At 46.8% G+C, this 67174-nt stretch overlaps 2 protein-coding genes across 6 annotated transcripts; both read right to left on the reverse strand.

Moving 5' to 3' along the window:
* Positions 1-19764: 19764 nt before the first annotated feature.
* LOC112302192 (tripartite motif-containing protein 10) lies at positions 19765-28933 on the reverse strand. Of its 2 annotated transcripts, XM_045193345.2 has the most exons (10): positions 28545-28933; positions 27404-27469; positions 26278-26719; positions 25670-26156; positions 24459-24554; positions 23672-23902; positions 23004-23026; positions 22592-22707; positions 21439-21471; positions 19765-20299 (listed from the first exon to the last, which is right to left on the reverse strand). In XM_045193345.2, the coding sequence occupies exons 4-10, from the start codon at positions 26093-26095 to the stop codon at positions 19782-19784; spliced, it is 1443 nt and encodes a 480-aa protein (XP_045049280.1). In that variant the 5' UTR covers positions 26096-26156; positions 26278-26719; positions 27404-27469; positions 28545-28933; the 3' UTR covers positions 19765-19781. The 2 variants fall into 2 exon arrangements, with proteins under 2 accessions (XP_045049280.1, XP_053769496.1); XM_053913521.1 differs by having other exon boundaries at positions 25670-26719.
* Positions 28934-53121: 24188 nt separating this feature from the next.
* TRIM26 (tripartite motif containing 26) lies at positions 53122-67161 on the reverse strand. Of its 4 annotated transcripts, none has more exons than XM_024557793.3 (9): positions 67021-67161; positions 63559-63627; positions 62595-63076; positions 62330-62425; positions 60889-61119; positions 56301-56323; positions 55740-55855; positions 55524-55556; positions 53122-55049 (listed from the first exon to the last, which is right to left on the reverse strand). In XM_024557793.3, the coding sequence occupies exons 3-9, from the start codon at positions 63030-63032 to the stop codon at positions 54367-54369; spliced, it is 1620 nt and encodes a 539-aa protein (XP_024413561.2). In that variant the 5' UTR covers positions 63033-63076; positions 63559-63627; positions 67021-67161; the 3' UTR covers positions 53122-54366. The 4 variants fall into 4 exon arrangements, with proteins under 4 accessions (XP_024413561.2, XP_045049265.2, XP_024413562.2 ...); XM_045193330.2 differs by having other exon boundaries at positions 62595-63079; XM_024557794.3 differs by lacking the exon at positions 63559-63627.
* Between the last annotated feature and the right edge of the window lie 13 nt (positions 67162-67174).

Genomic DNA, 67174 nt, shown 5'->3' on the forward strand with positions numbered 1-67174 from the left:
TCATCATCACCAAGCCCTTATTATATGAAATGTTAAAGGGACTTATCTAGGAAATAGAAGAAGATCAAAAACTATGAACAGTAAAATGACAACAAACTCACAACTATCAACAACTGAACCTATAAAGCAAAAACAAAAACTAAACAAACAAGTAGAACAGGAACAGAATCACAGAAATGGAGATCACATGGAGGGTTATCAGTGGGGGAGGGGAGGGGAAGAATGGGGGAGAAAGGTACAGACATAAGAAGCATAATTGGTAGGCATAAAATAGACAGGGAGAGGTCAAGAATAGTATAGGAAATAGAGAAGCCAAAGAACTTATATGTATGACCTATAGACATGAACTAAGGGGGGTGGGGAATGCTGGAGGGTGGGGCGATGCAGGGCAGAGGGGGAATAAAGGGGGAAAAAATTGGGACAACTGTAATAGCATAATCAATAAAATATACTAAAAAAATAAATAAATAGTTTTCCTTTTCACCAAACTCTGGCGTTGAGAGCCATAATTCCAATTCCCTGGCAGCGGACAAGGCAAATCTAGTACAGGGGGACCCGGGAGAGGGGGAGTCCATTCGTTAATAGTATCTTTCCCCCCCCACGGGTCCGTTCTGTTACAGAGAGTGTCAACAACCAATGCGCTGAGATTTATGTAGGTGGGATGGGAATAAGAGGACACAAGGAAAGAAAAAAGCACTTAAGAGATGCCTAGAGGAAAGAGAGTTATTTTGAGAGGATAGAGCGAGAAGGAATACTAAGACTGTGGGATGAAATCCCGGCTACGACAGGGGAAAATTACCATCTAAAGTGAGAAAAGGGAAGGGCATGAGGAAGGCAGAATGGAGGAGGAGGGGGGAACAGTGCAATCTGAGATTTTAAATACAGATAGTCACTACCTAGAAATAAGATTGAAGAACTGTAACGGCAGCCACCTTATCCACTACCTATGAGCAAAGATTGATAAAGGTGCAGAGCACATGAGGGTATTTCAAGAATGGGCGAAGGAATGTGAGATGACAATCACAAACGGTTTTGAGAGGCTGGAGGGGTGAGCAATCGTGATAGTGTGGAATAGAGAAAGGCACAGCAAGGGAGGAAATAGAATTTAAAACAAATATATGGAGGAGGAGGAAGGACATAGTATGAGGAGAAGGGAAGAGCAATGTATGAGATTTGAAATACACTATATTATAAGACCTGGTGCCATATTATGCCCCAATTTGAAGGATAAGAAATGAACATTAAAAAGCTTTGCAGGAGAGGACATACCATCTTGTTTCGTGTGCCTCTATTTTTTCTGCCCTGCTGGGAAATCAGGGCCTGAAGAGCTGAGTAGCATGTAGTGTCTGGCAAAGGACCCTTTTCTCCCTCCCCCTGAGGAAATGTATGTGTATGCAGCAGGAGACTCCCGGTCCTGGCCTAGCTGCTCTGCGGAGCCCCTAATCCTGCAGGTGGGGGTTGTGTTCACCTGTCTGAAAGGCCCTGGCTGACGGGAGCGAATCTCAGACATTCAGCTGCTGCCTTCCAGAGCCAAGCCTGCTGTTGTAGAAACGATGCCCCACCGCGGGGGTCTTCTGTGACTCTAGGTTCTTTATTCTACCCCCTCTCCCCACCCGCCGTATTTCAGGACTGTGTCTCTCAATGCCAGAGTGTGGTAAAAAGGAAGGAACTATTTAATTAAAAGTTATACAGGTTTAGAATAATGAGGGAATTCTGCCTCATTTAACTCTGAAGGGAGTTCAATCTCACTCCCGTCAGAAAGGAAGCTACACCCACAAACACGCAGTCCCGCCCTCCCCCTTGGCCCAGTCTGGCCAGTCTCAGAGCAGGCCAGCCAGAAGCACCGCCTTCCAGGATAAAAAAAACAGAAGTCCACAGCTCACTTCTCCGGGTTCCTCCCAGTAGTCCTTGCCTGGCTGGGCAGGTCTCCCACGGTTCCCAGCACCAGCAGCTGGGTCGCTCCAGTTCTTAATCCAAAGTCATGTGGCGCCTCCTCATGGATGCCGGGCGAGAGTCCTGTCACCCCTCTTTTCCCCTGCATGGTCCCATATTGTCCCCATCCCATATGGCATCTGCCTTTTTTAAATCCCAGCCTGTAACCCCATTTCCAACTCCTCCCACAATCGGCTACACCTGCTAGCACTCCCGTATTCTCTGTCTTTCTGGGCTGCCACTGTTAGTCCAGGAAGGCAAGCCCTGTGGCGTAGGACAGACTATCTCCGGAAGAGTGGTAGTAGCTGTAGCCCAGCACTACCTCCCACCTCCCATCTGCATCACAGGTGGCCCAGGTCTCTAGACTTGCAGAGTAACTCTCAGTGGCCCTGCTCCACTTCTCCTTCCCCCAGCCAGGTGAGTGGGGTTTTTCCCCATTTGGGGGGGCCTCTAGCCCAGCACCTCACTACTGTAGAGCTAAAATTTTAGACAACTATAACACAGAAATTGGAAATGGGAAGAATGGAGAAGAGCTAAAGACCTACCTAAAGGACCTAAGATTTTAAAGGCTTGGAGATACTTAATAACTGCACACTTTCTACAGAAATATAAAATTAATGACAGAAGGTAAAATTTTAAGGATGATTACAAAAGGAATATAAATAATATTTATAACTTCCAAAGCAGCAAAGGGAAAAAAAACAAGAAAATTTAACCAATAAAACAGAAAGCAAGATAGTTGGAGGGAGTATAAATATCAAATGTGGAAAATAGAAAATATAGGTAGTAGCAATAATGTCCAATGTATCATTATATGTGTGTGTGTGTGTGTGTGTGTGTGTGTATATATAACTTTGGATTTTGTGCAAATGTTTATATTAGCAAAATGTTGAAAACAACCCAAATGCCCATCATTAGAGAAATGTTCAAATATAGTCAAGCTCTATAACTATATAGAAATAAAAAAGAATGAGGAAGTTCTGTATTTACTGATAGAAAATATCACTAATATATGTTGTTACATGAAAGAAAAAAAACAATGATGCAGAACAATATATATATATTATGCAACCTTTTGAGTAAAAAATTATACTTATTTTCTTGAACACTCATATGAACTCTATCTGGAAGGATAAAATATAATAACATTGTTTACTTCTAAGGAAGTGGACTGGCTGGCCTGGGAATCAGTGTGGAAGAGAGGCTTTTCATTCCATACTTTCTTACATTTTGTGAATTTTTAACTTCGCAAATGCATTATGGTTTCAGAATTTGAATAATAGAAAATGAACAGAGATTGAACTGGAGAATTTACAGAGCAAAAAATCAAATGACCAATAAATATATGAAAACAATAATGTTGAAAATGGAAACTAAAATATCATTTTATACCTCAAATTTAAAAGTCTGGGAATATCAAATGTGGCCAAGGACATGAGGAGATTGGGACTCCTATACCCTGCTGGTGAAGAGTATAAATTACTGAAATTTATTAATATTTAGTAGAATTTCGGGGCTCTGGCCAAGATGGAGGCGTAGGTAGAAACCCTTCGCTTCCTTGCACAACCAAAAGGAGGATAACAACCAATCTAAAATCAATAAACAACCAGAAGCACCAGAAAATCAAACTGCATGGAACTCTGACAACCAAGGAATTAAAGAAAAAAATCAACCAGAACAACCAGACCAGTGAGGCAGCGGACTGTACAAGCTGGCTCAGAGAAACCAAGGCGAGGCCGCAGACCAGGCGGGTGGGGCTGGCTGCTGCCAGGCGGTGGGCTGCGAGGGCGGGGCTGACTTAAGGGGAAACTGAGACTCAGAGCTGACTGTGGACTCAAGCGGTTGCCACAGTGGGAGGAACTCCCAGTCTCATACCAGCGTTTGTGGGAAAGTTCCCTAGAGACGAGCAGGTGAGTTGTTCTGTTCCCTCTCTGGCCCCTCCCCCACAGGCAGGGTTGCCCTGCCCAGGTGAATACCTAAGGCCCCTCCCCCTTACAGCCTATCAGCTGCACCAAGACAAAGAAATAGAGCCCAAATGAAAGAACAGAGCATAACCTCAGAAATGAGAACTAAGCGATGAGGAGAGAACCAACCCATCTGATGGAGGATTTAAAGCCCTGGTAATCAAACTGCTCAAAGATCTGATTGAGCTTGCTCAAAAAATGAAAAGACAAATGAAAGATACCCAAAGTGAAATAAAGCAAAATATTCAGGGAACCAACAGTGGCAGGAAGGAAACCAGGACTCAAAGCAACAATTTGGAACAAAAGGAAAAAACAAACATCCAACCAGAACAGAATGAAGAAACAAGAATTGAAAACAGTGAAGAGAGACTTACAAACCTCTGGGACAAGATGAAATGTTCCACTATCCAATTTATAGGGGTGCTAGAAGGGGAAGAACAACAGCAAGCAATTGAAAACTTATTTGAACAAATAATGAAGGAAAACTTCCCCAATCTGGCAAAGGAAATAGGAAAGTCCTTTCCAGGAAGTCTAGGAAACCCAGAGAATCCCAAAGAAGTTGGACCCAAGGAGGAACAAACCAAGGCACATCATCATTAAGTTACCCAAGATTAAACACAAAGAGAGAATCTTAAAAGCAGCAAGAGGAAAGGAGACAGTTATCTACAAAGGAGTTCCCATAAGACTATCAGCTGATTTCTCAAAAGAAACCCAGGCAAGAAGGGACTGGAAAGAAGTATTCACTGTCATGAAAGGCAAGGACCTACATGCAAGATGACTCTATCCAGCAAAGCTATCATTTAGAATGGAAGGGAAGATAAAGTGCTTCCCAGATAAGGTCAAGTTAAAGGAGTTCATCATCACCAAGCCCTTATTATATGAAATGTTAAAGGGATTTATCTAAGAAAAAGAAGGTAAAAACTATGAACAGTAAAAATGACAGCAAACTCACAGTTATTAACAACCACACCTAAAACAAAAACAAAAGCAAACTAAGCAAACAACTAGAACAGGAACAGAACCATAGAGATGGAGATCACATGGAGGGTTATCAACAGGGGAGTGGGAGGGGGAGAGAGGGGGAAAAGGTACAGAGATTAAGAAGCATAAATGGTAGGTAGAAAATAGACAGGGGAAGGTAAGAATAGTATAGGAAATGTAGAAGCCAAAGATCTTATATGTATGACCCATGGACATGAACTATGGGGGGTAATAGAGGGGTGCAGGGTAGAGTGGAGTGAATGGGGAGAAATGGGACAACTGTAATAGCATAATCAATAATTTTTTTTTAAAAAAGAAAGAAACCTCTTTTCCTGTCAACCGTCCTTTAAAGCTTCCTGATGGAAAAGGCCCCCCTGCAGCCCCTCTGTGGCACACTTGCAGGGCCCTAGCCTCTCCTGGGTGGGGCTGCAGGAGTGAGGGCCAGGCTGTGGGGCTTGAAGTGCACATTTTGGGGCCCTCTTCAAGAAGAAGGATACAGAATTAGAAATATAAACTTAAGAACCAAAGCTACTATTTACTTGCAAGGACAACAAATTACAAATTTTACAAAGCTGACCACAAACTTAAAAAATCCAGAAATGTATTTTTAATTAACTGCCTACCCATGGCTGTATTTCCCCTATATGTTTGTTTACCTTTATACATTTTTATTTCCTCTTTGACAACTGTTGTATACATTTTCTCTGGTGAGAATGAATAACTTATTTCCTCTAGCATGGCTAACACAAATTTTTTTAATTGAAAGTTTTAAAAAGTTCATTTCAATTTCACAATCATTACTGGTTATAATGTGAATTCTCAGGAGCATTAACTTTGGGGAAAACCCCTGCTCCTCTCCCACAGTTGTGTCCCCTCCTACTTCCTTCCCCCTCCCAAATTTAAACATTTCTTTGCTAACTTTCCACAGCCAGATATTTCTGGCGCTGAGGAATGACATTGCCATTTTTTAAGATACCGTTTTTCAGTGAAAAGTCCCAGTGAGCTGGGGGGAGAAATATATGAAGCCTCCCTGCCTTGACAGACAGCGCCACCTTCTGCCCATTGGGAGGCCGCAGCCGAACGCAGCTGGAGGGCGCTCTCCGTTCCTTCTGGGCTGATGGCAGGTGATTCGGGTAAGAATAATTTTAGAAGGCACACTGAATTTGAGGTGCTGATGAGACATCCAGGGTTGCACAGGAATTTAAACTCAGTAAGGGAAGCAAGACCAGGTTGAAGTATCTGGATGACATTGGGGCTCAGGGAGGTTAGGGGACGTGCATAAGGTTAGCTGAGAAATGGCAGATTGGAGATTGGAACCTGGCCTGTCTGTCTTGGAAGTTCACGTATCCCCACCTCTTTGAGTTAAGAAGGGGTGGGTTTCCTTTTGGTCAGAGAGGGAAAAGAGATCCCAGGAGCTAGAGGAGAAGAGAATTTCAAGGACAGGACTGCTGATGATGTGATATTTTAGAGTTGTCAGTGTGGATGCCGGCTGAGAAAACATCAGTAGGATTCGAGTTTAGGATGTACTTGGAGACTTTGAAAGAGTGGCTTAGATGCCTGGCACTGGGTTTTAAGCATCAGAGGGTATGCAAGCATGGGAAGATGTAGTCCCACCCCTATGGAGCTAAGCATGAGGCAAAGTCAGGGAAGCTGGCAAAAATTAAATGGTGGTTCAGGTAAGGAAGAGATGCATATAGACCCCCAAGCCCCCCTGACACCTCAGTGTAAGTGAGAATGCACCCCTCCAGCCTTCCTTCCTCTGCTGGCACTGCTCTACAGCAGGTCTCAGCCCCCCCAGCACCCCCAGTCTCTGCTGGCTGCTCATGTGCGGTGAACAACCTGCCCAGCTGTAAGTGGAGACCTTGAAAGAATGAAGACTGCGTAGTTAGTAAGTTTTTGTGCAGGATGTGAGCTGGGTTTAAACTGATGTCAAGACTTTAGAGCAGCTGCAAGGAAGAGGTGGGGGTCGTCGTCTACTGAGACCGGCACAGCAGAGACAGGAAAGAAGTGACGAAAATAAAAGATGTGAATCACCCTCCTCTTGGCACCACTATTTTTTTGTCCTTTTATTAAGTATATTTTATTGATTATGCTATTACAGCTGTCCCATTTTTTCTCCCCTTTTCCCCCTCTGCCCCATACCCCCATTCCCTCCTGAATTTCCCTCACCCCCTTAGTTCATGTCCATGGGTTGTACATATAAGTTCTTTGGCTTCTCCTATACTATTCTATACTTCCCCCTGTTTTGTGTTTGTTAAGATTTTATTTATTTATTTAGAGAGAGGAAGGGAGGGAGAAAGAGAGGGAGAGAAACATCAATGTGTGATTGCCTCTCACATGGCCCCCCACTGGGGACCTGGCCCACAGCCCAGGCATGTGCCCTGACTGGGAATCGAACTGGTGACCCTTTGGTTCGCAGCCTGAGCTCAATCCACTGAGTTACACCAGTCAGGCTGTTTATTTTGTACCTACCAGTTATGCTTCTTTTTCCTTGTACCTTTTCCCCCATTCTCCACTCTCCCCTTTCCCACGGATAACTCTCCATGTGATCTCCATTTCTATGATTCTGTTCCTGTTCTAGTGGTTTGCTTAGTTTGTTCTTGTTTTTGTTTTTTCCAGGTTCAGTTGTTGATGGTTGTGAGTTTGTCATGGGCACCACTATTTTAAAGTAGGTAAAATTAGGAAAGATCACGCATTCAGACAATTATTGAGCACCTGCTATGTGCAAGGAGCTAACCCCTAACAACTGTGTATCAGTTGGGATGTTTGGTGCACCTTCCTGGGAAGGAGGCTGGGGCTGTGGTTGTCCCAGAACATGAAGCTCCAAATCTCTAGAAGTAGGACCCTAATCCCAATCTTTTGACTAGTTTAGAATTCCTTTCACTCTAGATTCTGACTCTTCCACTTAAACACTTATACGTTTAAGTAATTGTTTAAATTGATACACTGACTTGGTTCCAAACTTAAGGGAACACAGGGGAGTGTCTTTCCGCCCCCGTTACTCAGGCACCCAGACGTCTAATTTCAGTGCTGTCTTAACTTGCATTTCCTGCATGTGAGTGACAGTGAGCATCTCGTCATATGTTTTAGAGATATTTTGTATTTTTTTCATGTGAAGGGTCTATTCATTTCCTCTGACCAATTTTCTACTTGGTAGCTAATAATTTCTTATTTGCAAGAGCTCCCTGTGCCTTCAGGAAATTAGCCCTTTCGTTTTCATGGTGGCTGTGAATGTGTTTTCTTTTAACGTTTCCATTTTCTCATTTGTCTCTTGGCATTGCCTTGTAGCTTTTTTTTCCCATAAAGATCTTTTTAAATGCGGTTGAATTTATCTGTCTTCTGTGCTTGAATCATTCTTAACATGGTGTTCAATACGGTGGGTCCCTGCCTTCAAGTTGCTCAATAAGCCAACAGGAAAATCAAGAGAAATACTTAGTAGCTGTAGTATGTTACCTGTGGCCAGTACTTCAAGGTGGTACAAAGTATAATTTCTTCATCTGTCTGTCCAGAATCCAATTATTGGTCCATTTAACCATCCCTTACTGATCGCTTTCTGGGAGACACGTGACATCTCGTGGTGAGGAGGTATGCGGGTCGGGATGACACACATCCGGGTCCGAGTCCCAGCTTTCTGTTTGCCCTTCGGTGCCGTTGGGCAGATTGTGTCATCTCTCCACATTTTTGGTTCTCATATTATACCACGACATACGGCAGAAGGGTCAAAGATGGAGACTGGAGAACAGATGCGGTAGTGCTAGCTTAGGGAGAGAGCCGTAAGACAAATCCCGGGCCTGGATTTGTGACTCCAGGTGGCAAAATCTGAATTCACTAGGGTGATGGCAAAAGTAAAGGCCGATGGACTGAGCCACTCAGGGTGCCGAAGGGCCTCTGTGTTGGATGGTCTTCTGCATAGTCTTTGAAGTTACCCAGGATGAAGGCAGAACACGGTGTAGGGACAAGCCTATGGGCCTCGCACACAAACCCTCAATAAATCCAGAAAATGGACCTGAGGAGGGCAGCAAGGAAGGGTGTGAACATCCAGAGCTCCACAAGCAGGTATTTCCGTGCAGCTCAGGTGGTGGGGGGATGGAGTAGGGAAGACACACACCCCATCTGTAACACTGAGATGTGAGGGGGACATCTCTTTTGAGGAGAAGAAGGCCATGTGACTTGGAGAAAGTAACTTTTTAGTAGCAACCCACAGTAGACTCGCCAAACAGGGTTATGGAGTGAGGTTTGAAAACAATCTCAGAGTTTTAAAAGCCTCGACTGGCAGCCCTTATTAACAGACCTCCTGCAGGCTTGCCCAGTGTCCAGGCTGAGACCAAGGGATGGAAGCGGGAAGACTGTGGGGTGGCCGGTGTTGTGAGTAGATGCCATGGTTCTGTGGCACTTGGTTCCCAAGATGCCATCAGTAAAGTTTCTGGGGGATGGGCGAGCATTCTGTGAGCTGACTCTCAGTTTGGCATTACACTGAAAACTCCCCGTGAGCTTCCTCCTCCCCATGAGCAGACAGACAAGCTACACCTTGCCCCAAAGTCCATCTCACCTTTCAGCACCCCCAGGTCAGTCACTCAGCCGTGGAGAATTTCATTTTTCTGGTAACTCGGTGTTTCCGGCAGAGAATGGGCCTCTTCACTTCTCCCCCAGTCTTTCAACATATGAACATACATAACTGACATGCTTTAAAGAACCAATCACCTACTGGCCATCTCCTCAGATCTGAAGACTAAGAAAATGACCTTGGGTAACTTAATTATGATGTGCCTTGGTGTGGCTCCCTTGCGTCCAATTACTTTGGGACTCTCTGAGCTTCCTGGACTTCCTGGAAGTCTATTTCCTTTGCCAGATTGGGGAAGTTCTCCTTCATTATTTGTTCAAGTAAGTTTTCCATTTCTTGCTCCTCCTCTTCTCCTTCTGGCACCCCTATGATCTGCTTGTTGGAACACTTAAAGTTGTCCCAGAGGTTCTTAAGCCTCTCCTCATATTTTTGAATTCTTCTTTCTTCATTCTGTTCTGGTTCAATGTTTATTTCTTCCTTCTAGTCCAAACTGTTGATCTGAGTCCCAGTTTTTTTTTTTTTCCTTCACTGTTGGCTCCCTGTACATTTTCCTTTATTTCACTTTCATAGCCTTCACTCTTTCCTCTATTTTGCAACCATATTCAACCCTTTCTGTGAGCATCCCGCTTACCAGTGTTTCGAACTCTGCATGTGATAGGTTGGCTATCTCTTCATCGCTTAGTTGTATTTTCTGGAGCTTTGATGTGTCTTTTCATTTGGGCCATTATTTTTTTGGTCCGGGCATGCCTGTTACATAGTAAGGGGCGGAGCCTTAGGTATCCGCCAGGGCGGGGCAACCCATGTCACTGCGTTGCGGTGCTGTATGTGGGAAATGGTTGAGAGGGAACAGTGCCGCTTGCTCTGTTCTTCCCCAGCTTTCAGTCACTTCCCCCACTACCCACAAGAAAACTGTGCTCTTCTGGTGCTGATTCCAGGGTAGGTGGGTTTGTGTACATTCTAAGACCCTGTGGGTCTCTCCAAAAACCTCTCCTGTGAGGCTGGGAGTTTCTCCTGCCAACGCGACCCCCACAGATTTTTTCAGCCAGAGGTTTTGAGGCTTTTGTTCCCTGCAGTGGAGCCGTGGGTTCCACGGTCTGTCTCATTCCCCACTTGTTCCTCCCGTTTTATCTGCACACAAATGTGCGACCACCTGATCCACCAGCTGCCACCTCACCTGCCCCAGTCCTCCAGCCACTGCCTTGCCACGAGTCCTCTCAGCCCCAGCTGCCCGCTTCTGCCCCTCCTACCAGTCTGGATGAATATCTCTTCTTTAACTTTATGGTTGTCAGACTTCCTTACAGTTCAATTTTCTGGCAGTTCTGGCTGTTTTTTTGTTTTAAAACTTGTTGTCCTTCTTTTGGTTGTGCCTCCTACGCCTCCATCTTGGCTGGAAGTGGAATTAATTAATCTTTAAAAATTAAACAGAACTGCATAATCATTTAGATAAATTTCTGATTAAGAAATAGAACTGGCTCTGGCTGGTATGGCTCCGTGGATTGAGTGCAAGTGTACAGAAATTGATGGTGTTTCTGTACACCAACAATGAACTGTCAGAAAGGGAAACTAGGGGGGAAATCCCATTTACTATAGCAATTTTTTAAAAAGTATGTAGGAATAAATTTAATCAAGGAGGTAAAAGACCTGCATGCAGAAATTTCTAGAACACTGAAGAAAAAAATTAAGGAAGAAACAAATAAATGGAAGTGGATACTATATTAATGGATAGAAAGAATTAACATAATTAAAATGGCAATACTACCCAAAGCAATCTATAGATTCAATGCAACTCCTATTAAAATACCAATGGTATATTTCACAGACCTAGAACAAATATTTCAAAAATTTACATGGAACCAATAAAAGACCCTGAATAACCTCAGCAATCTTGAGAAAGAAGAAAAAAGTTGGAGGGATCACAATACCTGATATGAAACCATTCTTAAAAAGCCACTGTAATCAAAACAGTATGGTCCTGGCATAAGAACAGACACATAGATCAATGGAACAGAACAGAGAGCCTATCTCTGGCTGCTGTGGCTCAGTGGATTGCGTGCTGGCCTGCCAACCAAAGGGTCACCGGTTCAATTCCTAGTCAGGGCACATGCCTGGGTTGTGGGCCAGGTCCCTGGTGCGAGACACAGGAAAGGCAACCACACAATAATGTTTCTCTCCCTCTCTTTCTCCCTCCTTTCCCCTCTCTAAAAATAAATAAATAAATCTTAAAAAATTAAAAAAAGAGATAGAACTGATTTAAATACAATTTTCTAAAAATTTCCCTCCAACAATGCAATAAAAAAAGAAAAGAAATACCAGGATAAGTAAAATGGAGGTTCACATAAATCATATACCTTATTATCCAAAAGATGATTAGTTTGGTACAATGATACAGAATTTATGCCCCAAGTCTAGGTGAAATGTTGATAGTAAGCCTTCTAGGAATAATAGCCTCATCACCAACACTCATAATCAAGCAAAGCAAAACAGCTTCAGTCACTTCTACACACTTTAGAAACCAACTAATCAAAGTGATTGACACCAACATGGGTCAGGCAGTGAGGAAACAGGTATACTTTTGTAGCATTACACATTTTTCAGTCTTTCTGGAGTGCAATCAGGGATTAAGTAATTCCTTTAAAAAGGACACAATTTCCAATACTTAATTTACAAGATTTAACTCTAAGGAATACAGACATGATGAGATAAGAAATCTTTGTTTCATTACAATTCCATCAAGATCTCCGAGCACATGCAGGGTGCATGCTGCAAAAGCCCCTGCCGCATTGCCTCTCCTTCTGGTACCTTCAGGCAACTCCTTGCCCTGGATGAGCTCTGCCTTTTCCTCTGCAGCCTCACAAAACACAAAATCCCCAGTTTCCAAACGCCCGTCGGTGCTCCGCAGGGCCTGACAACCCTACTCAGTCTGTCTCGGAGTTTCACTTTCCCAAACCACACCACACCTCTCTTCAAACCATTCGCGTCCCCAAATCTCACACACTGCTGATGTTCTTTCCTCACTCAAGCCATCGCCCCCCCCCAACTTCAAAATTATTTATACTTGCAGACACTGTCCTTTGCTCCCTGTTGTCACAACGGAAGAAGTTCACCTCCTTCCCTCCCCCACCTCGGAGAACTGGCGCTCACCCTCGCTCTGCCATCAGGTGTTAACATACTCTTCTCTCCACATCTGTGACACCACTCCCACTCCCCTTATTTTTCTCCGGCCTTGCTAAGTCTTGCTGGCTGGGTGCTCCTCTACCGTACATCTAAGCGATCGCCTTTCTAGGACCGTGGAACTTTTTTTTCTCTCTAGATTCTCTCCTGACTTCTGGCCAAGATGGAGGCATAGATAGATACACTTTGCCTCCTCATACAACTGAAAGAGGGACAACAACAAACTTAAAAAATAACCAGAACTGCCAGAAAATGGAACTGTATGGAAGTCTGACAACCAAAGAGTTAAAAAGAAACACGCATACAGATGGGTAGGAGGGGCGGAGATAGGCAGCTGGGTCGGAGAGGACTCACCGCTAGGCGATGGATGACAGACCAGGCAAGGCAGCAGCTGGCGGAGTGGGTGGTCCCACATATGTGTGGGAATAAACCGGGAAGAACAACTGGGGAGTGAGACAGACCACGCAACCCAGGGTTTCACTGCGAGGACGTAAAGCCTCAAAACCTCTGACTGAAAACACCTGTGGGGGTTGCAGTGGCGGGAGAAACTCCCAGCCTCACAGGAGAGGTTTTTGGAGAGACCCAGAGGGTCCTAGAACATACACAAACCCACCTACTCTGGAATCAGCACCAGAAGGGTCCAACTTGCTTGTGGGTAGCAGGGGAAGTGACTGAAAGTGAGCAGAGAGCTGAGCAAGTGGCACTGTTCCCTCTCAGACTCCCCCACGCACAGTGTCACAAGGCAGCAACACAGGTTACCCTGCCCCGGCAAATACCTAAGGCTCCACCCCTTACTATGTGATAGGTGCGCTGAGACAAAAAAAAATATATATATATATGGCCCAAATGAAAAAACGCATCAAAGCTCCAGAAAATACAACTAAGCGATGAAGAGATAGCCAACCTATCACATGCAGAGTTCGAAACACTGGTAAGCGGGATGCTCACAGAAAGGGTTGAGTATGGTCGCAAAATAGAGGAAAGAGTGAAGGCTATGAAAAGTGAAATAAAGGAAAATGTACAGGGAGCCAACAGTGAAGGAAAAAAAAACAACAACTGGGACTCAAATCAACGGTTTGGACTAGAAGGAAGAAATAAACATTGAACCAGAACAGAATGAAGAAACAAGAATTCAAAAATATGAGGAGAGGCTTAGGAACCTCTGGGACAACTTTAAGTGTTCCAACAAGCAGATCATAGGGGTGCCAGAAGGAGAAGCGGAAGAGGAAGAAATGGAAAACTTATTTGAAAAAATAACAAAGGAGAACTTCCCCAATCTGGCAAAGGAAATAGACTTCCAGGAAGTCCAGGAAGCTCAGAAAGTCCCAAAGAAGTTGGACGCAAGGAAGCACACACCAAGGCACACCATACTTACATCACCCAAGATTAAAGATAAGCATAGAATCGTAAAAGCAGCAAGAGGAAAGGACACAGTTACCTACAAAGGAGGTCCCATAAGACTGTCAGCTGAGTTCTCAAAAGAGACCTTACAGGCAAGAAGGGGCTGGAAAGAAGTATTCCAAGTCATGAAAGGCAAGGGCCTCCATCCAAGATGACTCTATCCAGCAAAGCTATCATTCAGAATGGAAGGGCAGATAAAGTGCTTCCCAGATAAGATCAAGTTAAAGGAGTTCATCATTACCAAACCCTCATCATATGAAATGTTAAAGGGACTTATCTAAGAAAAAAGAAGATGATCAAACTATGAACAGTAAAATGACAACAGCTCACAACTATCAACAACTGAACCTAAAAAACAAAAACAAACTAAGCAAACAAGTAGAACAGGAACAGAATCACAGAAATGGAGATCACATGGAGGGTTATCAGTGGGGAGATGGAAGGCGGAGAATGGGGGGAAGTTACAGGGAATAAGAAGCATAAATTGTGGGTTCTAAATAAGAAGATAGACAGGGGGAGGGTCAGAATAGTATTGGAAATGGAGAACCCAAAGAACTTATATATATTAGCCCTGGACATGAACTAAGGTTGGGGGGGGAATGTGGGTGGGAGGGGGATGCAGGGCAGAGGGGAAGAAAGGGGGGGAAATGGGGCAAGTTTAATAGCATAAGCAATAAAATATATTTTAAGAAAAGAATATTTAATTCCAATCTCATTTGAAATTCAATGTGCTGTGTTGTATGAAGGATTACTCCATGTTAGTTTTTCTTTATTCTCATATCCAATTAATTGTCCCCGAAAATTTCCATGAGTTCTTTCCACATCTAGATAGTGTTTATATTTTGACAGTAATTACATTTTTATAACAGCAGATGTTTTACTCATTATTTTTTGTTCTAAAGTTATTACATTGCTCTGATGCTGCTACTTTATATGTTTAAAAAAATCTACCAGCATCTTTACCATATAATATTTTTTAAAAATCTGATATTCTCACTGACTGTCTTCCAGAGGAATTTTCTTTTAATTCATTTTTATTTTATTTTTTCTATTACCATCTGTTACCCTTATATCCTCCTCTGCCCCACAATCACACACTGCTGTCCACGTCCGTAGGTCCTTTTGCTCTCTGCTCAATCCCTCCACCCCTGACTCCCCCCACCCAGAGCTCTCAGTCTGTTCTCTGAGTCTGTGTCTGTTTTGCTTCTTAGTTCAGTTTGTTCCTTAGATTCCAATTATGTGTAAAATCACATGGTATTTGGTTTTCTCTGACTGGCTTATTTCACTTAGCGTAATGTTCTCCAGGTCCATCCCTGCTGTGGGCAAAGGGTAACACTTTCTTCTTTTACATGGCCGAGAAGAATTCCATTGTGTAGATGTACGGTTGTTTCATCCACTCGTCTACTGATGGACACTTGGGCTGCTTCCATGTATTGGCGATTGTAAATAACCCGAAATGAATGAAAAGAATAAAGATTTTTTTAAAAAATCCACGCAAGGTCTGAAGGTGAAATTCGTCTCCAGTGTTGGGTTCACCTTCTGACTCCTTTCTGGGTCTGTCTCTGGTTTTGTCACTGCTCCAGGTCACACTGTCTTACTCGTGAGGGGGAGGCAGGGAAAAATAAAAAACCCACTGGCGGTTGTTAAGCCTGCCCAGCTGGTTTTGCAGCGCTTCCCAGCTCCTGCTGGTAGGTAGGGGTAAGCGCCATTTCTCTAGTGGTTTGGCAGGGAAGTGGGCTCGGTCTGGGCTAAACAATCACAAGCGCCCAGTTTCCAGCCCGTGTCCTCAGAGCAGTGTGTGACCCGCACCGTCCACTCCGTGCTGTTGTGCTGGGTTTGTGCCAAAAGACCACCTCGCTTCGCGTCCCTTTGATCCCCCAGGAAGGTGCGCGCAGTGGGAGCAAACCGCACCGCCCACAGTCCTCCCTGTCTGGAGGCCAGCCAGCTGAGTGCGTGGTCCCTGACCAGTGCGCCTCAGTTCCCCTTTTGAAAGTGGTCTTTTTGGCTTCGGTTTCCCGTTTGAAAATAGTCTTTGGGGGCACCGCTGCCCCACTCCCTCACTGCCTGACTTTCCACACGCTCCAACTCTCTGGCAAGTTCAGAGTCTGTCTCAGACACGGCCGGTCGTGGCCCACCTCTTCCCCCAGCTGCAGGTGCCGCCAGGATCTCCGCCCCACCTCTGGCACCGTCCCGGCCCGCGGGACACCTGCAACCCGCCAGTTTTTTCACCTCCCGCAGCTCTGCACCTTCGAGTCTCTCCTGGGGTGAGTCTGCCATCTACCGGCCTCGGAGGGGAGGCTCCAGGGCTACCACTGCCGCGATGTCCCCGCAGCGGCCTGGTTTCTGGGAACACACCCAGGGAATTTCCCTGTCCCCATCCGCCCGTGAAACCTCCTTACCGCCCATTTTGAAGCGGCCTCTGCACACTTTGGCTTCCCAACTTCCTATCAGCCAAGATTCTGTTGGCTGTTCACGTTGTGCTTCAGAAGATCAGCTAAGTGTCCCAGTTGGGTGCAGGAGCAAGAGGGCTCAGCCCCCACTTACTGCGCCACCGTCTTCTCTGAGAAAGGCCTTATCGAAGAGGGACAATAATAATCACTGAACATCGGCTTCTCTCGGAAGTTCGGAATGGCTCTGTAGTGAGCCCACCATCAGTCAAGGGCAGAGGGCATCAGCAGCAGCAGGGTTAGACCTGCCTACGTGGCCATGGACCGGAGCGCAAGTCTGTGTGTGACCTGGGCTGTGCGTGGCTACAGAATAGTCCAGCCTCTCTGTTCCTTGGACCAAAAGTCCCCTCTCTGCCAGGTCCTGGGCATGCAGAAGCAGGGGCACATACTGACAGTGCGCAGACGTGAGAGCCGAGTCCAGTGCCCGCTCCTGCTGGATGCACAGCATGTGCTGTTGCCGCGCTAGTCGCTGCTTGCTGGCTGAGGACCAGTTAGTCCACCTCCACCTGCCTCGGTTCTCTCGGGCATGAAATGAGGATACTAATGACAGTGCCTACCTCCTAAGGTTGTTGTGAGGATTAAATGAGTTAAAAGGTAAAATGTTTACTGCGGTGACTGGCCAAAGTGAGCTCCAGATGTGTTCGTTACTACTATTCGCATTTTTAAATCTCCAGTTCTCACTTTGAGACCTGTTTATGTCCCCTCACCATTCTGGCCACTTCCACGCTAACTGCCCACAAGGCCGGGTGAATGATGGAAAAATTCATTTTCCTTATTTACACATCTGCTCTGTTTTCTATTACGTGGACTAACTTGAGTGAGTCTCCGTTCTTCGTACCAGAAAGAGCTTCTACAACGCAAGCCGGGAAAAAGCTCAGGTGTGAACTGGCGGCTGCCACGACAGTTGTGCACCACTGCTTTGGAGTCTTGGGGAGGGTGATTGGGAGCCTGGGGCCTCTCGACGTCAGCATCTCCCTTGCGGGGGGGGGGGGGGGGGGGGGGGGCTGACTCCAGACTCTCTGACAAGCTGAGCTGCCTTTTCTTGGAGTCATCATGCTTGGGGATCCATCCACGTCCCCTGAGCTGACTCCACACTCCAAGACAGGTAAACTTCAAGTAAAGTATCCCATGAGAGGAGCAGGTGCTGATAAGCTAACATGAGTATTTTCCGAGTGGAAGAAATACACATTGACTTTCCGAATCCAAGTCACTCACAGGATGTGGCCAGCATTACAACATTCACCAAGACCCACCAGGACCCACCAGGGGCACAGCACTGCAGCATCATGGTGAAAAGCTCGAGGTGGACAAGGGTTAAAATCCTGGTTGCATCCTCTTGGCTGAGCGAAACAGCAAACTCACTAGGTCTCAGCTTTCTTAACTTTAAAACGGGGGAAATAACAGAAGCTGCCTCACAGGGTTACCTACATGGGTGACACCATGTGCATGAAGTCTTCCAACTGGCCATTGTCAAGGGTCCAGCAAAACCCGACAAGAATTAACAAAGACACAATCCACTTTTTGGTGACATCCGAGACTTGGGGGCTTTGAATATGTTTTATCATTATATAGGGGCGTGTAAGAATCTAGCTATTTTTTATATAAAACATTTATGTGAAACGTTGAGCACACCCAGGAAAAGCGATGTAGGCCCCTCTAATTTCGGGGCCCTGCTCCCCACGTCTTTTCTACCTGCCGAACTGAGGATGAAGAGCTTCCCAAACGACTTCTAAGTCTGGGCCTCAGAACGCCGTGCCCTCTCCCTGGAGGTTGCTCCTTGGGTGACTCGCTCCTCCCGGGAGCCCCAGTAGGGAGATGATACAACACTTTAGTTTATGTCTGACCAGAACAAACAGATAATTTTAAAGAGACTGTCTGTGAAGGTGTTTAAGCAAAATAAAAGACAACACCAACAAGGATCAGAAAATGAACTGTGTTTAACAATATTTTTATTGTGCATAAGATTTAAAATCCCACCTTGGGACAACTAGAATCATTTTCCAAATTCTAGGCAGCCAGGTGTCAGTGCCTGTCCCTGTCCCTGAATCGGCACCTGGCAGGGGGATTTCCGGAGTCACCTGTACTCATTAGTTGCTTCACACCGAATGTGGTCACAGCCTCCCCCGCAGCACCCGGCTTCCTCTCTCTCCTAGAGCTCTCCACTCAGATGCACACGCCTCCAAATCCCGGTTCTCTTCTTTCTCCCATCTCACCCCTCAGATGTCACTTCTTGTCCAGCCCTAGAGCAGCCTCTGTTCTCTGGGTTAAAGGTCAGAGGTGGGATTCATCCCCCTGCCTCCACCCAGCACAGGAGTTAAGATGGTGCTATTTCCGTCCCCACAACTGAGCTGTTTGAGACACATTCCTTCCCACCATCTCATTCCTTGATCTCAGGTGGTGACCAACAGATAAGGAAAAGGATTTTCCCCAAGGCTTGAATGTCCTTGGGTTACGGTTTATGGCCACGCCTCCACTGTCCCCCTCCCACTGAGGCCCCACACGGGGGTCAGGGGTGGGGTGGCAGCACGTCTGTCTGTCCGGAGGAGGGTGGGTGAGACCCAGCGTCCTGAGGTTATAGATTGCCCTGCAGGCTCTCATTCCTTCTTAAGATGCTTCCTTCCCGCTCTCCTCGTTCCTCACACTCATCTTTTAGACTCACTTTTTCCAAAAAGCCATGCCCGAGTCACCTTCTGCTCTCCCAGATGGATTATGCCCCCTCCTCTGAGCTTCCCTAACACCCAGGTCACACCCCTACCACAGCACCCATCACCCAATAGTGTAATTTCCTCTTCATGTCTCTCTGTCTCTTCCCATGAGCTCCTACAAACAAGGGAAAGGTTTTTTCTCTTTATTTTCATGTCACCAATGGTTACCACGCTGCTTGGTTCATAATTAGCACAGAATAAATGTGTCTTGAGGATATGAGTAAATAAACCCTAATATTTTGGGACGAAAATAAGATGAAGAGAGGAGAGGTGCCCTACTTAACACTGCAGGATGGGTGGGTTACAAGGCTGGGACTAGAACCCATGTCTCTGGCTATACATTTCGAATTCCTCCTTCTACGCAGCTCCTTCTGCCTGGCGGGGGTGGCGGCAAGGATGGCTGGTCGTGGTCCAAGGCCCCAGACCATCTACTGAGCATCGAGCAGATGGCTTTATCAGCAGATTGAAGGTCATCCCATTTTGTCCTTGCCGAAGTCCTGACTCCATCAGATCAGCTAAAGCCATGGTACCTGCTTCAAGTCTTCCAGGTGGTGCAGTCCATACAGTCGTCTCTTTGAACTCCCAGATTGTGGAGTTAGAGGGAGCTAACTCCACAATCTTAGGAGCTCAGGGAGAAACTGGACCCTCGACCCCAGAGTCCAAAGAAGGGGAACACCTTCTGGGTGAAGGAGGTAGTGAAGGTGTAGATGGGTTCCTGGGTAACAGCGTTGAGAAAGGTCACCCAGCCCACTTCATAATCAAGAGACACCCTCACCTGTCGGGGGTGCTCCTTCAGGGTGAGCCGTGTGGGGAAGGAGCCAAGGGCTGAGACAAAGCCCCATGCCAGCCTCAAGGCCCACACTCCCTCCTCTGGCCTCAGCTGGAGCTCCCCCTTCCGCCGCACGTCCTCCCTGACCACGCCAACGGTGCAGCTGCCCCCGTGAGCCAAGTCTACATTCACCACCCAGGTGTGCCTTCCCCCTGTGAAACCACCGTGGGCCAGGACACAGGTGGCCCAGTCAAAACGCTGAGGGTTGTCTGGCGAGTTCTGCCATTTGTAGGAGAACCGAGCCCCCTGATGGTCCTCAGACAAGAGGAGCTTGGGGTGGGAAGTCTTGGGGTCTAGAGAGATGTGAGCTGTAGGGAAACCAGAAGGAACACAGATGTTAGCAGACATGTTATCTCCTTCAAGGAAAGCCTAAAAAGTCCCCCTGGCACCCACCTGTTAGTGCTGTTATCACCAACATGTCTAGTGCCTAAGCGAACCAGCACCCGGGAACCTGTTAGAAATGGGCCCTCAGGCTTCACGCACGGCACCCGAACTGGAATCTGGATCTTTAACAAAGGCTGCCTGTGATGGGTGCGCACGCGGAAGCCGGAGAAGCCCGCCCCAGAGGAAGAGTCAGCCCCAGGGTTTTCGCCCCCTCATTCTGTCGTTCTGTCACCTGGAGGAGGATTGATGCCCACAGCTGGGCTGCCTGCTCCAACCTCCTGCTGCAGACACACCTGTCCCTCTCCTGTGTCTGGGACCTGGAGGGCACAGACGCCCCCCTCTCTGTCCACACCTATGGTCATTCAGACTCTGCTCCTGGCTTGCCCCAGGTTACTCACTCTGCCTCAGTAAATCGAAAACCTTCAGGGTCTGAGGGCCACTTTCTAACAACACAAACTTCCGCAGACCCCTGCATCTGTGACTCTCGGTGCCCATCTGTACACTGAGACAAAGTGACAAATTCAGATGTGCGCTTGGCTCGGAGAGTCCCTTCCAGCAACTCTGTGGCTTCTCAGGGTCCTTGGCTGAGAGTGAACTACAGCCCTGAGTGGGGCCCACTCTATTCATTTCTTCCCCCACCAGCTGCCCCCCTTCCGACAACTTTGAGGGGGTGGGGCCACCGACCACGGTGCTAAGAGTGTGATTCTAAACCCAGATCGAAACTCCCCTCATCCAGGACACCTTTCCTGATACACCTGGTCCCGTTTCGATTTGATCTTTCTACCCCTCCCCATGCGTACATCAGAACAGGAGCCAGCTGCGTGGAATGCGTGTGCACCTGTCCTTTGCTCTCTGGCAAGCCTTGCAAAGGTAATAATGGGTGTGTATTTCTGTGGGTGTGTTTGTGTGAACGTGTGTACATACGTGTGTGTGTGTGTATATATATATACATATATATATATATATATATATATATATATATATATATATATATATATATATATAAAAAGCCTTTTCAATTTTAGATTCCGCTCTCCCTCCCATCCATATATAGGCTGCTTACCTGGTTCATAGTCCAACTCGAAGCAGAGTTTTTCTGTACAGAGGAAATAAAGCAGGATGAGATTTCACTAGTCTCACAAGATCGCAGGACAGTTAACGATGAAGAAACTGAGTCCCAGAGAAGAGAAGGCACAGAGAAGAATGAGAACGGGAACCCCCCAGACCAGTGTGCTAAACTTAGTGTGCGGGCCGGACAGAGCACACTGGTTTCTGACTCAGGTGACCCGGCTCGGACCAAGAATTTGCCTGTGTAACTAGTTCACAGGGGCTGCTGCTGCCGCTAGCCGGGAGCCCACTTGGAAACCCACCCCCTAACCCTAAGTAGGTGGCGCCCTGTCTTGCTCACCTGTGTCCTCAGTGCTTCCCACAAAGCCAAGGACATAGTAAACACTCAAAAGATACCTATTTGATGAATGGATACATGGGCTAAGTTATTTCTTGTTCGGCTTGGAAATTTTTGAGATAGTCAAAGGACAGTCTTCGATTAGAATAAAATCTCTTTCACTGCCAGGCCACTGGAAGTGCTTTCAGGAAGTGAACTTGTGGGAAGAGCTCTTCTAGGGCGACACCTTTGTGGTGGGCCTTTTAGAAAGTGGTGGCGTCATTCATGAGGTCACATGTGTCACAAGTGGCTGTTAGCAAAGAGCCACAAATCCCCCACACCATTTCCAACCACTCCCTGCTCCGGAAAAGGGGGCACAGTCCCCACGGGGCAATGAGGCAAAGAGGAGGGAGGAAGGTGAGCATTTTTATTGTTGCCACAGGGCAAAAGGAAATAGTGTTGCTGGTTATTCATTAACAGTGCTCATCATCAAAAACTTATCACGTACTACGAATGCTTCTGTGGATTTTTAAATTATTGAGAATAACAGGTTTTATTAATCATTACTGTTCCTATTGCTTAATGCCAATGGATCAGATTTGTGTGGTTTTCAAATCGGTTCAATTTTTTCTGTAAGTCTTCACCTTAATTATTTCTCTTCACTGTCGCATCGTCCCCATGAGCAGCTTTTGAAAAGGCCTGCAGGGAAGGGGACCAAGGCCGGGAGGGTGCGGGCCCTTGGGAAGTGCCGGTGCCGGGCAGCAGGGTGTGGGGCGGCACCTGCGGCCAGGCTTCATGCCCTGCGCTGTGTGCAGGCCTGGGAAGCACTTACCCAGAAACAGCTCCATCTCCCTTTGCAGCAGGGAGACCTGCTGGGGGAAGTCGCGAATCCTCTGGCCCAGCTCAGGGGACACAGCTTCTGGTTTCCGGCACTTTCTAGTTTCACATCTAGGAGCAGAGAATGGCAAAGTCGGGAATTCTCCTCCCGTGTGATACCTCCAGACCCAACCAGGCACCTGCTTCTAACTGGGCGTGAAGGTGCCAGTTCCCACCGGATGGACCCCGTTGCCCGCTCTTGGGCAATGCTACGCAGGCATCTGTATCTACCACTGTGTATGGGAATGCATTTGAGTAAGTGACAGTGTCCCTGAGAATTTTACCCGAAATATGTCGTAAATTTGCATGACACTAACTGGGCTTGTGGCTCATGTGTTTATGTGGGAAAGGAGAACCACAACACTCACCTTATCAGAGTGCTTCTGATATTCTAGAAGGGGGGTTGGGGGGAGAGAAAGAGAGAGAGAGAGAGAGAATGGTTTCAGTTTCCATCTTCCTCCTCCCACTTTTCTTATAACTAAAACAACAAAAGACCATATTCTTAGCTCTGGATAGAAAAAGGACACCAAATCCCCAGGATCATAGAGCCCAGCCCCTGTAGCTTAGAGATCCAGAGGGTGAAACGCACCGCCTCTGCTGTCAGAGGCAAAGGCAAGTATCACCCAAGGTCTCCTGTTTGTTGCTCTGAGTGTCTCCCGCTAAATCATGCATGTTCCTTTCTGATACCTTGTTGAGACCCCAATGTCTCTCCTGCAGCGGGAGGCAATGAAACAGATCAGGAAGAACTTCCCAACTGGTGGGCAGTGGCACAGAGAACAATTTGCCTTGGAAGTAGCGGGTGACATTTGCATAGTACTTGATGCTTTTCAAAGGGCGCTTTCATTTGCATTTACTGTTGGGTCCTCACAAAACCCCCGTGAGGTAGAAAATGGAAGTGTCTTTCCTATTTGATGGATGTTAGCATGGAGAGACACAGACGGGGAAGCAAGGACTAGAACTCAGAACTCCTGGTCCTGTGACCCATCTTCCACGGACTCTAGGGGGCCCGGGCGGGCGCAGCAGGGGCAGGTCTCACCGTCAGGAGCTCTCTGGCCGGCCTCTCCTTCTTCTCCTCCAGTTCTTTGATCAGTGCGGTAAAGCGGCACATCTCCCCAGCGACCAGGACATCAAACTCATCCTGTTGCTTCAGGATGTCCCCATCCAGCCTCTCCAGCTGGGCTAAGAGGGTGCCGTGCTGCTCGTCCAGGAACTGGCTCAGGTGTGCAAACTCAAAGATCACTCTCTGTCTCTTGGTGGCCACCTGAGACTGAGGGGACCAGAGGAAAGGCCAACATGAAGTTACTCCTCCTCCTTTTCTCCTTTCTTTTTTTCCTTAGTTCATTCCCATCTCCCTCCTGGCCCAGATCCCCCTCCTCCAAGGTTCATAGGTAAAATCAGAGTCCCCCGCCCACCCAGGTCCCCAGACAGACTTGGAAGGACAGCGTACTTCCGTTCCACCTGCCACACTGCCTCTGGGAGCTAGACTGTCCAGCGTTGCCTCGGAGGAGGCAGAGGAGAGGCTCTGGGGACACCTTACCTCCTGCTTCTGCAACCTGCACATTACGTGCATAACACGAAGTTGCATTACAGTCATAATCCCATTTCAGTCCTTATAGAAATGCCATGAGGTAGTGAAATTTTTTAATCCCCACTTCACAGGAAAATAAAGACTAGAGAGCTGCTAGAAGTCACTGAGCTAGTTAGTGGCAGAGTCAGGGTTCAAGTTCAGAACGCCACCAAAGCCCCATATGCTGTGCTGCCCTGGGTTCAGAGAGGCGCTGGCCCTGAGGAAGAGGAGGGGCTGGGCAGGGGTGACGTCCTACCAGCAGGACTCGTAGCCTTTGATTCTCTCTTGACTGAATTTCTTGAATCTCCTCTCTCTCTCTTCTTAGACACTCAAGACACTTCTGTATCTGTTCCTGGAGAGAAGGAGCATAGTTAAGAGGGAAACAAGGTTTGCTAAGGGTTGTCATCTCCTCCACCCTCTGCTTCCAGGGAAGGAATGGCCCAAGGGAAGGAGTCACTCCCTCAGCTGACAATGCCTGGGCCTTAATTGTCCTTCACAGCTTCCTCCCTTTGGGTCATTTTCCTCTGGCTTTTATCATCCAAGAATTTTGACCAGGGCTTTGGCCTTTTATCCTGGGTCACTCAGGCTGCAACGTGGTGTTCCCAGTTGAGCCTTTCTTTCTTCAGGTAAAACACCGATTTATTTTGCCTTTGGTAAGTGGAATCTGGGATCTGTCCTGAGCTTGAGAAGCCCTTCTTGGAAATTATTTCAACTTTCTCACACGTCCCAAAAGGCACACAATCCCCTCTTGTGAATAGAGTTGATTTTTTGGTGTGTGATTCTAAAGGGTAGAAGAAACTTAGATAATGCAAAGATAATCAGTGAGCTGTTTTAAAATTGCTTGCTGTAGAATAGAGTTAGGAATAGGTGCACGCATGTGAATGTTTGTATAGGTAGATTTAAAAATACATATAGAACTCTCAATATCAAATACTAATTGACTGACACATATACGCACTTATACTAAAAATACAATACACAAACAACTAACTAGCACACACTCATTCAATGACAGATAAAATTACACACCACATGTATTTTACCTTCTTATATGCAACATCAATTCATTCACAAACATGCGCACTCACACGGTAACATTTACACACTCACATATTCAACCCAAACGCAGTGCACACTGGTAAACACGCAAATGTTAATACCTGTCCATACCACATGTGCCATCATTGCCTCAAATACAAACGCACACACGCGCACACTCTCTCACACTGTGGCCACTCAACCTCTCAACAAGTGTGTACTGAGCTCCTCTTTTGTATCGGCCGTATGTGAATAACGTGGACCATGCTTCCAACACAAACACACACTCCCCCACGCCAGGGTCTAGTGCCTGGGTGATGACGGGAGTCAGGAGACAGAATTGGGCTCATAGTGGCCCAACTAATCCACAGCTCTGCTGCTTCTTAGTCCAGACCCACCCGGGGAAGGCCCCAGTTTGCCCTCTCCTACCCTGTAGGGCTTTGCTGCCTCCTCCAGGAAGCGCACAGTGTGGGCTCGGTGCTCCTCAGCCTCCCGGCACACCACGCACAACTGCATCTCATCGTCCTCACAGAAGAAGTAGACCTTCTCCCCATGCTCCCGGCAGACATCCTCCTCTGGGCTCGGCCTGGACACCAGCTTGAGGCGCTCAATGTTCTCCACCACGCTGGCCAGCTGCCAGTTGGGCCGGAAGCTCCCCGGGCGGAAAGGCTCCTTGCAGAGAGGACAAGTGGGGGGCTCCTCAGGGTCTGCGCCTGGGATCTCACAGTAACGGGTGAGGCAGCCACGGCAGAAGTTGTGGCCACAGTCGATGGTGACTGGCTCCCTCAGGGAGCCTTGGCAGATGGGACAGTTGACTTCATCTTCCAGGCTGGTCACAGAGGTGGCAGAGGCCATGGTGCTGCTGTGTCTGGGACCTCCTCACGGTCACCCTCTCTGCTTGGCTGAGGAAGAAGGGCTGGGAGAAGAGTGGGAACACACACTCACACACACGTGTGCACACGGCCGGGAACAGACACATCTTGCGGACACACTGACACCCTGGTGGCCATACGCACACGCAAGGGCAAGGCACCCACTTGCACTTCTGGTGGCCAGAGCTCTGCCGTCCTCCTCTCAAAGGAGCAGACACACGCTTTCCAACAGCAGAGTAGAGACACAGCAGTGGGGGCGGAAGAGAAGGGGGCACAGCACTGCAGAGATGACCTCTGTCCTCTCTGGACAAGCACACACGACCTGGGACAGCAGTTCCTTCTGTCCACGCAGACATTCACAGCAGACGTGGGGGTATCTCAACTGTTCACGGTGGAAGGGATCGTGCTTCTTGTCGCAGCAGGGGGGAGAGCCATGATGCCACGCCAGTCTCCGTGCCTATGGCCAGCTGTCTCCAGGGAGATGGGACATATCAGCCAGCCCAGGGGAGCATGGGGACCCAGATAAGGCGGCTGTGCCCAGAGAACAGGCGCAGTACTGGTGATGCCCCGGCCGGCCTGCCAGAGCATCAGGCTTCCAGAGAGGTATCTGTGTGGGGGAAGAGACAGATAACAGCAACAGCCTTTATTTATGATGATGACATTCCTCACACTGAAACATAGGGTCTTACTTTTAACCCCCACCTGCTGTACTGCCATTGGGGTACAAGCTGGGCTCGCCCAGGCTATGTCTATGGGTCGCCGTAATTTGAACTCAGATCTGTGTATCTCAGAGTCATGCCGTCTGGTAAAAACACAACGTGAGCCACCGGTGCCACCTAATCTTTTCTCGTAAAAAGTGGAAACAATTTTACCATTTTATTTAGCCTCAAATATTTTAACATATAGTCAGTATAAAAATCAGTCATAAGGTATCTCATTCGTTGGTGCTGTTGAAATCTGGGGCATATTTACACGGACGATGCGTGCCACTTGGTGCTGGCCACCTCTCCACTTCTGCAGCCGTGTGTGGCTGAGGGCTTGGTGTGGCGGCTCCCAGGGGCATGCTCAGCTGGTGGGCAGGTTAGGGTAGAAGAAAGGTGATGCGTAAAACAGCTGACGTGCAGAGGCAGTGAAGCAGGGTGAGGCCAATCAGCAATGGGGAAGTGGAAGGAGTTTTTCCTTGGTTTTAGTTGCAGGTACAGGTGAGTGGATGAGGAACTGTGGCTGTTTGTCTTGCTGGGAGTCTCAGAAGAGCACAGGCCAAAAGTTGGCAAACTCAGACTGACCTCACCTCTGCGTCTCTGTAGCGCTGCCGCCCGGGGCAGGTCACTTCGCCTCTTGGTGCACATTTCCTTCCCTGTAAAATGAAGGAAGTCACACATTCCTGCGAGGGTTGCCATCAGACTGGATATGACAACACGAAATATAGGTGTCAGATAAATATGGCTGAGTGTGTGTATCTCACTGAATGAACTTCCTGAATTTCATCAACATGAATCATGTGCATTACGGGCTCTTGCCTTCTCCCACCTGCAGTCAAAAATTGAAATTGAAGTACAAGGTTACTGGAACCCCTGGGACACGGGTGCTAGGGGTAGAGAGAGTGAGGACTTTAGGGGAGGCCAGCCTGGGCAGGTGAGGTGAGGCAAGGCAAGGAGAGGAGGGCAGAGGAGAGGATCCGTGAGCAGCAGGCACCTGGAGGACCTGGGCATCTAAACAGGGTGGGTCCGGGAGGTAGTCACCTAAATTGAGGCTGGACTTTGCATGCCGTGGGCAAGCCAGAAGTTTATGGCTCTCACTTGCACAATCAAGCAGGAAACAGCATCTCCTCCCCAATTCTTCCCACCCCACAGTGGTCAAGGGAGGGATTCCAGGAAACTCCATTTCTCTGGTATGTCATGACATGCCACGGTCACCACCCCAGGGACCTACTGGAGGAGCCGGAAGGAGTGGGGAAGAGGCTGGCCAGGCCACTGCTGGGAGTGCTTGGTAGCCTGAGACACCGTGGAGTTTGCACCCGCTCTGCTCTTGGACACTGGCCAGGGCTCTGGGAAGCAGCAGAGGTAGAACAAGGCAGTTTCCCTGACCAATATCCTTCCCCTCTGTGACTCATGCAAAAGTGACTCAACTGCAGAGGGAAATGGAATTTGTGTGGCCTGAGGCAGAGGACAGAGAGGGTGGGCTGGGGAAGGCACGGTGATGCCCTCAACCTCCACCTGCGAGGAAGCCTTCTGTCCTGCCTGCCAGGAGCCCCTGGAGGATGCAGTGACTGCCACCTGTGGGTACATCTTCTGCCTGTGGTGATTCCCCCCATCCTCCCACATGGATCCCAGCCCTCCAGCACAGTCTTGCTCTGTCCCCTCTGCTAGGAGGAAGAGAAGACACAGACCCTCGTGGTCCCCGTGCCCCTGGGCCCTCTGAGGGAGACTTACTGTAGGGAGCATGGCGAGAACATTTACTTCTTCTGTGAGGATGATGCTGAGTCTCTCTGGATGCTGCGCTGAGAAGGCCCCTTCCAGGCCCACACTGTGGGCTTTCTCGACAAGGCCATCCAGCCCTACTGGGTTAGTAATGTGGCTTCAGCATGGGGCTGTTTGGGGCAGGACAGTGTAGTGTCTTGGTGAAGGGAATAAGGATCTGAGTGAAGGGCCACGGCTCCACATCAGGTACTCCAAGGCTGCTGGAACGCTGGAGCACTCCCAGACTCGGGGACATGGTTCCACTGGAGGTATGGTCGTTCAGTGTTAGGGGGGCTTCAGCTCCAGCCCTCAGAGGACCCAACGGTGATGAATCACAAAGAATTACAGCCATGTCTTTGTCTCTGTGGAGGGAAAGAGAGCCTTACTGAAGAGCAGGGTCTCCTGGAAGGTGAGTTAGTGAGTGACCCTGGTTGCCCAGGATCCAGACTGGATATGGGATTGATGTACCAAGGCCCTGACCACAGGCTGAGAGGGAAGAGGGGCAGGGAGAGCCCCTTGCAGGCACTGCTCTTCTTCTTGAGGATGGGCAATGTGGCAGTAACCCACCTGGTTTTGGGGACATTATCCATTCCTGTCTGCCTCTTAGGTCTGGAAGTGGTTTCCTCAGAAGTATCTCTCAGGTCTTTAATTCTGAAATATCCCCACAGCAACTAGCAAACCCAGGCTCTCCCTACCTGTTACCCGGACTGCGCATGGTCTCCAGCGCACTCGCTGTCTTCGCTGCCGCCCTTCCAACCACTCTCCAAACGGCTGTGGGGTAGATCTTCCTAAAACCCAAAGAAGATCATGTTTTGCTCCCCTCCACGCAATCTCTCCATGGGTCCCTAGTGCCCAAAGAAGGCCCAATATCTGTAGCAAGGCATCCAAGGCCATTTGCAGTTGGGATCATGCTTACTTGTGGAGTCTCATCTCAGCTGCCCTTCCCAAGGCACGATGTGTCCCGCCAGATTACCTGTATGTACCTGCTGTTTTCTGAATTGTTTTACTCTTTCTTGTTTCTAATAATTTTCACATGTAGTTCCTTCCTCCTAGAATGTTCTCTCTGGAGCCTCCCTTTTTTTTTTTTTTTTTTTTTTTTTACAGTTTTAACAATTTTTTAAGTGTACAGTTCAGAGGCATTAAGTCCTCTCCTCCCCTTCTCTTACCCAACTGGAAATTTATTTTTCAAGGCCTACTATAAATGTTTTTTGCTTTCTAAAACCCTTCCCTTGTCCCTACAGGCAGAATTATCCCCTCCTCATGTTCCCGTCTTGCTGAGTGCCCACCTCGATTGTTGCATTTGTCTGTATGTATTTTCCCCTAGGTGGTGATCTCTTTAAGAACGACTGGGCCTCTTTCATCTTTGAACTCCTCAGCACTCAACGGTGTGCCAAGAACATGGTAGACACTTAATATCTGTGAGTTGAATTATGAATTAAGCCACCTCTTTTCTCCCCACAGGACAATCTCAGGAGCCAGTTGGAAGCCCTGAGCATGGAGAGAGATGAGATTGAGGACAGAAAGAGTTGGGAGGACCAGAAGCTCCATGTGTTTCTGGTAGAGTCCACATCATTGGCCATTTCTCCTCTGGGGTTTTCTTAACAGACCCTGGGAGCTTGTTGTCTATTGCCTGGCAAAAGAAACCCAACAACAACAACAACAACAAAAAAAACAACCCTAGAAAACTGTTCTCATTCACCTCTCTGACTGTACAAGGGCATTTTGGGGTCAAGAGTATGGAATCCCAGAATATCAGAGCTGGAAGTGGTTTTTGACATCTAATCCAAGATCCATCTTATCAATCATATTTTTACAAGCAGAAAATTGAAGTCCAGGAAAGTGATGCTCCCAAGGCCACAATGCAAAGCCCAAGGTTATGATGAAATAGCTAGAACCTAAGTCTCTTGATCCTGGCCCATTGCTCTTCCCATTGCAGCCTGCCTGTCTGCCTGAAACTATTGCTTTCCAATGAGATATTTAGGACCAGAAGATGCCCGGTAGTGTCTGCATTCTAGTTCTAACCACGAGGCTGACCCCAGGACAGCAGGCAATGATGTGGCTCTATCTGGCTCCTTCCCACATACTTTGTATTACAAAGTTATCCAGGATAAAATTTGCAGTGTGAGAATTTCTAGCACCTTGACCAAGGAGACAAAGTTTTGGGACAGAAAGATCTCTCCAGAACCCCTCAATTCCCATCAAAGTATTCCCTGTAGGTGGTAAGCTCAATGGCTAAGGCCAATATCACACACTCTTCCAATAAGTTGTAGTAACTCTAATTACAGCTTCCTCTTGTTTCAAATGTTCTTTAAAAAAATGACTATATGCATTTCCACCTGCCACTAAGGAGTGTATCATTGGGTTAGGATGGTATCGTAGACACGGCAAGAGTTCTGAACAGTTCAACATGGCTCTGAGAGCATAACGTGGCATTATTATTAGAATCTCTAAGTAAAACAAGAACGTAGCCCTCACTATTGGTAAGTTTATCCTGAGACCTACCTATTCCTACCATAGTGTTTTTTGGGGAGAATGAGTCTTTGAACTAGTTACTGTCTATTCCTCTTTATCGATAGTAAGCACATAGATGACTGTCCTGGAAGCCAGCTCTGTGAGCTTCGTCCTAACCATGTCTATCTCTACCACTCGCAACTTCAGATTGAACACAAGCAGCAGCAGGTAGAAGCAGCTTTTGACAGGTTGCAGCAGGAGCTAGGGGGAAGCAGTGTCTCCTGCTGACCAGGATGGGTGAACTAGGGCAGCAAATCTGGAAGGCAAAGGTCACCAAGGAGGTTATCCGGCTTGAAACTCAGGTCAAGGAGCTGCAGGAGAAATGTCAGCAGCCAGCAAGCAAGCTTCTACAAGTGAGAGACGGCCCACCACCTCAAATAAGAGAGATTCCACAGGAAGGGACAATGTGCTGTGGGCTGGAAAAGCGGGAGAGAGGCAGGAAAGGGAAGTGGAGATTATTTGTAGTGGGAGGAACTGATGGTTATCAGCTTATATTCCCCAGAGAGGTTACAGAGATGCAGACCCCAAAATGATGGATGCCTCGTCCGGGCACTGTGCTCATGACAAAGGCTTTGGAGTCAGACGGTCTTGGGTTTGAGTGTTGGCTCTACCACCTTGGCAAGTTCCCCCTCATAGGGTTGCTGCAAGGATAAGGAATAACTCATGCAGAATGCTTAGCATGACCCCAGGCTCACAGAAAGAACGGAATAAACCGTGCCAGTTGCAATCATAGGTTCTGTTATCCCAGTGTGCGTCAGATCTGGCTCATAACTCACAAGGCCAGGCCCCTGCCCTTCTCCATCTCTTAACTGTTGAAGGCAGGACACACCCCAGGATAAGGCTGAGACCAGAAACACGTTCAGTTAGTAAGGAAGCATGATGTGCAAGAGCAATCTCATGAGTAGGTAGTTAAACAGATACAACTCTCAGGACGAGGAAAGTTTTGAGCCAACATGCTAAAGAATAAAGACTACACAGATGGGAAGGATACATGAGAACTAAGTGCGTGTTCTTTTTCTTTCGTAGGACATCAGAGCCCAACCAGAGCAAGCAGGGCCCTCTCCTGCATACTGTACTTGGAGACTGAAGGGGAGGCGCACACGAAAAGCACAGACATCGGATGCAGCATCTTCTTCACTCACACATCAACAGCCCAGACTTAAAGGTGTGCATTCTAAAGGTTCATTTCTAAACTGACTGTTCGGTATTGGAGACACATTTCCCCCCTAGATATGAAGTTATAAATAATAATCATGTTTTAAGGCTGATCTGTGAACTTCTATTTAATCCCTGAAATTATTAGTACTTGAGTCAGTAGTTAACACTATTTAAAAGTTAATCCTGAGGTGAAATATTTTATATACAATGTGATAAACACACAACCTGGGAAGACCAGCCTTTGTTTTCATCATTTTCCTCATTCAACTTCCCCATTTCTTCAGAATTTCAAATGATGCTCTTAAAGGACAAGCACTAGGAGCTGGGAAGCATTGTAAATTTGTGCTCCCTTCCTTTCCTGTCAACTTGGAGCCTGGGCAATCTGCCCACAGGTGAGCAGAGACACAGTGACTAGGGAACACTTATGAGCTGAGCCCAGGTGTCTATGAATTAGGCAGTGTGTCTAAATATACTTTTCAAAGAGCGTTAGAGATTTATCTAGGAGGGACTCAGAAGTCTACTAGTCTGATGAAGTAGCTGAGACCCAGAGGTTCTCAGCTGCTCTAGGTCACACAGCAAGTGATAAGCAAGAATTGAGCTGAAACCAAAATCAAGGGCTTTTCCCCTGTAGTGTATTTCTTCCAACCTCTTCTCTCCCCAACCCTTTAACTCTTGTAATTAACAGCACACAAATTAGAAAGAGTTAAAGGCTGGTTTTCAAGTGGTTCCAACCTCTAAAGCTAATAGGGGTAAAGGATCTCTACTGTTTCTGCCCCCAAAGGTCCAAACAATCTCTGAAAGGACCTACCTGTACACAAAAGTCCAAAACCTATGGGACACAGCAAACAAAGGCAGTCCTGAGAGGGAGGTTCACAGCAATATAGGCCTACCTAGAAACATACAAACATTTCAAATAAACAGCCTAACCCCACATCCACAAGAACTGGAGGTACAACAACAAACAAAGCCCAGAGCAAGTAGAAGGAAGGAAATAACCAAGATCAGAGAGGAATTGAATGATATGGAGACTAAAGGAATGATTCTAAGGATCAATAAATCCAGGAGCTGGTTGTTTGGAAAGATAAACAAAATCAACAAGCCTATAAGCAGACTCCTCAAGAAAAAAAGAGAAAGGACCCAAATAAATAAAATCAAAAATGAAAGAGGAGAGACTACAACTGATACCACACAAAGGACTGTAAGAAATTACTATGAAGAACTATATGCCAAGAAATTTGAAAATATGGGTGAAATAAACAAATTCTAGAAAAATAAAACCTTCCAAAACTGAATGAAGAAGAAGCAGAAAGCCTGAAGAGACTGATAACAGCTGATGAAGTTGAAGCAGTAATCAAAAAACTCCCGGCATACAAAAGTCCTGGACTGGAAGGTTTCACGGGAGAATTTTGCAAAACATTTAAGGAAGAGCTAACCCCTATCCTCCTCAGACTATCCCAAAATACCCAAGAAGACAGAAGACTCCCAAACTCAGCCAGCATTGTACTGATCACAAAACCAGATAAAGACACAACACAGAAAGAAAACTACAGGCCAATATCACTGATGAACATAGATGCTAAAATCCTCAACAAAATATTGGCAAATTGCATCCAGAAATACATTAAAAAGATCATACACCATGATCAAGTGGGATTCATCCTAGGGATGCAAGGATGGTATCATAGTCACGAATCAATAAACATAGTACATCACATAAACAAAAGCAAAGACAAAAATCACATGACCATATCAATAGATGCAGAAAAAGTATTTGATAAAACACATCACCCATTTATGATAAAAACACTCAGCGAAGTGGGAGTAGAGGGAGCATTCCTCAACATAATACAGGCCATAAATGAGAGAGACCTACAGCCAACACCATACTCAATGGACAAAAACTAAAAGCTTTGTCACTAAGATCAGGAACAAGACAAGGGATGTTGGCTTTCACCACTTCTATTCAACATAGAATTGGGAGTCCTAGCCACATCAATCAGACAAGAAAAAATAAATAAAAGGCATCCAAATTGGAAAGGAGGAAGCAAAACTATCATTGTTTGCAGATGACATGATAGTGTACATAGAAAATCCTATAGACTCCACTAAAAAAACTACTTGACCTAATAAGTGCATTTGTCAAAACAGTGGTATACAAAGTCAATATTCAGAAATTGAAGGCATTTTTGTATACCAACAATGAAATATCAGAAACAGAAATCAGGGAAAAAATCCCATTTTCTATACAACAAGAAAAATAAAGTACCTAGGAATTAACCTAACCAAGGAGGTAATAGACCTCCTTGTACTCAGAAAACTACACAACACTTAAGAAATAAATTAAGGAAGGCAGAAATAAATAGAAGCATATACCATGTTCACGGATTGGAAGAATTAACATCACAATGTCCATACTACCCAAAGCAATTTATAGATTCAAAGCAATCCCTATTAAAATACCAATAACATAATTCACAGATATAGAACAAACATTTCAAAAATTTATATGGAACCATAAATGACCCTGAATAGCGGCAGTAATTTTGAGAAATAAGAACAAAGTTGGAGGGATCACAATACCTGATATCAAAATATATTGCAAGGCCACAGTAGCCAAAACAGACTGGTACTGGCATAAGAACAGACACATAGATCAATGAAATACAATGGAGAGCCCAGAAGTAAACCCAGGTCTCTATGGTCAATTAATATTAGACAAAGGGAGAAGCATAAAATGGAGTAAAATAGTTTCTTCAAAAAATGGTGCTGGGTGATCTGGACAGCTAAATGCAAAAAAAAAAAAAAAAAGAAATTCAACCACCAACTTACACCATACACAAAAATAAACTCAAAATGGATAAAAAACTTAAATATAAGTTGTGACAAAATAAAAGTCCTAGAGGAAAACATAGGCAGGAAAATTTCAGATATTTCATGCAGCAATATTTTCACCGATATGCCCCCTAGAGGAAGGGACATAAAGTAAAGAAGAAAGAAATAGGATTTCATTAAATAAAAACTTCTGCACAGCTAAAGAAAACATCAGCAAAATTAAAAGGAAACCTGGCCAAGATGGAGGCGTAGGTAGACACACTGTGACTCCTCGCACAACCAAAAGAAGGACAACAACAATTTAAAAACAAAAACCAACCAGAACTGACAGAAAATCGAACTGTATGGAAGTCTGACAACCAAGGAGTTAAAGAAGAAACAATTATCCAGACCAGTAGGAGGGGCGGAGACGGGCCTTTGGGCAGAGAGGACTCCCAGCCAGATGGCAGCTGGCTGACAGGGCGGTCCCACATTTGTGTGCAGATAAACTGGGAGGAACAAATGGGGAACAAGACAGACCATGAAACCCAGGGTTCCAGCACTGGGAAATAAAGCCTCAACACCTCTGGCTGAAAAAACCTGTGACGGTTGAGGTGGCAGGAGAAACTCCCAGCCTCACAGGAGAGTTAAATGGAGAGACCCACAGGGGCCCAGAGTGTGCACAAGCCCACCCACCCGGGAAGCAGCACCAGAAGGGCCCAATTTGATTGTGGGTAGAGGGGGAAGTGACTGAAATCCAGCAGAGAGCACAGCAAGCACCATTGCTCCCTCTCGGACCGCACATACAGCGTCACAATGCAGCCACGTGGGCTGCCCTCCCCTGGTGAACACCTAAGGCTCCGCCTCTACTACGTAACAGGCGTGTCAAGACAAAAAAAAAAAAAAAATAGCCCAAAGGAAAGAACAGATCAAAGCTCCAGAAAAAATACAACTAAGGGATGAAGAGATAGCCAACCTATCAGACACACAGTTCAAAACACTGGTAATCAGGATACTCACAGAATTGGTTGCATTTGGTCGCAAATTAGATGAAAAAAAATGAAGGTTATGCTAAATGAAATAAAGGGAAATATACAGGGAACCAACAGCAATGGGAAGGAAACTGGGACACAAATCAACAATTTGGAACAGAAGGAAGAAAGAAACATCCAACCAGAAAATGAAGAAACAAGAATTCAAAAAAATGAGGAGAGGCTTAGGAACCTCCAGGATATCTTTAAATGTTCCAACATCCAAATTATAGGGGTACCAGAAGGAGAAAAGGAAGAGCAACAAATTGAAAACTTATTTGAACAAATAATGAAGGAGAACTTCCCTAATCTGGCAAATGAAATAGACTTCCAGTAAGTCCAGGGAGCTGAGAGAGTCCCAAAGAAGTTGGACACAAGGAAGAACACACCAAGGCACATTATAATTACATTACCTAAGATTAGAGGTAAGAAGAGAATCTTAGAAGCAGCAAGAGAAAAGGACACAGTTACCTACAAAGGAGTTCCCATGAGACTGTCAGCTGATTTCTCAAAAGAAACCTTGCAGGCAAGAAGGGGCTGGCAAGAAGTATTCCAAGTCATGAAAGGCAAGGGCCTACATCCAAGATGACTCTATCCAGCAAAGCTTTCATTTAGAATGGAAGGGCAGATAAAGTGCTTCTCAGATAAGGTCTAGCTAAAGGAGTTCATCATCACCAAGCCCTTATTATATGAAATGTTAAAAGGATTTATCTAAGAAAAAGAAGATAAAAAATATGAACAGTAAAAATGACAGCAAACTCAGTTATTAACAACCACACCTAAAACAAAAACAAAAGCAAACTAAGCAAACTACTAGAACAGGAACAGAACCACAGAAATGGAGATCACTTGGAGAGTTATCAACAGGGCACTGGGAGGGGGAGAGAGGGGGGAAAGGTACAGAGAATAAGTAGCATAAATGGAAGGTAGAAGATAGACAGGGGGAGGGTAAGAATAGTATAGGAAATGTAGAAGCCAAAGAACTTACATGCATGACCCATGGACATGACCTATAGGGGGGGATGTGGGAGGGAGGGAGTGTGCAGGGTGGAGTGGAGTGAAGGGGGGAAATGGGACAACTGTAATAGCATAATCAATAAAATATTTTTTAAGATTATTATGAGGTTTAAATGGGTTGATCTGCACAATATAGTTCTGCAATCTAATCCCAATGTGGGGTACAGGTGTGTGATTTACCCACCACCAATTTTTGGACACCAGCTTGGGGTCCTACAATTTAACTCAGTTCTGACACAGACCAAGGGCCCAGCCCTGTAAGATGAAGAGGAGGGTCATCAATCGCAAGTCCAGACTCTCACCTTCGCTTTTGACGGAGCAGCTACAGATGGGAGGCTCCCAAGACCCCACTCCTGAGTCTGGAAGCCAGTGGCAAGTCCAGACTGTTACCTGTACTTCTGACTGACTGGCTACAACCCTCTCCTTGGGTGGGTTAATTCTCTGCAGTGACTAAAATAATTCAAGAAACCCATTTACCCTCTGTATTACTGATTTATTAGAGAGGATGTTAAAGGATACAAATCCATAGCCAGCTGAAGAAAGACACAGGGTGATGTCTTAAACAAAGGAGCTGCTGTCCTCCTGGAGCCTGGGGCCTAGCACCGTGGTATGTGGAAGTTTCTAGTCCAACTGGGAAGCTCTGAGAACATCCTTCTACTGGGCTTTTATGGAGCCTTCATTTACATAGATATGGTTGATTATCTCGCTGGCCAGTGCTGATTGATTCAACCCCTAGTCCCTCTCCCTTCCCTGGAAATCAGGAGGTGAGACTAAAATTTCCACAGGGATATTTATGGTTGGTTCCCCTGGCAACCAGTCCCCAACCTTAGGTGCTTTCCAGAATCTCCTCATTGACATAAACCTGGTCATGGTAGAAAGGGGCTTGTTATGAATAGTAAGACACACATTTCACCTTTATGGCTCTGAGGCATTTTCAGAAACTGAGGACTAAAGACCAAATATTATAACAAAAGATCCTCCCATTGCTCTTATCTCTCAGGAAATTCCAAGGATCTGGGGAGCTGTAAGCCAGGAACTGTGGATGAAGACCAACCAAATACATGAGAAAAATACATTTGGTCGACTGAATAAGCAAATATACATTTCTTTTCAATCACAGTATTGCAACACATAATTGGCTTGTTACAGTGTTTGGCTTTTAGGGACAGTGTTGATGTCTGGCCATGGTGCCACCAAGGGACACACTTGGCCCCTCTCGTTCAAGCCTGCCCATGGCCTTCAGGCTAATAGCTCCTGCTCTCTTTTGCACACACACATGCTAATCACTAGAGGAATTCCACTTGCCACCTGAGTTTCACAAATATTTCCCTCTCATTTCTCCTTCCCTTGACATAAAAGCCTGAACTCTGTACTTTCAGAAGGTAGATATGAGGGAGCGCTGTGGCTCCCATCTTCTCAGTTGGCACCTTCTCAATCAATACACCTTTCTTTACTCTAAACTTTGTTGTTTTGAGTTCTGGCCTTTCGAAGCATCAGGCACACAGACTTCAGACCAGTCACAGTGGTAATGGAGTTGGGACAACTTTTGGCGATATTTTAGAATTGTATTCCAAGACTTATATAATTTTATTAACCAGTGTCACCCCAATAAATTTAAAAAAAAACCCAGAATGAAACCTTGACAGGATGCTCAGTGACTGATGTCTCAAATGACTGGTCTGCAGAGTCAGAATTAAACCGGCATAGGCCCTGACTGGGTAGGTGAGTTGGTTAGAGTGCCGCTCGGGCACGCCGAGGTTGAAGGTTCAATCTCTCCATTCAGGGAGCGTATAATAAGCAACCAACGAATGCATCAATAAGTGGAACAACAAATTGATGTTTCTTTCTCTCTCCCTCCTTTCCTCTCTCCCTCTCTCTCTAAAAATTAATAAATATTTTTAAAAAGAATTGAACTGGTATTAATTTCTCATATGTGCACCAAGCAGAACCTATTTAGAAGTGGGGGAAATCCTCATTTATCCATTCTTTCCCTCATGTGTGTTTCTAATTTCTTGAGAAGTCTGTGGTCAAAGTTGAACACTTGGAGTAAGCCCTGTAGGCAAAAAAGGAGCCACATACTAAACTTGACAACCTGAGGGGAGGCCTGCATGGTTGGCCTTACAAACTCAGAGGCCTAAAGGACCCACATAGGGTGGTCTAGACGTAAAACTTCCCAACTAAAATGAGGCATGGCAGTAGGCATGTCCGGTATCTTCCTTGACAAAGGTAAATCTTACCTTAACTGAGCCTGTTAAGGTAAAATTGTTCTTTTGCATCTACCATCCTTTATCCAGACCCCTCAAGGCGCAATCTCCCACCAGAGACCACAGAACCTCTCATTGTTATTGTTTTTGTGCTAATTGTTCAGTTATCTTATAACCACAAATGTAAAAGAAGTAGGTGTCTATTCCTTTTATTTTTTATCTAATCTCAGAGATTTCCCTGCTTTGCTTTCTCCTGCCTCCCTAAACTATCACCAATGGATTTCTGGAATCCAGTGGAAGATGTAACCCCCTTATGTCTTCTCCTTTGATTGTAATATATAAAATAAGATGAAAAACTGCCATTCTCCAGAGCATTTTCTCAATCCATTGAGATTTTGCTTCCCAGCAACTATCATCAATTTGGCTCAAATAAACTTAAGGAAATTCTTAAAGGGCTGAGTCCAGCACTCTCAGACAAAGAAGTGAGGCCACAGAGCTCACACTCAGAACCACCAATGGAGTAAGCAGAGCCAGGGGGCCTCTGGTCATGGCTCACTTTCCAGCTTCTCTAGTGTTGGATGTCCCCCGAATTCAGAGAAGAGCAGCTTCATTGCCCAAGAGTCAGAATAGTGAATTTAAAAGAAAAAAAAGTGCCCTGGTTGATGCGGCTCAGAGGAGTAAGTGCCAGCTTGTGAACTAAAGGGTCGCTGGTTCAATTCCCAGTCAGGGCACACATCTGGGCCGCAGGTCAGCTCCCTAGCAGGGGGTGCACAAAAGGCAACCACATATTGATGTTTCTCTCGCTCTTTCTCCCTCTCTCCCCCATCTCTAAAAGTAAATAAATAAAATATTTTTTTAAAGTATTCAAACCCACAGACCAAAAGAAAATTAAAACAATAACAGTGCTGTGTAGGTATGCATAGGGAACCATTCCACGTGTGGGAAATGTAGCCCAGCTCCCACTCGGAAAAGCCAGTGGGAGTGAGGTCCAGCAAGCAGGACCCACACCCACGGACAGGTTCTCCCGTGGGGAATCAGGCCTGCATTGTACCTAGGCTGCTATGAGCCTTGCTTTTGCTAAAACTCCCTCACCCTGAATTGAGGCAGCAAATGTTTACTGAGTACCTTTAACTTCCTAAAGTCTGTGCTAAACCTCCCAAGAATGAAGTGTAACCAGTTCAACCACTTTTCCCCTTGATATGTAACATCCTTCTCTCTGAAGTAATTAGAACATTCTTTCGTTATCTGTAAAAGGTAATCACGTACAGGAACCTGTACATAGTAAATGAGGACCATCCTTGACGTAATGTGCCCAGAAAAGCAAAAAAAAGCCTGTCCAGGCAGGGGTCCTGGCTCTCTGGCCCTCTCCCCCTCTCTCTCTTAGAGACCGGCCATGCCATCCCTTTTTCTCCACAGGATTTCTGTAGTCTGTGTGAATTTGTCCATTGCAGCCACAAAACATGGATCCCACGGGCCAGGGTCCGCATCAGGTATGGGCTCTCACCAATAAATATTATCTTTGTAAATTCTTCCCTCTTACCCCATTAGAAAAAAGACACAAGAGCTAATTATCCTCACGATGGTAATTGTGGAGAAAAGGGGCCATATACTAAAGCTGACTAGCTCAGAGGTGGCCTGCATAACAGCCTTTCAATCTCAGAGACCTAAAGTAACCACACAGGATGGTCTGAAATTAAAAGCTTTCTAAGTAAAAGCAGATCATGGCAGGTAGTCACGTCCTAGGCCAATATTTTTCCCTAACAAAGGTCAACCTTTACCTTAACTCAGACTGTCTGTTGTCTCTTTGCATCTATAACAACACACCTTTGGAATGTCAAATTTCCTTTTTCCAGACCCTCAAAGCACAGACACCACAGCAGGGGGGGGGACCAAAACCCCCCTCATTGTTATTGTTACCATGTTAATTGTTGACTGTTACTTTCCTGTACTTGCCTCTGTAAACAATGTATCTATCATTTTACTTGTTATCCAATCCCAGAGGTTTCTCCACTTTGCTTTCTCCCGCCTCCCTAATCTCTCCCCAGTGGATTTCAGGTAACCCCCTACCCTCCTCTTTTGATTGTAATGCATAAAATAAGGTACAAAACTGCTGTTCCCGGAGCGTTCTCTCAGCTCGTTGAGATTTTGCTTCCTGGTAATTGTCCTAAGTTTGGCTCAAATCAACACAAAAAATCTCTACAGGTTTGAATGTTTCTTAACGTTGACGCAATAAAGTGGCGGCCACCAGTCTCAAGCCCTCACAGGAGCGTCTTTGTACAGGAATGCTGAGGCTGGGCCAGTGGCCCTGAGGACGATCTGCTATGAAAACAAGTCAAGATGCTCAGCCCTGGGCATGCAAAGGCCTCCGGGTCTGATCTTCACTGAGCCAAAGACTTTGACTTTGAGAAAACCATCCCCTCGGTCCAGGGCATAAAGAGCATTTAGGATCCCTTCTCGCTCTGGGGCCTTGTAACTTAACTCCTAGCTTCATGGTGCTGTCCACCTAAGGGAGCGTACAGTGAGTCACCTTGTTTTCTCATGGGACTGGGGGCCAAGTTCACATACTTTCTTCCAGCACTTGGGACAGCAGTGACCTCACACCTTTGTGTCCATAAACAGACCCGTGGAGAAGGCAATCTCTCTCTTTTTTTGTTAAGATGGCCAAAAATGATCAGTGCTCCGTGTTCCTCAAAGGCCTCAACCTCTCCTACTAGAGCAGGCACCAGGGTCAGGCATCTTCCTTATTATGTCGTCTTATGGGGCAAATTCATGGAAGGATTGAATATTTTTTGTGGGAGTTTTAAAACTTTTTATCTTGAATTAAGTTTACAGTTGGTAAGCATAACTCATCCTGAGCTTCGCCATTCTTTAAGCTAACCACCATGTTAAAAATAACCATCACCTCGCTCTTCTGCCGATGGCACTGTGAGTTAAGTAGTCAGAATTATTATTTTTTTTTTGCCATTTCAGAAGAAAACAAATGAGTACACTGATAAAGGAATTTTGTTTTTACTATTCAGATTGTCAATGTAAGTAATGTCCAAACCTATACAAATTTTTATGAGTTTATTGGAGTCAAAACGACAACTGCTGGGAAGCCAAATCTCAATGGATTGAGAAAATGCTCCAGAGACTAGAAGTTTTGCACCTTATTTTACACATTACAATCAAAAGAGGAGGCATACGTGGGTTAGATGGAAGTCTGCTGGCGCCCTGACGGGTGTGGCTCAGCTTGCTGGGCCTGTCCTGCAAAGTGAAAGGTCACCAGTTACATTCCTGGTCAGGGCGCATTCCTGAGTTGCGAGCAAATTCAGTCCCCAGTTCAAGGTTCATGAGAGTCATCCAATCAATGTTTCTCTCTCACATCAATGTTTATCTCCCTCTCTTTCTCCCTCCCTTCCCTTCTCTCTTAAATAAATAAACAATCAAACAAACAAATAAATAAATAAATCGTAAAAAAAAGATGTCCACTGGTGATAGATCAGACAGGTAAGAGGAAGCAAAGCAGGGAAATCTCTGAGACTGGATAAAAAGTAAAAGGAATAGACACACGCTTCTTTTACATTTGTGGGTATAGGATAGTAAGAGTAACAATTAACATGATAACAATGAAGTGGTTTGCGGTCTCTGCTCTGGTGTGGTGGTTGTACTTCGAGGGGTCCGGAAAAAGAGAAATTACTTTGGTATTTCCAAGTTACTGTTACCAGGCATGTTATCGTGGATGCAGAAAAAAACCAACAGAGAGCCTCAGTAAAGGTGAGACTGACCTTTGTTAGAGAAGATACTGGCCCAGGACATGACTACCCACCGTGACTCACTTTTGTTAGGAAGTTTTAATTTCAGCCCATCCTGTGATTCCTGTGGTGGTAAGGCCACCACACTGGCCTCCCCTGAGCTTCTCAGGCTTAGTACGTGGCCCCTTTGCCTCCACAAGAGTCGAAGCGGCAGTGTCTAGAATGTGACACCTTCTTTGCTCCAGACTCCAGTCCTCAGGGATTAGGTTTAACAGCCTGGAAAGGTGAGCAGATGAAGGCTTGGGCCAGTAATAGGCAGGGAGTCACAACACAGCTGAAACTAGAATATAAAGCCAGGTGCCTGAGAAAGGGTAAGTTGGGGGAACACCACCCAGTGGCACAGGAGATGAGAAGGGAGCTCTTCCCGTTAATCCCTCTAAAAAACTGAACTCCCGGTCTGCTGTATGGGTAGTTTTTTCAGGGGTGGTAGGTAGGAATCCCCAAGCCAAACAAGAAACATAAAATTGATATGGACCGGCACTACACCTTGGTTGCCTAGCAGAGTGCAAAATGCTCTCAGAAAGCCCTGCTGAAGACAAGTTCAAAAGAAGTTATTAAAAATACGTGGAGACTCGGCGGCGGTCAATGAGTAGGTAAGATTCCTTTCATTCCGCAGCAATCATGCCTGATAAACCCAATATGGCCAAGATTGAGAAATTCACCAAGTCGAAACTGAAGAACACAGAAACGCAAGAGAAAAATCCACTGCCTTCCAAGGAAACAACTTACTAGAAGCAAGCAAGCGAATGGTGATGAGGCCCACACCACTAATGTGCACTGTACATTCCACAAGCATTGCCTTCTTATTTACTACTTTTAGCTGTTTAATTTTGTAGAATGCAGAGATTGGATCAGTTTAAATGACTGTGCTGCCCCTTTTCACATCAGAACTACTGACAATGAAGACCACACCTGCCTCTGCCATCTGCCTCCCTGGCTGGCAGGGAAGGAAAAGAACCTGCATGTTGGTGAAGGAAGCAGCTGGGTGGGACGGCAGTGAAATCTAGAGTAAAACCAAGCTGGTCCAGAGTGTCCTGCAGGCTGTAGAATGCAGTTTAATCAGATGGCATTTTATTTCTTAAAATGATTTTAATTATTGGAATGCACAAGTTTTTTTAATATGCAAAAAAAAAGTTTTAAAATCTTAAAAAAAAAACCCAAAACGCATGGTGGAAGGCCACCCTTCCCCATGGAAGGCACACACAAAAGGGTGTAACCCTGAGAACTTCAACCACAGAACAGAGAGAATGGAAGACACTAAGAACGGGTATTTTTATTTATTTTTTAAAGTATATTTTATTAATTGTGCTAATAGTTTTCCCAAATTTTCCCTTCTTCCCCCCTTCGCCCTGCACCCCCAAACCTTCCAGCATTCCCCCCCCCTTTAGCTCATGTCCATAGGTTGTACATGTTAAGTTCTCTGAATTCTCTGTTTCCTATACCTATCATTGTCGGGAGCCGACCAACAGCCAACCCTTGACACAGTCGGGATGGATGAGATGCGTCTGCACAGCAGAGGCAGCTGTGGCTGGACTTCCTGTCTATCTCTTCTTGCACACATGTCTTTGCTATTACTAGATGGTGGGATTTTTGAGCACTTGTATTTCAGGTCCACTGATCTGCAGAATTCCAATGCAATTGTACAAAATGACTTCTTGGCCATAGAACAAAAGTCCCTTATAACCCCTCCGCAGCCTACTTCCCCTACCTATTGGAAGATTAATATTAGACAATGGGCAGGCCAGCTGCCTGGAAAATGGAGAAAAGTTTTACTAGATGTCCCCCTTAGTACAACCCCCCCTATACCTTGGACAGGAACAATAATTGATGGAACTAGATGGGTAAAAGAGCAAGGAAAATGGGTGAACTATTATGATTTAAGCACAAGGGAACAAATACAAAGATCATCCCCTGCAAAGCACATAAAGAAAGAACCTAGACGGGAAGATAGATGGCTGAGTTAGAAAGCCTAACCACATAGGCCCTTTAATAGTTCACATATAACCGCTGGCTAGTCTAGCGTATCTTTTTGACCTATGCCAAATTCTGAAAACTTTGTTAGACATCAAATGATCAATAGCCATTTGAAACTTTGAACATGCAGTTACTTGTGGTTGTCTGATTGATAGCCCTCCTGGTCAAAATAACCTTTGTTTAGTATGAACAAATCTGTAGAACTTCCTGTACATTTCCTTGGTATTTCTGTATAAACTTTTCCTGCTTGAGAAATCATGCCATGCACCTGTTCCTTTGATGTTATATAACAAATCCCTATAAAAATAAAGCTTGATTAAACTCTTAGAGTTCCGTCAGACCCACAAGGGCTGGCCGTTCTCCGGCATCAAACTTGGTGTCTGATCCCTCGTTCGTCGCCTGTGCCGTCCATCCTTCGGGGACCCTGAGACCCGCCGAGGCTGGACCCCGGCATATCATTATTAACCTCTCCCCATCTATTTTATGCCTACCAATTATGCTTCTTATTCCCTGTACCTCTTCCCCTATTCCTCCCCTCCCTCTCCCTCCTGAAAACCCTCCATGTGATGTCCATTTCTGTGATTCTGTTCCTGTTCTGTTTGCTTAGCTTTTTTCTTTTTTATTAGGTTCAGTTGTTGTTAGTTGTGAGTTTGTTGTCATTTTACTGTTCATATTTTTTGATCTTCTTCAATTTCCTAGGTAAGTCCCTTTAACATTTCATATAATAAGGGCTTGGTGATGATGAACTCCTTTAACTTGACCTTATCTGAGAAGCACTTTATCTGCCCTTCCATTCTAAATGTTAGCTTTGCTGGATAGAGCAATCTTGGACGTAGGTCCTTCCTTTTCATGACCTCAAATATTTCTTTCCAGCCCCTTCTTGCCTGCAAGGTTTCTTTTGAGAAATCAGCTGATAGTCCTATGGGAACTCCTTTGTAGGTAACCCTCTCCTTTCCTCTTGCTGCTTTTACCATTCTCTCCTTATCTATAATCTTGGGTAACTTAAAGATGATGTGCCTTAGTGTGTTCCTCTTTGGGTCCAATTTCTTTGGGATTCTCTGGGCTTCCTGTACTCCCTGGAAGTCTATTTCCTTCACAGATTAGGAAAGTTTTCCTTCATTATTTGTTGAAATGTTTTCAATTTCTTGCTCTTGTTCTTCTCCTTCTAACACCCATATAATTTGGATATTGGAACGTTTAAAGTTGTTCCAGAGGTTCCTAAGCCTCTCTAAATTTTTTTGAATTCTTGTTTCTTCATTCTGTTCTGGTTGGATGTTTATTTCTTCCTTTTGTTCCAAATTGTTTATTTGAGTGACAGGTCACTATTGGTTCCTATTGCTGTCACTATTGGTTCCCTGAATATTTTGCTTTATTTCACTTTGGGTAGTCTTCATTTGCTCTTTCATTTTGCGAGCAAGCTCAATCAGTTCTGTGAGCATTTTGATTATTAGAGTTTTGAACTCTCCATCAGATAAGTTGGCTATCTCCTCATCACTTGGCTCTTTTTCCGGAGTTTTGCTCTGTTCTTTCGTTTTGGCCCTATTTCTTTGTCCTGATGCAGCTGTTAAGTTGTAAGGGGGCGGGGCCTTAGGTATTCACCTGGGCAGGGAAACCCTCTTTGCTGCGCTGGGCGCTGCCTGTGTGGCTTGCTGGGCTCTGGCCCACTTTCCAATGCACTCTCACCTGAGACTGGGAGTTCCTCCCAGCGTGGCAACCCCTGCCTCAGTCCACAGGCAGCTCTGAGTCCCGGTTTCCTGGTAAGCAGCCCCGACCGTGGGGTCCGCCACGAGTCCTCTCCACCTGCCTGGCTGCCCGGTTCCTTCCTACCATTCTGGTTGAATGTTACTTAAATTCCTTCATTGTTGGAGCTCCATGCAGGTTGATTTTCTGGTACTCCTTGTTGTTTATTGTTTTTAGATTGGGTGTTATCCTCCTTTTGCTTGTGCGAGGAAGCGAAGGGTTTCTACCTAGGCCTCCATCTTGGCCAGAACTAAATGTGATTCAGAACGGGTATTTTTAAATGATTAAAGGACTGAAATGAAAGAAAAAAATGAAAATCTGGTTCAAAGAACCAAGTAGAACTTCTAGACACAAAAATACGCTGAATAAAAATAACGCCTTACGCACTTGGTTGAACAACAGATTAAATGCAGAGTCTAGAAACTCTGAGAAAGTGAAGAACCGAGATGCAGCTCAAAGAGCTAAGGAGATGGAAAACAGGAGAAAAGCTAAGTGACTTAGAGAGCAGAATGCAAAGCCCCAAATATGACTTACGTAAGTTCAGGGAGGAAAAAGAGAGAAAATAGGGGCAGCCATATTTTAAGAGACATACTGTTAATTTCTCAGAATGGAAAAAAGGTACCATGCATAGATTTAGGAAACACAAGTCCCAGACAGAATAAATAATGAGAAATCTATCCTTAGACGCACAATCTGAACAAAACAAAGACAAAGAGAAAAATCTGTAAAGCAGGGAGAGGAGAAGACATTACCTCCCAAAGGGCAGTTTCTCAGCAGCAATGACAGAGGCAGCGGAGGTGTCCTTTCCATTCCCAGCTCAACCATCGCACCAGTACGAGGATAAAACGAAACTGGTAAAGGAAGAAAGGGGAGTTTACCACGAATCTCTGCTGAGAGCTCAGGCAGAGGAGAGCTAAGCCCAGAGGGAGGAGGGGAGGCAAAAGGCAAGGTAAGCAAAGAAACTGAAGCAAACAGAAAGAAGCATTCACTCTTGGAAAACAGGGATAGTGACCAAACTAGAGGCATATTAAAACAAGGTTTGCACAAGACCATCATCAGATAATTAAAACATCAAAATCTGAAAGAAAAGTGTAACACTTTCGGAAGGTAACACAGGAGACTATCTCCATGACCACTGGGAAAGGAAGGATTTCTTAAGAAAGCCCCAGAAAAGTACTCGCCACAAAGGAATGGGTCGATAAATTCTCCAGCTGAGGTCTAACCACCGAGACACCAAAAGGAGAGGAAAAGTGCGTCACGAACTGGAGAAAGATTCTGGCAACACATACAACTGTCGAAAGAGTAGAATCCAGAGTGTATCAAGACTGCAGATCAGTAAGAAAGACAACCTGGGAGGAAAATGAACAAAAATGAGAAGCAGCACCAAGAGAGGCAACCCCAAGTCACCCTATATGAAGACGGCCTCACCTTCTCGGCAAACAGAGACGTGCGGACTGACAGCCAGAGTAACATTACCGAAGACGAGGTGCAAGGAGAAAGTCCGTGCCCACCAGTGGGAGTGGGCACTGCAACAGCCACCTTCAAACACTGTTTGGCGTTACCCGGCAAAGCTGAAAACATGCCATCCTACAGCCAAGTTCGCACACATGGCACAGAGCTATGAACACTGTCACACGGACGAGGCAGTGTCCAGGTTAAAGCATCCCCTGGTCTTGTATTGCTTGGGAAGGTGGAGGGACAGTGATAAACTTTATTTTTTTGTTAATGCAAGTATGCATGTAAATTTTTATGGGTAAACAGAAAGAGAATAGGTAACCTCCAAACCAGGAGAGGAGAAACAATGGAATGGAAAAAGCTTAATCAATCCAACAAAGATAGAAAAAGTTTTTAAAGGCATAGAAAAAGAACGATAAATAGAAATGACACAGTAATGTGATAGAAATGTATTGATCAATAAGTAATCAAAATAAATGTAAACAGGTAACTCATATTCGCCAAAATACAGGCCTCTAAACTGGAAAAATAATCTAGTAATACTGTTGGCAAAAGAACTAATAAGACCTAGCCAGGTGGCTTAGTTGGATCTTCTTCCCACACACCAACAAGTTGTGGGTTCAATCCCTGGTCAGGGCATATTCCTAGGCTGCAGGTTCAATCCCCAGTTCAGGCACATAGGGGAGGCAACTGCTCTATGTTTCTCACATTGATATTTCTTCTCCTTCTCTCTCTTTCTCTCTCTCTCTCTCTCTCATCAATCAATAAACATATCCTCAGGTGAGGATTAAAAAAAACCTAATAAAACAATGATACAGAAAGATTAAACATGATACGCCAGGCAATGATAACAAAGGGAGAGTTGATGTAACTATAACAGTATCACAAAAGACATACTTTAGTGCACAACATATTACTAGCTTAGAGAAGGAAGGACATTATATTCTGGTAACAGAAACAATTTATTGGAAACTGTACCAATTCTAAGCTGTAGCACATTTAACAACAACTCATTGTCACCTTGATAAACCAAGAATCATAGTAGCAGATTCTCTCTGTTATTGATACTTAAAGCAAAATATTGGGAAGGATATAGTATATTTGAACCACAAAATAAGATTCTTCTAATAAAGACATAGCATATTTGAATAACAGAATAAAATTCATTTAGTGGGCCTACACAGAACCCTGACCTTAGTGAAAACAGTCTTTTTGAGCATTCTTGTAACAAGTGTTTTTTCCCTAAGTAGACAAAAAAAAAAAAAAAAGACCCAAACCTAAGTGCAAAAGCAGGGCTATCACCATCAAAGTAACACATTACATGCTCCCTATTCTATTTGTTTAAAATTTTCTTCCATTTTCTTCTTCCACGTGTCAGTTTTTAAGCTTCTCAGCCTGCTCTCTTCTCCTACCGTTAACCCGCACATCGCCGTCTTTGGTCTCGGGGATGGATGCTGGCTCTCCTGAATGGCAGCTGCTGGTGGAAGGACTATCAGGCAGACACAGGGAGCACTGGTCTTTCCTGCTCGTTCTGATAAGCTGTCCAGCAAAGGGCATCAACAAGAATGTCACAGGTCTGGGCACAGTTTTGTGCCAACTCCTAACTCTAACTGCCCCGTTCAGTTTCCTGTCCTCGTACAACTGTTCTTACAGATACTATTTGTAACAAAAGACTCTTTCAAGATCCCTGAACTACAGATACTATGACCATGTTACATAGAAACCAACAAAACTTACGTCTCTAAACTGTCTTGGTTAACAGTTGCTCTGGTAATAATATTTGAATGAACATGTTTTTATAAAGGTTTCAATGCTTGCAAAATTTATTATTATTTTATTAAGCACTGAAAACTACCTAGCTCCCTCCACACACAATAGAGTGACAAAACTCTTGTCTTTTTTTTTTTTTTTAAAAGCTCTTGTTTTAAAACAGTGTGTCTGAGTGATTTTCACTTGTCAACCATGCGGATCAGGATCTCTGACCACAGTGTAATAAATTTAAAAATAGGAGAATTTTCAAAGCCTACGCATTTACAAAACCTTAAAAAGATGCTTCTAAATTATTCATGAAATCCAAGCTGAAAACATAATAAAAATTTTAAATATTAAAACCAAAAGACAGTGAAAACATCACAAGTGTTTGGACGTAACTAAAGCAGTTGTGTTAGGGAGCTATTGCTACATAATAACAAATTCCCCCAAATTTAGCAGCTTTTGACAGCAAACATTTATTATCTCATAGTTTTTGTGGGTCAGGAATCTGGGAACCCCTAAGCTGGGCACCTCTGGCTCAGGATCTCTCACCAAGCTACATTCAGGATACAGGGGGAGCTGCAGTCTGAAATTGCACCATCCAGCCCCAAATTCACACACCATCACCTCCATAGTGCTCCATTTACTCTGAGTAACTCCCTAAATCCAACCCATGCTCAAGGGGAATTAAGCTCTACTTCTTGAAGGGCAGAGCACCAAAAAATTTTGTAACCTAAAGTCATAAAATTTAAAGGTAAGTTTAAATTTAATTTAACTTTAAATTTAAAATTAAAGTTAGACATAACTTTACGTCTACCACAGTATTACAAGCAAATTTATAGTCTTACAGGTATATTAGAGAAAAAAATAGTGCAATTAAACTATGTCTAACTCAGTAACTTAAAAACTAGAGTAAGACTAAAGGAAAGGAGATAAGAGCAAAAATGAAATAGAAATGAAAGAAATTAAAAACTTTTCAATAACACGGAAAACCTGTTTGAAAAGACTACTAAAATAGAAAATCTTCAGCAAGATCAAAAAATTACAAATAGTATTAGAAACAGAAACCAGGACAGGTTAGTTACCTAAAGGTCAACTAACAGAAACATAATGAAGAATTTGATATAAAATACAACTTAACCAAAACTGACTCATGATGACAGAGAAAACCTAAGTAAATCTGTAACAATTAAACCAAATTAAAAATTACAATGTTAAGCCTTTCCTCATACTCTTCCAACAACAACAAAAATAGTAGGTGCACTTGGTTTTTTTTAAATTTTATGTAGAAAAACCTTTTGTGAATAAACTCAAGATGGATAAAGGACTTAAATATAAGTCACGACGCCATAGAAGTCCTAGAGGAGAACCTAGGCAGGAAAATCTCCGATATTCCACACAGCAATATTTTCACCAATATGTCACCTAGAGCAAGGGACATAAAGGAAAGAATAAACAAATGGGACCTCATCAAAATAAAAAGCTTCTGCATGGCTAAAGAAAACATTAGCAAAATGAAATGGGAACCAAAAGCATGGAAAAATGTATTTTCCAAAATGATACCTTTGACCAGGGTTTGATCTCCAAAATATATAAAGAACTCACATGACTCCACTCCAGGAAGACAAACAACTCAGTTAAAAAATTGGCAAAGGACCTGAACAGACATTTCTCAAAGGAGGACATACAGAGGGCCCAGAGATATATGAAAAGATACTCAGCATCACTAGCCATCACAGGGATGCAAATTAAAACCACAATGAGATACCACTTCACACCGGTCAGAATGGCTGTCATAAACAACTCAACAAACAAGTGCTGGAGAGGTTGTGGAGAAAAAAGAACCCTAATATACTGTTGGTGGGAATGTAGACTGGTGCAGCCACTGTGGAAAACAGTATGGAACTTCCTCAGAAAACTAAAAAATGGAGCTGCTTTTTGGCCCAGCAATTCCACTGCTGGGATTATACCTTAAGAATCCTGAAACACGAATTCAAAAGAACCTATGCACCCCAATGTTCATAGCAGCACAATTTACAATAGCCAGGTGCTGGAAGCAACCTAAGTGCCCATCAGTAAAGGAGTGGATCAATAAACTGTGGTACATTTACACAGTAGAATACTATGTAGCAGAGAGAAAGGAGCTTCTACCCTTTGCAACAGCATGGATGGAACTGGAGAGCATCGTGCTAAGTGAAACAAGTCAGGCAGTGAAAGACAAATACAGTATGATGTCACCTATAAAAAAATGGAACCTAGTCAACAAAACAGACAAGCGAGCAAAACAGAACCAGAGACACGGAAATAAAGAACCACCTGATGGTGACCAGAGGGCATGGGGGGAGGGGGATGATGGGAGAAGGAAGGGGAAGGGCCACGTCAGGTATAAAGGTCCCATGGACACAGACAATGGGGGAGAGGATTGAATGTGGGAGGTGGTGGGGGTGGGTAGGGCGGTGGACAGTCGTGGTGCAAAAATGGGGACATCTGTCATGGAACAATAAAAAACATGCTAGTGATTACTACCGGTATTCAAATGGGGATTAATGGGCATTATCATTGGCAATGCCTGTGCTATTCCTGACAACCAACACATATTCTGCATGCGTGTATTTAGAAGAGAAACAGCAAGGTGAAACATGAATGAATCACAAATGGGAGCCCAGGGAAGAAGTTTGCCGCTTGTGCAGCGAATCCCAGAGGTACGTCATGTAACCCCTTCTCCACCTTTAACAGGGCAACAGAACAAAACCATCAGAACCGACAAGTAATGGTCAGACAGTGGTGTCAGGAGACAGACTGAATTTCCAGGCTGTATTTCCTTCCAGGTACTGCTTATTTCCCAAAAAAGGATTTGGGGAATGAGATGGTAGAGAACACCCTTCCACTAGAGCCCCATCGCAGATAAATGCCAGACCTTGGTGCTGGCTGGGCTAAGTCCCATGCGGGGCTTTTTGGGGCTTTCCAACAGGGACAGCATGTACAAAGGACAGAAAGCGAAGTCACAGAGTTCTGAAGGACCCAGAAGAAAAGCCCTGCGCTTTGCAGTCACAGACCGAGCAGGCCTGGTGGGAACTGAGTCGTAATAACAGGCACACACATCTAGGCTGTCAACAGGATTTTATTGAGCACCTATTCTGCACCCAGCAGCGCACTAGGTGCCACGGAGGATACAAGAGAAACACCATGTACAACCCCCACCCTCAAGGAGCTTGCAGAGCGAGAGACAGAAGTCAGGTGTTCGTGACCTGGGTAGCACGTCACACTCGCAGCATGCTGGCTTCGGGGGCAGCGTGGTGACCCACAGCCGCTGGGAGCAGGCCCTGAGGCAGGGCAGGGATGCGGCTGTAGGGTGGTCCAGCTGGAGCAGGGAGGTGTGCTCACCTGTGCACACTAAGGGCTGGACAGAGGCTGGTATTTGGGCTGGGCCCATGGGCAGATTCACTTTAATTCCTCTTGACCCGAAGACCTGGCAGGCTCTTCCCTTCCTCTCCACAGCCTGCCTTGCCCTCCCCAGACCCGCTACTAGGAAAACGATAGAGCCAGTGTCTGGAGGCCCTGCTGGAGCAGCTCAGCAGAGCTTCCAAAGCAGGAGAGGCTTTGCTTGACTGGGTACCTGCCCTGGTGTTTTTAGTTGGACTGAAAAGAAGATAATCTGGATTCTTTAAAAAAGAAACTCTCCTCAAAAGGACTGATTATAACTCTTGTCCAAAGCCACAGATTTTGAGACCATTCCCAAGGCCACAGACTGCTGTGCGGCGCCCCGCCTCCTCAGACGGGGCACTTCAAATACACGGTCCTCATCTCAGAAAGCACAGCCTCTCTCCGGGCTCAAAGACTTCCACTGGGTGCTTCACTCAAGAGCCAGGGAAGCCTCACTAGGTCTCCATTCAGTTTTTTCAGCCTATTCATACATGTTTCACTGAGCTGGGGCAACTCTGTTTTAAGTACCGGGGAAGGCAGCAGAGTGGATTTGCGAGAGAGGGAAGCGATGGGACTTGGGGACAGCAAAGTGGCTGGGGTGGAACAGTCCACTAATTTTTCCCAAGGACATCTGACATGGGGCGGTGCACTGGGCAAGAAAATGCTGCCTGGCCTTTACTCAACAAAGAGAATGCAGGGCTGGGGCAAAGGCAGTGGGCAGGAGGGAGGGAGGATCCCATGTGGACTTCAGGGTTGGACGTTTGCAGAGGACCCCTGGAAGGCGGGCCAAGGCAACATGGGCGGAGCAGCAGCACCACTGGGAGGGGACCAGCAGAGGACTCCCTTGATTCAGGCACCTCCTTCCCCCGTCAGTCCTGGAATTCCAAAAGCAGTGGGGGCCAGAGAGAGGCATCAGGCAGGGTGCTCAGGGTCTCAACAGGAGGCGTGTTCCAGGCCACTTGAGCCACAGGAAGGGGACCAGGCGGCGGGTGAAGGTGGTAGTAAAGGTATAGATGAGTTCTTGCGACTCTGCATTGGTGAAAGTCACGGTGCCTCCCTCATAATCCAGGGCAATGCCCACTCTCCGGGGCCGCACTGCCGGGAAGAGCTCAGCCTCAGGGTTGGTGTTGGCCCAGATGCCCGCAGAGGAGAGGCGCAGCGCCCACACCCCGTCCTCCGGCTGCAGGGAGAGCTCTCCCTTCTTCTTCATGGAGTCTCTAGCCACACCCACCATGCAGCTTTCCAGAACTTCCTCCTCCTCTTCCTCTTCCTCTTCATCCCCCAAGGAGGACTCCTCATCCTCATCCGTTTCCCAATCATCATATCCATCCCCATAGACAGCCTCCTCTTCCTCTTCCTCCTCCTCCCAGTCATCCTCCTCGTCCCTGTCCGTTCCATCCTCTGACCACCTCTCCCTCTCCACCTCCACTTCCCAGTAGACCTTGCCCCAGGTGAAGCCCTTACTGCCCAGCACCGCCGGCTCACAGTCGAACTGCTGGGGGTGCAGGTAAGTACTCTGGTACAGGCCGCTGTTGTAGGTCACACACTTCCAGTCCTCTGACAGCTGCAGGTACCCACTGGCCGACTGTGGGTCCAGGGTCACACTCACTGTGGGAACAAAAAAGGTAACAGTGTCACTAGTGCGCTGGCAGGGGCCGCCAGTCTCCACGGTGTCCACGGCAGGGCTGCCACACCGCACAATCCCAGGGGGCCATTCACATCCTGGTCCACTTGCACAGGGCCCCTCAGAGCATGCAGGGTACAACCTGATGACAGGGCCAAGAGGGAGGCACGTGACCAGGCAGATGAGAAGAAACTAAGTCACCGTGAAGGGGCTGGTGGCAGGCTCTGTGAGGCGAGAATAACCGAACACAGGGCGAGAAGGGCCAGGCTGCCACGTGGCGGCCTCTCCTGCGGCTCAAAGAGTCGGTCAGAAAATGCAAGGGGGGCTTGAGGTTAGCCACTGAAAAACTCTCCCTGTGGCACAGGAGAAGGGACTCCTGGGGGCGCCGGAGAATAATCTCTGCGGGGAGAGTATTCTTTATTTGAGGTAAATCCAGAAACAACCTTTTGGATACTCACCCGTTCTATATTCCAAGTCTCTCAGCAGCTTCCCTGGGGAGAAAAAAAGGAAAGCAATGACCCTTGAGCCCAGCAAATGGACAGGCCAATTTCTCACATAAACAGAGGCTCTCAGAGGACAGAGGTAAGAGAATGGGACAGTAAGGAGACAAGGACCCTTCCTCAGAGTGCCAGTCCTACTCCTGGTCCCCGCCCCAAGATTTCCCCCACACTTACCCTGGAACTCTCTCAGGCCTCGCTGCAGACACAGGAGTTTCTCTGAGAACTCTCCTGTCCTTTTCTTAACCACTCGAGCAATGGGTTTCCCGAGCCAGAACTTCTTCCGTGGATACCTGAGAAGATGGCAGACATAACCTTAGCTCCTCTTGCATTTCTCCCAATCCTCATAACAAATACGAAGGGGAGAGGGAAAAGCATGATTGCCCCCCACCAGACAGAGAAATGGGTCCAAAGACACTAAGTGAACCGCAACCATCAGCAGGCTCAACCTCCAGCGCAGTTTAGTTTCCTGAGCCACCTTCCTGCCCTCGCCACCTGTCCCACCCCAGGCAAGGAGAGCAGGCCAAGGACTCGGAACCCCACAGGGAACTTGCTTCAGTGGACAGCAGGTCTCCAGTTCCAGACCGAGCTCTTGTTTCCCAGGAGGAACCATGGTCTGAGCGCACCTTTAGCGCCCTTTCTCCCCAGTAATTAAAGTGGGCCACGGTCAAGGAAAATGGAAGGGACACGGACACGGGAGAACGAGTGTGGCCCAGGCCAGAGAGGAGGCTCTTTTACCTGTTCAAGAAGTCCCTGGTGTCCTGGAAGGGAAGAAAGCACAAGGATCAATGTGAATCAGGCTCCATTCACCTGCAGCAACACCGTGTCAGAGTCGGGGACACGGTCCCTTCCTTCTGCAGCTGATGTTCTAGTGACAGCATTGGATAAAACAGTAACAACAACAAAATATGACAGAGCGACTGGGTGGGGGATACAGGGCAGAGACGACAGGACCAGCTTCCCCAAGGGGGCGACATTTGTGCTTAGAGTTGACAGAGGAAAGTGCCAGCCCAGTGAAGAATGAGAAGGTGGAAGAGCTTCGCAGAGGAGGCAGGGCCAGGTCATGCAGTGCTGAACAGGCACAGCACGGACTTCGGACTTCATTCAATATGCAGCAGCAAAGCACCACAGGGAGGCTTCCATGTGGCTCTGACTTCCAGCGCTCACTCTCCTCTTCTTCCTTTTAATAACAGAACTCAGCAAAAAACTCTATTTCCCAGACTCACTTGTAACCAGGTCTGGCCATGAGACTAAGCTCCAGCCAATGGGATAAAAGGAAGCAATGACTACAATTTGGGGGCCATGTCCTTTAAAAAAGAGAAAATTGCTTCCTACTTCATCTTTTTCCTCAGCTGAATTTTTTAAAGTTTTTTTTTTTTTCTTAAAGATTTCATTTACTTCTTTTTAGACAGAGAGGAAAGGAGGGAGAAAGAGAGGGAGAGAAACATCAATGTGTGGTTGCCTCTCACACACCGCCCGCTGGGCACCTGGTCTGTAACCCAGGCGTGTGTCCTGACTGGGAATTGAACCAGTGACCCCCTGGTTTGCAGGCCAGCGCTCAATCCACTGAGTCACACCAGCCAGGGGTCCTTGGCTAAATTTTAGGTATGGTGGTGGTGAGCCCAACTTTGACTACACAGCTGAGGACAACATCCCTTGAAGTTGGTGCAACCAGACAGAAGTAACCTGGCTCTCTGCTGACCTCCCAGACAGCTGCCCTGGCAGCTCCAGACTGCCCAGCTCTGAACCATTACTGAAAGAGAAGTAATCTTGTTTAATTTGGGTCATCGTACTTGAGCAGCTGGCCCAAACGCTGAGTGATCAGTCACTGGGCTGTTGTGAGAGCATCGGCTGAGGGGGGCCATGTGAACATGGGGGCCAGTCTGCAGGCTGTTGCTGTGGACCAGGTGAGAGATGAGAACCTGGAGCTGCAGCAGCAGTAGAGACAGAGAACCAGCCTCGCGTGATCACACCTGACTGGACACAGCCCTGAAGGATAAGCAAGGGCGAGCCACGGCTTGAGTGCAAGGGAAAACGGTGCCGCCATGCATGTGATGGGGACACAGCGGAATGGGGAGGGGCTCTTGTGAGATGCTGGTATTTCCCTCTTGTGAGCCTACAGGCTCCATAACACTCCTTATCAAGCTCTGCTTTCCTTTCACTCATTCACAAATATTAATCGCTCCCTACACACCAGGCACTGCTCCAGAAGCCAAGAATACAGCAGTTAAAAAAAAAGATAATTAATTGGGTTGGCCAAAAAGTTCATTTTTTTTCTGTAAGATGGCTCTAATAGTGCTTAGATGTCTTAACTTCGTTTGAAGCTATTTTGTTAGATTGTATCGTGACAGCTATCATTAAGAGTGTGCATTAAAAAAAATCACGATTGGTGAATTTTTGTGTAGCCATCTTAATATTAAAGATGAAAGAAAATACACATTTTCACCATATCATGCTTTATTATTTCAAGAAAGGCAAAAACACAACTAAAATGCAAATAAAAAAGATTTGTGCAGTCTGGCTGGTGTGGCTCAGGTGACTGAGTGCCGGCCTGCGAACTAAGGGGGTCATGTAAGAGGCAACCACACATTGATGTTTCTCTCCCTCTTTCTCCCCCCCTTCCTGTCTCTAAAAATAAATGAAAATCTTAAAACATAAAGATGTGTGCAGTGTTGAGAGAAGGTGCTATGACTGATCGAACGTGTCAAAAGTGGTCTGCAATGTTTCGTGCTGGAGATGTCTCACTGGACGATGCTCTGTGGTCAGGTAGCCCAGCCGAAGCTGATAGAGATCAAACCAAGACACTAACCAAGAACAATCCTCATTATACCACGTGGGAGATAGCGGACATGCTCGAAATATCCAAATCAATAGTTATTGATGATAATGAAAAATGTGTCTTTTACTTTTCAAAAAGAAAAGTTAACAGACTTTTTGGCCAACCCAATACAAATCTCTACCCTTGTTAGAGCTGACCTTGTAGTAGGGGAAGCAGCGAACAGTCAACATAAGAAATATATTATAGAAATACCTGAAGGTTACAGGAAGAAGAAAGAGAAGAGTTAAGGTGCACAGGGTAGGGGTGAGATAGGGGAACAAATGGAATCGCCAAGTTTGGCTGCTGATGACTGTTTCAGAAACAAGTCTCAGGAACAGGTGGGCTTTGCTACAGAGCTGCATCCTGCCCCTACTAGGAAGCAACTTCCCAGAGGTGTCTGAGTTTCTGGCAAATTCTTCTGATCTGTCCCTCAAAACAAGTTAAGTCCAAGCCGGCCTGAGGACTAGGGGACAAGGGTAAGTCAGTGTCTGCCAAGCAGCCTGCAGAGATACATGGTATAAAAGAGCAGATAAATGGGCAGTGAGAGCTGTCTAAGGAAAAAAGGGGTTGAGTGACCCGGAGAGAGTGGGACCCAGAGACCAGTGCCAGAACCCTTCCTCCAAAGGACACAGAACGGGGAGCCTGGGGAATCCAAGGCAACCTGCAGCCACACACAGGCCTCCACCCAGGCTCCGGGGCTGTCGTGTAACAGGAAGCAAACATGGCACTCTTGGCTCGGCACACACCTGGGCACTAACAGGGAGCACTCACGAGGGGCCCTTCCCAGGCAAGGAGGCGACCAACAGCCGGAAAGGCAGAGGCGAACGCAGCCGGCCGGCCTCGCAAGGTCTCTCTGGGGCTGAACTGGAGAGGGTGTCAGTGTCTCTCTGGCCACGCCTATCTGCCTGCCCCCTTTAACATCTTCACAAATTCCCATCCAGAGACCTTCCTTTCCTTTCCCTTCCCCTTTGTCAAAAAGTCTAGTTTACATCATTCTTATTGTCCATTGACATTCAAATAATCTCTGGGAAAATATTAATGACAATTAAGGAGTTAGCTGCCCAGTTCCCTTGCAGCAAAATCAAAACAGAAAAACCCACCAGTACAAGGTTTCACGTATTAGTTTTAAGCAGACGCCCAACTCTCTCTCTCCTCTGCCACCCACCCCAGGGAGGTCTTCAATCTGAGTGGTCTCGCAGGCACTGAAGGCTGGGCCTCTGCTGGCCCACACAGCTCCTTCGAGTGGAGAGGTGGTTAAGAGGCTCCCCTCGGGGCACACGCAACTGTACGTCACATCCCTCCACTCCGCACACAAGGGCACATCCGCCAGTGGTGGCCGGAGGAAAGGACGGACACCTGTCCCTGAACAGGGAGGAGAGGAGGTGGGGAAGGGGAGGTGCAGCAAGTGACCCAGTCAGTCTGAGAGAGAGATTTGAAGGAACAGAATGATACAGCTGCAGGAAAGACGGAGCCAGAAAAACACACCAGATAAAATGAGAAAAAAGAAGAGTACTGAGGCCTGGGAGTGAGGACACAGGGCTGGAGCTTTGACTGACTCCTGACCTGCCCCATGGCCTAGGGCAGACCCCTTCCACTCTCTGGCCCTCGGTGACCTCATCAGTGTGGGACTGCACTACAAGCGTTTAAAAACCCCTGCTACTCCGAGTCTGAATGCACAATGACGGAGAGGCAGGAGGAAGTCACCTGTGAGGTCTAGACTGGCACACAACCCTGGAGAACGTGCTCTGCCAACTCTCTGCCAGCTACTGACTTGCTGTGCCACTGGCTAGCGGAGCATTTATGCTGCTGACAGGCCCAGGCACCCGGACCATACAAGTGGAGGACAGCAGGAAGACTGAGCAGGCTCCTCCACAGGCTGCTGAGCCCTGTGCAGCACGGTGAGACTCTCCCAGGAGGCTCCGGGAGGATGGACTCTGGGGTCATTTCACTTTGGAGACCTGTTCTCCAGTCCAAGCCCTTTCTCAGCACCAAACCTATCTCCATCAGGAAGCATTCCAGAGGCAACTCACCTGCTTCCCCCTTTCCCTGAGGGTAATACCAGAGGCCCAGAGACAACCTCGCCGTTCTGACTGACCCTATGGGTCCCCAAGAAGAGCTGCCAGTCAGCCCTCCCTTAGCCACTCCCAACCTCTACAGCTGCATCTCCAGAACCATCAAGAGCTTCCACTGGACAGGTCTCTGCCAGTGATTTGTTAGAAGACAGGCTCAGGATGGTAGTGATGATGACAGAAGATAGTAATGAAGATCGCAATCACCTTCCCTTCCGTTTTCGTATTTTTGAACTTGCAGAAAATTTCCTTTTTGAAAGTGACACCATGTCAGTCATCTCATTTTATGCTCAAGAAACCAACAGAATATCAGTGGGAGGAGCAGAATTATCAGCCCCATGTTTCAGATGAGAAACAGAGGCCCCCAAGGGAAGTGACTCTCTCGAGGTCCTGCAGGTGAGGGGCAGGGAGGGGACCCCGGCCCAGGAAGGTCTCTCACCTTCATGAGCTCTGCCGCTGGCTGCTGCACCTTGCCCTCCAGCTCAGAGATGAGCCCTGCCAGCCGAGCAAGCTCCGAGACACCCCTGCTGTTGTGCTTCTCCCGGCCCTCTGTGAGTTCCTGTTCCAGCCTCGCCAGCTGGCCTAGCAGATGCTTCTCCCGCTCCAACAGGAACTGGTGGCCCTGCTCAAACTCAGCCATGATGTGCTGCTTCTGCTCCTGGAGCTGCTTCTGCAGGTGGGAAGTGGGAAACAGCTGATGCCTCTGCCTTGTGGTGGGAAATCCCTCCAGGACCCGGTGTTAGTGGTGCACGAGGCTGGCTCTTCTATGGTTACCCCCACTCACATATTCTATAGTGTTCAGGCTGGGAGGAGGGATGCTTTCAAGCATTCCTGGGCCAACCTGCCCTCCTTGAAGAAGACACAGCCCGTGAGTCAGCTCAGCTCAACCAGCCACTGCAAGACTGTGACCTTAACTCCACTGACTGGTCAGCACATTATCTGTTCTAGGTAAACCACTATGTTCCAGGACTCTTTGAGGAACTGTGAGCTAACACACTTTTCCCTCCTGAACACCAATCTCTTTATGTCACCCCTTGTAGAAAGCTCACTTTCATCTCTTCAGCACCCCACTACCTACGAAATATCTGTGTGCCCCATCCCTGCCACGTAGGGCTGTTTCTTGCTCCATTAGTGAGATTGTGCAAGGTTTGTGCTCAGGGACCATGACCTTTCCTGCCTCTTTAATTTCACTGCCAAGTCCAGGCTGGGATCTGGTCAGTGTCCTCGGTGTCCAGGTTGACTGAGGTTGGGCTGCATCCACACACTGAGGAACTAGAGGCACTGCTTGAACTTGAGCTCTCTCCTGCTTCACTTTCTCCCTCTCCCAGAGCCCAATAGCTCAGGGCCAGGCCTGGTCCCAACATCCCTGGAATGCCCAGTTCCCAAAGAGAACTGAAATCTGCTTTTCAATTTTCCATCCTGACACTATCTTTATAGAAGTACAGAAGGTGCTGTCTGTTCCCAAAGATGGGCAGCCGTGGGCCCATAGCCCAGGCAGCATCCTCCTTCAGCCATCCCCTCAGTTCTTACCCTGGAGCCAGTGTCCTCCCGCTAAGCCCTCTGGCTCCCACTCTCATAGGAATCAAGTCTTTCTCCTCTTTGAAAGTAAGAACGGAACCAGGCCTTCCTTAGTCCCCCTCACCCTGACTCTCCCTCACAGAGCTGGCCCTGCAGCTGAGGTGCGTTACAGAGAAGGAGGGACCTTAGCTGACATCTAGGCAACCCACTCATTTGTCAGACCAGGACACAGGCCAAAGCCACAGAGCTCAGGCTGACTGGGCTGAGCCACACACAGGCCTCCCACTGCGTCTCTGCAAGCCCAGGACGCCCTGCTGCACCAGCCCGTTGCCTCCAGGCTCCCCCTCAACAGCCTCACTTACCAGCACAGCCAGGAAGTCAGCTTCCCCCTTCGCCTGACAGCCCTGAATTCTGTCTCTGTCTCTCCTCAGTGTGCTCAGGTGGTTCAGGATTTGTTCCTATAGAAAGACAAGCACGGGGACAGGTGCACGCTCTGAGCTGGGGCAACAGAGTGGACTCAGGCTGAGTCCTTGGCCAGCTAGAAGCCTTCAGCTGGGCCCCGGCCACGCCTGGCCTGGCCTCCAGGTGGGTGCAGAGCGCAGCCTCCTGGGGTTGAAGAGGGCTTACCCTGTGGGGCTGGGCAGCCTTCTCCAGCAGGACAGCTTTGTGGGGCCGATGCTCCCGGGACTCCCTGCACAGCACACACAGCAGCTGCCCATCATCCTCACAGAAATAGTGCAGCTTCTCCTGGTGCCGCTCACACAGCTTCACGTCCTGCTGCTCCTGGGTTGCACCCCCCGGCTGCCTGCCTTTGTCCACCTTCAGCCGCTCGATGTTCTCCACCAGGCTGGCCAGCTGCCACACGGGGCGGATGTTCTCCTTCTTAAAAGGCTTCTTGCAGAGGGGGCAGACAGGCCGCCCCCCCGAGATAGGGCAGATGTCGGTGGTGCAGCTGCGGCAGAAGACATGGCCACAGTCGATGGTCACAGGGTCCCGCAGGTAATCAAGGCAGATGGAGCAGGTCACCTCCTCCTCCAGACTCCGCAGTGGTGCCGACGTGGCCATGGTGTCCTTGGCTCAGATGGGTCTCTGTTCACTGGCAGTCACGTCTGCTTTTTAGAGACCAGACATGGAGTCAAGAACCGCCACAGCAGAGGGCAGAGGTGGCAACCTCACACAGGGCGCCCTGCCCCAGCAATCAGCAAACACTGACCAGCTCTCACAAGGCTTACGTCATAGCAGAGTAAAAGCGCCTTACTGACCACACAGTCCAACCCCCTCATTTTACAGATGAGGAAACTGGGGCCTGGAGTGCATGGCTCGGAAGAGTGGCAGGGAGGGCTGTCCTGAGCCCAGGCTGTGGGGGTGGGACAGCAGTCCTGCCTCAAGGCCTTTTCCTTCCTCCAACTGGTGTACCAATTATGATAATAAACACACACATGTACAATGTCCACCACAGAGCAAAGCTCTCAGCTGTGCAGGGCACAGGCTGCACAGCTGTTCACGTCCCCAGACAGTGAGAGACTCCTTCTGTTTAATCCTCCAGGTTTCAAAGACTAAGAGTATTAAGCTGTGCGGGAAGCTATCCTACCGTTGAACTTTTCTGTCACATGAACCAATAAATGTCCTCTTTGCACAGCCAGCTTGGTTAATCTGTCATCTGAAAAGAAAAAGAAAAAAGAATCCTGACACAGTGGAGAAAGTTACTGAAGGTTACTAAGCTGGAATATATAAAGAACTTGTGCAGAAAAATGAGCCTATTCACCTACACGACGCTCTTGTAAAAAGGCAGGTACCAACTGGCAGCTCTCTTTGGCCCTCAGCTGAAGACTACCACCTGCCAAGCCTTGACAGGTCCCCAAATGCTCTCGGCCACCATGCGCCCTCCCCACAGCTCACAGACATTCTGCGTGAGGAAGCACAGGCAGAATCTTTTCCCGCCCCAGCCACCATTCTAACCAGACCCTAAAGCGAAGAGTTCTGGGTTAGGACTGAAATCTGGACTTTCGCCTGGCCTCCGCCTGGCCTCCATGACTCTGCTATTCAGCCTGGGGCTAGGTTTCTTGACCTTTCTGGTCACAGTATCACCACGAAGACATGGGAGTGGGAGGGAATACCCAGGTCATTCAAAGGTGTGAAATAATAGAAAAATATGTATTGGTCTCTGCCTCTATTCCTGACACAGAGCTCCTGAAACCCTCATCATTTCCTAGGAGGCAAGAGCACGAAGAGCAGATTTTGTTCTATTGAGGCAACTCTGGGCGGATTCCTGGGTGGGGCCTGATCACCCAAAAGACCAAACTAGCCCTGGTCAGTGTGGCTCAGTTGGAGTGTCCTCCATAAACCAAAAGGTCACAGGTTCAATTCCTGTTTCTCTCTCATTGATGTTTCTCTCCTTCTCCCCCTCTCTCTAAACAGTAACAGGAAAACATGCCCTCAGGTGAAGATTATAAGAAAAAAAAAAGATCAAGCTACAATTAGAAGCTTGGAATTTTCAGCCCCATCTCCTTATTTCAACAGAGGAGAAAGGGGCTGTAAGTTATAATGGATCACGCCTGCTTAAGTTCCCCACTGTGCAGGGCTCAGGGAGCTTTCAGGTGGGTGAACGCGTCCACAGAGGGAATGTGATGCACTCCAACTCCACGGGGACCCTCCCGGACCTTGCCCTACATAACCCTTCATCTGGCTGTTCGTCCGAATCCTTGCCGTTTCTGTAAGTGAACTGGGGAATGTGAGTAAGTGCTGGACTGAGGTTTTCTATCACAACAGGACAACCTGAAATAAAGGTCTGACAAGTGCACGAGCACATTTAATGTGCAACACAGAGTCAGCGCTGTTGTTACGTGCAACCAGAGCACACGAAACAGCCAGAATCTTCGGGTCAGGTATGCTGTGTTACTGGGCTCAGGTTTGACAATTTGGCTATCAGGAAAAAAAAAGCCAGTTTACCAAACTTAGTTTTTTCAAGATCATAAACGGAGTCAGTGAACTCAGCCCAGGTGAGGTGGTGGAACTAGTGTAACCACTCATCCCAAGAAGGAAAGGAGGATCTAAGCTGGGCCGCACACTCATTTTCCCCGAGGGCGGGGTGGGGGGCATAACAGCCTCGCAGTTGCCTTCAAAGGGCCAAACGTAACTTCAACTCCTTCACAGGTAAGGACTAGGTACATTTATACAGTCCTAAAATTATTTCAGCCCTTTGAAGGCAACCTCAAGGCTGATGTGGACCCTGGTGAAATGAGTTTGACACCCCTGATCGAAGCCATCAGCCACGGAGTTGCCATTTTTCATCAAATTTGACATCCATGTCATTACATTAGGTATCTCTGAAATCAGTGTGATCAATGGCATGTCATCGTTTGGCAAGATATGAAATAATTCATGGCATCTTAGATTTGGCGAAGTGTGCTGCCAGGGTTGGGGAGCACACAGGTCTAACTGCATTACTCCAGTGCTCCAAAACTCCCGCATGGGCTCAAAGCAGCACACAGGCTCCTCATCATCCGGCCCCCAGCCCTGCCTCACCCGCTTGCTACACACAGTGAACCAGGAACACAGCCCCTTCCTCACAGCCCCCATCCCCGCCTTGCCCTTGTACATGTTCTTTTTTCAGTCCCAGCTCATACTGAACACCTGAATCACATATGCCCCCTCATCTCTGAGGTCCTTCCTTGAATAAGTTAATAAGGCAGAAGATACAAATTTCCAATGCAAAAGAATTTCAAATAATAGTATAACCATACTTGCTCTTAAGGCAGGGAAACAGTTCCCACGCCTTAGCTGTGGGCTATTGGACTATTGGGCATAGTTAGACTATTTTCCAAAGGGTATAACGTGGGGGTGGCGGAGGGTGGAGAGAATGGAGTAACTTCACGGAGAAACCTGGCAATCAGTATCTCAGCCGAGTGGTCAAGATCACTGTCAAGTCATAAATTATGCCGACAGTATGAGCCCCTGATAAAATGGGACGAAAATGACCAACTACCTATTAGCTCTGGGATGCCAACAACCCATAAGCCCAGTCTTAGGAAGAAAACAGACAAATTCCGGTAGAGGAGCATCGTACAATACACACGACCAGTGTTCCTGGACTCTGTCAAGGTCATCAAAAACAAGGCAAGTCTGTGGCCCTGCCACAGCCAAGAGGAGCATAAGGAGATGTGGGAATTAAGTGGGATGTGGTGTCCTAGATGGGATTCTGGAACAGGAAAAGTACTTAGGTAAAAACTAAGGGCACTTGAATGTTATGGACTTTGGTCAGTAATAATGTGCCAATACCGGTTCAGTAACTGTAACAAATGCGTCCTACTACAACGTAAAGTGTTAATAAAGGGTTCGGTATATTGGGACTCTACTCGCCTCCCAACTGTTGTATAAATCTACAACTGTTCTAAAAAATAAAGTCTACTTTTTAAAAAACTGATTGCACTTGGGGAAATACATTCCAGGGATTAGGACTTTGGCTAACAGTCAAACAGGAGGCTCGGGCAGGGCCCCGACACTGGTCTTTGCTGCGCGCACGAAGGACTGACTGTCCTCCAGTCATCTGAAGAAACACCAACCGCTGTGCTATCAGAACTGACATGGACTGAGAATTTCGAAGTGTGTGCCGCCCATCTGCGCCAAAATTGGGAAGAAAAACGTTAGGAAAAATACTAACGTGCTAACAGGCTGAAAGAGGGAGGAGATACACAGCTCCAAGTACACACGACTAAACAAACCAGTTTATTCAGACCCAAAGGTGGGGGGGGGGGGCAAAGGAAATGGAAGAAAACACGGCTTTGGTCGCGGTGAGGGACCGACGGTCTGCTTGGCTCAAGGAACCAGAGCGCCATCGGGCCGCTTCTCTCCGGCTCTGGCTACGCGGAGCCCGAGACGGGCACCGACAGCAAGGGAGCCCCACGCCGACGGAGCCCTGGAGCGGAGGCGGGTGAGGCCGGGAGGGCGCGGCGGCCCTCTCCCTCTCCCGAGCCCCCCCCCCCCCCGCCCCGCCCCGGCCCCCAAGAACGACTGCATTGCTTTGCCGCCTTTCTCAGCCCACACCCCCACTCACCGGTGCCGAGCTCCGTGCTGCGGGAGCAACGCCGGCCTTGCTGGTCTCCTAGGCGCGCAGAGTGGGCGGCGAGGGCGCCCTCCCGGTAACCTTCCAGTTCCCCCGAGCCTTCCACCGAGATTTCTGCGGGACCAGCGCCCGGATTGGCCCCAGG

This window comes from Desmodus rotundus, chromosome 11 (genome assembly GCF_022682495.2).
Source record: "Desmodus rotundus isolate HL8 chromosome 11, HLdesRot8A.1, whole genome shotgun sequence".
NCBI lineage: Eukaryota > Metazoa > Chordata > Mammalia > Chiroptera > Phyllostomidae > Desmodus > Desmodus rotundus.

Bases quoted from the DNA above. Each gene is read 5' to 3' on its own strand.
- LOC112302192 (XM_045193345.2), bottom strand. From the start codon at position 26,095: ATGGCCTCTGCCACCTCTGTGACCAGCCTGGAAGATGAAGTCAACTGT. The intron at 24,555-25,669 runs GTAGGAGAGGGC...CCTTCTCTCCAG, and splicing joins AGGCAGCAAAGCCCTACAGG to GAACAGATACAGAAGTGTCT. The intron at 23,903-24,458 runs GTAGGACGTCAC...TGGTCCCCTCAG, and splicing joins AAAGGCTACGAGTCCTGCTG to TCTCAGGTGGCCACCAAGAG.
- TRIM26 (XM_024557794.3), bottom strand. From the start codon at position 63,032: ATGGCCACGTCGGCACCACTGCGGAGTCTGGAGGAGGAGGTGACCTGC. The intron at 62,426-62,594 runs GTAAGCCCTCTT...GTCTTTCTATAG, and splicing joins AGGCTGCCCAGCCCCACAGG to GAACAAATCCTGAACCACCT. The intron at 55,557-55,739 runs GTAAGTGTGGGG...TTTTCTCCCCAG, and splicing joins AGGCCTGAGAGAGTTCCAGG to GGAAGCTGCTGAGAGACTTG.